This window comes from Mauremys mutica, chromosome 11 (genome assembly GCF_020497125.1).
Source record: "Mauremys mutica isolate MM-2020 ecotype Southern chromosome 11, ASM2049712v1, whole genome shotgun sequence".
Taxonomy (NCBI): domain Eukaryota; kingdom Metazoa; phylum Chordata; order Testudines; family Geoemydidae; genus Mauremys; species Mauremys mutica.
Window position 1 is genome coordinate 38,013,011 of NC_059082.1, and position 68,288 is coordinate 38,081,298.

General features: G+C 51.6%; 4 protein-coding genes across 7 annotated transcripts; all 4 read right to left on the reverse strand.

Annotated features, from left to right (window-relative positions):
* Nucleotides 1-389: 389 nt before the first annotated feature.
* NEIL1 (nei like DNA glycosylase 1) lies at nucleotides 390-14,508 on the reverse strand. Of its 3 annotated transcripts, none has more exons than XM_044979395.1 (10): nucleotides 14,391-14,508; nucleotides 13,016-13,503; nucleotides 10,887-11,006; nucleotides 9,852-9,915; nucleotides 7,572-7,674; nucleotides 5,895-6,019; nucleotides 4,010-4,037; nucleotides 3,342-3,403; nucleotides 2,221-2,461; nucleotides 390-1,520 (listed from the first exon to the last, which is right to left on the reverse strand). In XM_044979395.1, exons 2-10 carry the CDS (start codon nucleotides 13,492-13,494, stop codon nucleotides 1,474-1,476), a joined length of 1,269 nt encoding a protein of 422 aa, XP_044835330.1. In that variant the 5' UTR covers nucleotides 13,495-13,503; nucleotides 14,391-14,508; the 3' UTR covers nucleotides 390-1,473. The 3 variants fall into 3 exon arrangements, with proteins under 3 accessions (XP_044835330.1, XP_044835331.1, XP_044835332.1); XM_044979396.1 differs by lacking the exon at nucleotides 14,391-14,508 and adding an exon at nucleotides 14,256-14,279; XM_044979397.1 differs by lacking the exon at nucleotides 14,391-14,508 and having other exon boundaries at nucleotides 7,572-7,671; nucleotides 13,016-13,846.
* A 2,056-nt stretch (nucleotides 14,509-16,564) lies between these two features.
* COMMD4 (COMM domain containing 4) lies at nucleotides 16,565-24,873 on the reverse strand. Of its 2 annotated transcripts, XM_044979399.1 has the most exons (8): nucleotides 24,691-24,873; nucleotides 23,054-23,125; nucleotides 22,294-22,359; nucleotides 21,266-21,305; nucleotides 19,235-19,354; nucleotides 18,606-18,686; nucleotides 17,628-17,804; nucleotides 16,565-17,352 (listed from the first exon to the last, which is right to left on the reverse strand). In XM_044979399.1, exons 1-8 carry the CDS (start codon nucleotides 24,691-24,693, stop codon nucleotides 17,312-17,314), a joined length of 600 nt encoding a protein of 199 aa, XP_044835334.1. In that variant the 5' UTR covers nucleotides 24,694-24,873; the 3' UTR covers nucleotides 16,565-17,311. The 2 variants fall into 2 exon arrangements, with proteins under 2 accessions (XP_044835334.1, XP_044835333.1); XM_044979398.1 differs by lacking the exons at nucleotides 21,266-21,305; nucleotides 22,294-22,359; nucleotides 23,054-23,125; nucleotides 24,691-24,873 and having other exon boundaries at nucleotides 19,235-20,341.
* Nucleotides 24,874-46,144: 21,271 nt separating this feature from the next.
* LOC123344071 (zona pellucida sperm-binding protein 3-like) lies at nucleotides 46,145-49,297 on the reverse strand. Its single transcript, XM_044979813.1, has 9 exons — nucleotides 48,842-49,297; nucleotides 47,981-48,099; nucleotides 47,787-47,890; nucleotides 47,533-47,710; nucleotides 47,337-47,457; nucleotides 47,146-47,237; nucleotides 46,906-47,051; nucleotides 46,627-46,769; nucleotides 46,145-46,299 (listed from the first exon to the last, which is right to left on the reverse strand). Exons 1-9 carry the CDS (start codon nucleotides 49,274-49,276, stop codon nucleotides 46,276-46,278), a joined length of 1,362 nt encoding a protein of 453 aa, XP_044835748.1. The 5' UTR covers nucleotides 49,277-49,297; the 3' UTR covers nucleotides 46,145-46,275.
* Nucleotides 49,298-57,399: 8,102 nt separating this feature from the next.
* Nucleotides 57,400-63,541, reverse strand: LOC123344069 (zona pellucida sperm-binding protein 3-like). Its single transcript, XM_044979812.1, has 9 exons — nucleotides 63,089-63,541; nucleotides 59,437-59,555; nucleotides 59,243-59,346; nucleotides 58,988-59,165; nucleotides 58,783-58,903; nucleotides 58,594-58,685; nucleotides 58,363-58,505; nucleotides 58,091-58,216; nucleotides 57,400-57,555 (listed from the first exon to the last, which is right to left on the reverse strand). Exons 1-9 carry the CDS (start codon nucleotides 63,524-63,526, stop codon nucleotides 57,449-57,451), a joined length of 1,428 nt encoding a protein of 475 aa, XP_044835747.1. The 5' UTR covers nucleotides 63,527-63,541; the 3' UTR covers nucleotides 57,400-57,448.
* Between the last annotated feature and the right edge of the window lie 4,747 nt (nucleotides 63,542-68,288).

Consider the following 68,288-nt stretch of genomic DNA (forward strand, 5'->3'; position numbering starts at 1 on the left):
CCCCCCCAACTCCCTCCAGACATGAAAAAAAATAGTTCTAGCGAAATGATCCAGGCTAGCACCTGAAGTGGCGCCAGAAGAATCTGCCATTAATTCCCAGTTATTAGAAGGGCTTCTTTATTCCATTTATGGGCAGGTATTTCTGTAGCATCCTTCCCCATGTGAATGCTCACAACAGGAATCCAGCACAGTTTAACTATGGCCACTAGGAACTCCCTTTAGCTAGCTGGAAAAGAGGCACATCTGAACCACTAGCGCCCAGAAAGGGCAGGTCCCAGCAGAATGCCTTGTAAGCCATACTACTACTGTATTGCTGCTTTGCCCTAATACTTGGCCTCCAGAACAGCTGAGAGTCTCCTGCAGTGACAGCAAAGCAGCCACACAAGGTATTGCTTATGGAAAAGTTTTATTGTTAGTACTAAAATCAGATTGCTAAAAGCACTGGCAGTTGGGTCAGAGAACCACACTATGGGGAGGGTGGGCAGGTTGGCACAGCTGCTGAGCCTGTAACCTCAGGGCACTGGTTTCTGGGCAGCCCAGCTCAGGAGTGACTGACTGATGGACTCATTCCACACAACAGCTAAGTGTCAGCACATCCCCTCTGCAGAGGTGAAGTTCTGAAAGAGCCACCCAGGCTGTCCTACCTTCTGATCCTCGCCAGCACTCAGGCACACGAGCGGGGACAGCAAGGAAAAGCTTGCATCGCCGCTGCCCAGAAACTGCACATGTTTCCTGTAGCAAAGTTGATCCCTTATTCAGGCATGCCACTGCCACCCTCCTCCCGAGTTACACGAGATAAAATGCTGCTGATCTGCAAAGCTCAGCCCTCCTGCAGATCAAGGGTGAGAGACTCTGGAATCAGCCAGGGCAATAAAAACATTTGAATACTCCACTCTGTCCCCACTAACTTGGGCCAAACACAGCCTCTGAAGCCAGAGCCATCTCGTGGCAGCGTGCAGGGAGGCTGAAAAGGGCAGCTGAGAGCAGGAAATGAAGAGCTAGGGTCTTCTGAGGATTTTTAACCTGACCCTCAGGAAACTGTTTCAACCTCAGACTTCCCCTTCTCGGTGCATTTCCCTCTCTCTGCCCAGAGCCGCCAGCTTTCAGCTGCAGTCACCAGCGGGTGCCCCGGCAGCTACCAAGGGATTTGATACAAAGTCACCCAATTGCTGTGTCCTGGAGCCACATTTAAAAAGGAATAAAACCCCGTAACCGAGCAGGGAGGCTGACGCCACGGCATCACCTTCTTCATTTCATGGGGCAGGGCTCTTGCGTCAGCTGCTTAGAGCCCCTGCAGCAAGCCCCCTCTGAGGAGGGATCTAAGAAACAATGCAGCGGGCATGCCCGCTTGAGAGAAGAGTCACCCCAGCAGCTGCTCCCAGCGCGTCTCCCTCAGCACATGCAGCAGTAGCAAGCGAGCTCCCAGCTGAGTTACTCCAGGCTGGAGCGAGAACAGATGCCATGCCAGACCAGTCATTCAGCCTTCACCCGCCTGGATCTTGGGGCAGCAGTAGCTGCTCCTAAAAAGACAGGAAAGAAAGTCAGAGCAGTGAGGGCAAAGTTTGACAGTCAAGTTGCCTGTTCCCTGCAGCAGGGGAAATTCAATTTCTCCCACAGGAAGATTGAAGGTACCTCTGCTGCCTGAGAATCCTGGGGGCGCCGGGGGGAGTGTCAATTTCCTCCTAATAGAACTCAGATCTCAGTCCTGGCGAGATCCTTTCCTTCCTCCCCTCTACTGCAGCTGGGGTCCTCAGAGCCATCCTCATCACCTCATGATTAACCCTTCTCTCTCTCAGTACCCCCCCTGCCTTGAGCAGACCAGGCGATTTTAAAGATTTGCATCCTGGTACTTGGAAATTCTGCAGTCAAAGCAGCAGAACTGGGGCCCCAGGATCCTGTGTAAGATATCTCCTGCCCCAACCCACTAGTCTGCTATCCTGGTGTCCATTAAGGAATCACTCGCTGCGGACCCACCATGCCTACGGTCAGTGATCTGGTCACACAATACGTGCACAGAGAATTCGCTTCAGAGTTTCTAACTCCAGTGCCCGGCCAACAATCCTACAGTGCGTGGGTGGTGGATGCGGCTTCCCTTTCCCTGCAGAACACAAGCTCTTTTATTCCACTTTTGAAAAAAAGCCAGATTGACCTTGACCAGCATAAGCCATCCGGGCCTATCCCTGTCCCATGCTTATGTTGGAGCCAGTGCAGCATTCTAACCTGTGCTTCTCCGAGCAGATGCCTGCCTCTTCCTATCTGCAGCAGGAGCTTCGTTCGTGGGAGACGCTTGACTTGCTGACACTTTCCTTCTGGACCTGGTGTTTGGCTTTCTTGCTTCATGTGCCTGGGCATTCTCGGCTCCTTGGACGAGCTCTTTCCCCTTCTTCCTGCCAGATCGCTTTGCTACCTTCTCTTGGCTGCTGCTGCCCTTCGATCCTCTCTTAGGCACCGGCTTTGTGACCTAGGCAGATGATTGAAATGTGCACACTCAGTCACAGGGAAGCAACTTTAACTTCTTCTGTATGTTTGGGGATCTCACTAGAAAGTTCAGGGGAACCAGGGGCAAAGGCTGTTGTGGGAAGAGCTGTAGCTGCTCTCGGCTCAACCTTAAGATGCACAGTTTTAACCATCTGTTCTATGGAGTTTACTCCACACACATCAGCTGGGAGCAAACTGGAGCAAGTTTTAAAACTTAACCTGCCTAAAGTCAGGCACCAAATGTGAACATCTGGCCTTGTTCTCCCTAAAGTTCTCCACCTCAGGAATGCACATCACCAGCTGTTCACGCAGCCCTTACAATACATGCTCAGAGAACATTTGGTGCTGTGCAACGCAAAGACAGAGCTCACATCATTGGCTTAGGAGCAGGGACCATCTACTACTCTGTCTGTACCGCACCTAGTGCAGTGGGGTTCTTGGCTGGCCCTTAGAAAGAATATTTATTTTGATAGTGCCTATGTTACACAGGCAGACAGACACAGGTATTTGACAGTCTGCCAGCCAGAGATGCATAGGGATGTTTGCGGATTTGCACAGTTTAACAACAAAGGGGAACAGATTAGCTGTTTCACTATTGCTTAGAAGACAAGAGTGCAAGGTTGGGTTCTATTAGTTCTAGTCCTGATTCATCAAACCCTAATGGCAACACATTGGTCCCTCTCTGTTCTAGTTTTCTCATCTGGGAATAATGGGGGGGTTGTGAAGGCTGAGATGTTGTTTAGCTTCTTCCATACAAAGATCCAATGAAATGCACAATGGGGCAGCAGGAGAATGACTCTGGGAGTAGAGGGGCCCCATAAAGACTGAGAGATACAGGAGATGTCTAGACAAAGGCTCTGTACCTTTGGACTTGGAGGCTCAGGGTCAGCATTCACCCGCGAGCGCTTCTTGCGGGACTTTTCTCCTGCGGGAGAGAATGTTAAGATGACAGTTTAACTCTGGAGGTGAGAAAGGGGCCTGACTGCAGCTGAGTCAGGTCTAATCCCCAGCCCTCTGTTCCTCTGGGAAGCCATACAAGGAGGAAAAGCTCCCCCATCTGGTCTGGAAGCTTGGAGATGGTTCTGAGAGAGGTTGGACACAGCTGGCTGGTTTTGTGGACATCTTGCCTGGACTATACATGAACTGAGTGCACTGAGGGTGCTCAGAGTGGGCTGGTTTGCGTAGCTCTCCCTCCATAGAGCAGGTATAGCACAGAGAGCGACAGTGGTAGCTTCCCTACGTTCACATGCATGGACACTTGTAGGGTACACAGGCCACGTGATACTGGGCTGCCAACAATAATGGGACCCTTGGAGACTCACTATCTCCTTTCACCCGGGCTGCTGAACTGTCACCCAGGGGTAATGATGCGTAACCACTACTGGATTCAGGGCAGCGAGCTAGAGTTTGAGAAGAGCATCGCTTGTTTCCTTAACAATTCCACAGCAAGCGACGGCTCTCCCTGCCTCTCCCAACCCAACCGGAAGCAAGAGAACCCTGCAAAGCATGGAAGAGTAAAGCCGATGTTCACCTTTCGGGGCCATAGGTCCAGGCTCCCCCTGCAAAGGAAGAAAGAGCTTTTAGACAGTGCCCTAACCCAATCCAAAGGGCAGTTCAAACCCCCATCAGGTGTCAGCAATGCTGCCAGACCCTGCAGCAGGGACACCCGTATATTAGCCAGAGCAACAGGCAGTGGCAGAATGGCATCTCGGAGCAGCAGTAGCTCACTCAAAATAGTGTAAAAGCCCAAATGTTGCCACCCTAGACTTGGAGTTTGTGTCCTCCATTTCTTTCCACCCCTCCTCCAAGTTGCCCAGGTGAGCGGGACAGGATTTCTTGAGCACATCCGGTCTCCTTGCTGGTGAGCGGGAGAGATCTCAGTCTCTAGGTGCAAGGACAAGGCCTTTTCTTGTAGCCACATGGTAAGGCCTAAGGCCTTTGTCTGCAGCCACACTGAGAGCAGCAGCCACTAGCTAAGAAGCAGGAAGTCACATCCTCACTTTCCATCTAAATTACATTAAAGGAATGTCGCATCGGGCTGATAAGGAGACCCTGTCCTAATAGCACCCACTATCACCAGATAAAGAAACGGATCTTAAGATGGTTAAAGAAGACTTAGTTTGACAGCATCTGTCTGGCAAGAAACCACTTACAGTTGTGGTTGGGAAATCCTCATTTCTTTGTTGTTTTGTCTTTAGCTAAGCAGGACTCAAGTTTCACTATATAAACTGGGGCCCAAAAGGAAGTTCTTGGGAACCAACTCCAGGACACAGCCCCAGGATCAGAGCTACCAGACCTCAACACTCTGCCAATCACACCGTGCACAAACTGGAATCCCCCAGATGACCTGATTCTGACTGGCCAGCAGGGAAAGTTCATCTGTCTTATTGGGAGTGGTGAGCATTGTATGTGTAGCATGTGCATTCTGTTTTGGTGATTGTTAATAAATAGAGGTTAAGTAGAATATTACTGTGTAAGGCTCCTTCACTGGTAAAAGACCCTGCAAACCCTGAGAAAGATTAGGCCCTGAGTCCAGAGGGAATGGGTGTTTGCTCTGAGCCTGGAGGAGTAGAGCCCAGAGTCCACGGAGGGGTAAAGTTAGAGTGCCTAAATTAAGAGCGTCACACCTGAGCCCTAGGAACTAGGTAGAGGTGGGTGCTCTAGAGTGTGCAAGTGACAGAGAATTTTGTGCGGGTAACAAAGGGACAGACTTTGTGCTAGGCTTAGCTAATGTCTCCTGGTGATGCAGAGCAGGACGGGCTGGATTCTCTCTCCTGTGGGCCCAGGGCTATTAGATTTTGTGGGGACCCCAGGGGTTTGAAGTGGAGAGTGGGCTCAGGGCTGGAGCAGGGGATTAGGGTGCGGGGTGTAGGCTCTGGCCGGGTGGCACTTACCTCGGGCGGCTCCTGGTTGGTGGCGCAACAGGGCTAAGGCAGGATCCCTGTCTGCCCTGGCTCCACGCTGCTCTGCTCCCAGAGGTGGCCGGCATGTCCGGCCCCTAGGCAGAGGGGCCAGGCTGCTCTGCGCGGTGCACACTGCCCGTGCCTGCAGGTGCTGCCCCCGCAGCTCCCATTGGCCACAGTACCCAGCCAATGGGAGCTGCAGAGCTGGTACACAGAGATTCCCTGAACACCTCCGCCTAGGGGCCGCAGGGGCACATCAGCGAGCTGGCGCTTGCAGCTCCAGGGTGGGGTGCCAAGGCTCGGGGACAGGTGTCCAGCCTGCAGCGCTGAGACTTGCCTGGATGAAAAGAAGCAGTGGGCCACATCTGGCCCACTGAGCCCCCCTTAGCCCAAGGCCCTGGGCTGCAGCCCCTAAAGCCCCTGCATTAATCCGGCCCTGGGGCAGGCATCCTGCCAGTCTCCTCTTGCAGCAGGGTCAAGCCCCGCCAAATGCAAGGCCACCGCGGTTCATACCTGAAACCAGATGGTCCTGCCATTGCCATCGCGCAGCGACCTCATGCCAGGGACACAGTAACACTGCAGCCACTCCTCAAAGGCCGCGGCATCGTCAGAGGGCTCCGAGCCGTAACCCTTCCCCCCTGGTGGGATACAAAAATGAGCATCAGGGAAAACTCTCAGCTACAGGGCTCCCCCTGCAACTCCAGCAGTGAGGGGCTGATCAGCTGTGGGCTTTGCTCTATGCTACAGTGACCCCTGCTGGGGGCAGCAGCAATGCTCAGCTACAGCTTTCTGAACCCTTCCAGGGGCTCCCTCTCACGTACCCCACGTGGGATGGCCTGGAGATGGATTTGCACCTCTCCAGCCTGCACACACGCAGTTTGAAAGCATTCAGCTCTCTGGAGCTTGGTGTTTTTAAGGGAGTGCCTCTATTTCCACACCAGCTGGAGACATCGACTGCTCTGATAAGCCAAGAGGTCGTCGATTTCTCTTGTATCCGGGCTCACACGTCTTTGCTTTGCATCTCCCCCAATGTCTGTTGCTGTCTGGCTTGGCCACCACAGCCAGAGCGCAATGCAGTTAGCTCTGGCGGGGCGGAGGGGTCTGTCTGCTGAAATCCTCAGGGGAAGTCTGGCCACAACCTACAGCAGGCTGAAGCAGAGGCAGACCCAGAAAGGATGCAAGAGAGGGAAAATAATGGATGGACCATGGGGCCTCTCCTCGCTTAGTCCCAGAGACGGAGTCAGGGACACATCCCAGCTGGGACAGGGAGTGAAGTCTGTCCTGTGCAATCAACCGTTGTGTTGGGAACACTGAGCAGGGGGACAGCACATGCACCTGCTCTCCGCTCTTCAGCAAACAGGGCCACCATGGGTCTCTCCTATTATTGACTTTACTGTCAGAAGGGACCATCAGGATCATCTAGTCTGACCTCCTGCACATTGCAGGTCACAGAACCTCAGCCACCCACTCCTCTGGCTGAGTTATTGACGTCCTCAAACCAGGATTTAAAGACTTCAAAGTACAGAGAATCCACCATTGACACTACTTTAAAATCTGGAAGTGAACTGTGCCCCATGCTGCAGAGGAAGGCAAAAAATCCCCAGGTTCTTGGACAATCTAACCTGGGTGAAAATTCCTTCCTGACCCCAAATATGGTGATCAATTAGATCCTGAGCAAGGGGGCAAGACCCAGCAGGCAGACCCCTGGGAAAGAATTCTCTGGAGTAACGCAGAGCCCTCCCCATCGAGTGTCCCGTCTCTGGCTACTGGGGAGTTTTGCTACTGGCCTATGACAATAGCTACCCATTGAAACCTGAACAATTTCAGCGTGATGGAAGTAGCTTTGCAGGGGCGACTGGTGCACCCCATGCAGCACCTCTGGTGTCATCCTGCCTCTCACGCAAAGGCCCAGCCTCCTCCCATTGGCATTAAACGCCCAGCCCGAGCGTTTTCATACAGCGCCCCTGCTTCCCGCTACCCCCCGCCCCAAGCCACCCCAGCAGGGCTCTGTCCCACCCCTCCCCTGTCGCTGAGTGTCTGCCCAGCTGGAGACAGCAGGGACCCAATCCCAACTTCAACATCTCATTGCACCTTCTCCTGCTGGTGCGGCTGAGTCACCCCCACCCACAGGCTCCATGGCCCGCTGCAGGGCAGGAACCCGAGGCTGTGCTCCCTGAGCTGCCTCCTTACCCATGTGAATGACCTCCATGGGCACTGCATGGCAGAGCTCCAGCAGGTCTGGATTCTCCCGCTTTAACTTCACTTTCTTGCTCAAGGTCAGGTCCGGACTCTGCTGGGTTTGAGAGGAGGAGATTCAAACAGGCAGCCTGGACACAGCCCAAGCCAACCCTCTCCCATGCAACCCTTCCCCAGCCATCCAGCCCTTCCTCCTCCCAGCAAGGGTAGGCCCAACCCTGCAATCCGAGGTGCAACTACAGCAGGTGCAGACATACCTGAGCCAGCTTGCTAATAGCCACCGGCGTACATACCCCGGGTCCCAGGCAGGCTTGTATGGGGGTGGCTAGCCCGGGCGCCACAGCCTCTCTGCTAGTTTTAGCGAGGCGGCAGAATCAAAGAGAGCTTGGCTATGTCGACACGGGCTGCACTTACACCTCTGACTGCGGTGCAGACCTTACTCCAAGCCCCTCTGTAGCAGCTGGTCCCACTCCAAAAACAACCAGTCTAGTCCCGTCCCAGCTGTCCAGCCCTTCCTACAAGACAACTCCTCCACAGCTGCCAAGCCATCCTGCTCCTCGCCCCTCCCCAAGATTTCCCTCACCAGCGGCCTAAGCCTGCCCTGACATGTGCTCCAACCCAGCTTCCTCTCCCTCCAGCTGCTAAATGCTCCCTGTTTCCAGATGCCAGGCCAAATTCAGCCCTGGCATAAGCAGGGCTAACTCCATAGACTTTGATGCAGTTGGGAATCTGACCTGCCTCTGTAAAGCACCCGCTTGTATACATCAGTCACTTTACCACTCTACGCAGGGCTGAATTTAGCCTGGCTGCATCTGAAGGCTAAAGATCTCTTATGGCTGGGATGCATCACTGACTGCACCGCAGGTGTTTGTAACTTAACTGCTGCTACAGAGACAGGCCGGGGGAGGGGAGGCAGAAAGGCCGGTCAGACAAAAACGGTATTTGGTTTTTTTTAAAATAGCTACTTCCCCTCCAGAGGTCACACAGCACTAGACCAGAATAGTCAGATTTGGAGCCTAAACTAGTGTGGTCCTCTTAGTTGTGGGTTATTTTCACAGCAACTAGGCTCTTTGGCCCAGATCCCCAAAGGTACTTAAACTCCTAACTTCCCTTGAAATCAGTGGAAGTTCAGTGCCTAAATCCCTTTGAGTACATTTGAGATTGGTAGGGGGAGGGAATGGTCAAGTGACTGCCTTGTATAGTAGCCACTTGCATATTTCAGAGTGCAGTCCCCCTCAGCAAAGGCCAGTGTATACACAACGCAGGAGCCATAGACGTATATGCCATGATAGGCAGTCATGGTCCATCTGGCTCAAGATTTGCAAACAAGTTTTACATGCAGCACTTTTGCAGAGCAACTCCTAGGAGTTAAAGGCACTGGAGGATAAGCGGATGTTTGCGTAGCATCTGTCCTCCCAAAGGACCCCAACGTGCTTTATAAACTAACCATACATGTGCTGTATATCACACGAGGAAGCAAGCGATTCCTTCATGGAGGAGCCAAATGCAATCACTGAACTGTTAAAGAGCCCACGGCAAGTCTGAGCACGGGGAGGGAAGAATTCCGTCTCCCGCTCAAGCTGCGTAGCTAATTGAGGAGCCAGAATGCAGTCAGCAGAGCTGGGAATTGGCGAGCTCTGGTGCTAACATCCCTGCTTGGACAAGGTGCCAGAGGAGCTTCAATGACCACATGGGAACAGGCCCTGTCTCACAGCTCTCCAGAAAACCACCCCTCCAAACACCATGCTGGAGCATTGCCTGCTCCAGGCCTGACTCAGAGCCAACTGCTAAATGGGCACCACTATTGTTTGCACAGGTCACCTATCCAAGCCATGCACATAATGATATGGCTGAGCAGGGGGGGATCTGACAGACTCCAGGCCATGGCAATGTGGCTGCACGTCACGGGGCGGGGGTAAAGCCTGAAGAATTAAACTGAGAATCCCCTGTAAGAAGGGATTTTGTGAGACCCAGAACAAGCCCTGAAGGCAGAGTGTCTGGCCTCCTGATTCATGGTGAGGATCCACCTCCGAGACAGCAGCCAATTCTAACAAGAAGAAAGAGCAACAGGACCCGAACCAGAAGCGGTGGAAGTTCTAGGGTTAAAGCTACAACTCGTAACTGGGGCTGCAGAGGGTCCGAGAGCCACTGACACCATCACGACCCGTGTGCTGTGATCCTCAGGCGCTACGGGGCAAGCACCGAACCCCGAGTTCTATGTGATGAGCTGGAACATTTCTGGGCACGTGTGTGAGCCTTCTCCACCCTCCTCACCTGCTTCCGATGCTGAAGAGCCTCTAGCACCGTCCGAGCCTTCTCAAAGGGAGGGATCTTTAACCTAGGAGAGTCCATGTGTTACGTGAGGACCCCAGCACAAATGCCAGCCAGTGCAAATGAAGTCCCGGCCTAAGGGAGGGGAGGGAGATTGCTGACGCAGTGGGTGGAAGCACTGGCTTTTCACCTCTGACGAGCTGGATGTAATCTACACAGTAAAACATTGGTGCACTCAGACTACGGCACGTGAGCACGGTGAAATTCAGCTCCCCAGGCGAGGTCCCGGACTGAAAGTGTCACTGCAGGCCAAATCTGAGAGGCCCAGCATATATAGGCCACTCAGGGAGAAAAAAAAAGGTCCGGGCTGTGTTGGTAGCGCGTGTAGTGCAGGAACTGCACAGTGCTCAAAGATGAGGTGCCCTGGCAGTGCTGTCTGTGGATGCTTAGCGCTGGAATGGACATGGGCTGCCTGCATTTCAGCAAGGGAAATGGGTGGCCTCTCAACAGTTTGGACGCTTCCATGGTGCTGGTCTCGTAGCTACAGGGATGGGAATCACACGGTCTGGCTGTCTAATACTGTGTAAAAGGGACCCTATACATACATGAGCACCTCATGCTTTCTAATGTATTTATCCTCCCAATCCCTGAGGTAGTGCTAATATCTCCATTGTACGGATAGGGAAGCTGAGGCACAGAGAGGCTATGGGCTTGTCTCCATAGGGTGTTCAGACCAGTTAACTGAAGCTGTGAAGTGAAGGTACATCAGTGAAAGTGCATCATAACCCCCCATTTGAAGAGGCTCATTCAGAAGTAAAGCGGCCTTAGTTTGCTGTAGCTGAATCCTCCTCGGGGGTTTAATGCACTCGAAGTCCCGCGCATTAACTTCACAGCTTTAGTTATTTCATCTGAACTTTCCTCAGCGTCCCTGTGTAAACAAGGCCCGGCTTGCTCCAGGTCACACAGGGAGCCTGGGGTGGAATAGGGAACTGGACCACATCTCCTCAGGCCAGGCCTCCTCCTCTCCACTCTGCTCACCTGTAGAGAATCTCGGCTCGGAGGTAGTTGCCAATCCCATTGAAAAACTTCTGATTTAACAGGGCTTCGCAGATGGGCTTGTTGAAAGCCTTGTCAGACAGGTTCCTCAGCACGTTCTCCCTGGAAGACAGCAGGGCCGGTCAGCTAGGGAGGAGGGGCTGGGGAAACGACCACCTCACTCAGCCTGTGATGTGCTTCCAACACACTAACCAACATGGGAGGTGAGGTTGTTCTCCAGTGGGGTTTTCTGCTGCAGAAGGATCTGCCTCTCCAGACATAAGCAGGGAGAAGTGAAACTAAAAATGATGGAGGGTATGGTCTAGCGGGCACAAGTGAAACCTTGGGGGATGGTTCTTATAGCAAGACTGTAAATACAGATGCAAACAATCTGTGTAGGAGAGAGGAGTGGGCAGCATTAGACATCAAGAGGCGTTACAATAAGACAGGTAACGATAAAGGTAGTGGCGAAACCCTTTGGGTAAAGGTACAGGGATGACCCGCTTTTTCCTTAGCAGGGGCAGTGCTGTAAGCTACTTGAATTCAGCCCCGCAGGGAACGGGTTCCCGGAATGCAGAAGTTACAAAGGTATTTGATTGCAGGGAAGCAAATTAAGAAATTGAGTGTGATAAGAGGAAGCATTAAAGACCCACCACAGCGTAAAGAAGGCTGGAGGAACAGTAAGAGACATCTCCATTAAGGCATGGAAGGCAGTCTGAGTCCTCTGAAAAAGAGGAATACAAAGAACAAGAAGGAGCCTTTGAAGAGTGGCTTTATGAAGGGCTGCTCTAAGATCTGCACAACAAAGAGATAAGGGAACACCAACATGTAGAGCCAGGTGAGGCTTGCAGTGGAGAGAAAAGGGTTCAAGGAATGCTGCCAAAGGGAAATATAAGGGGGCTCGCAGAAATGCACTGAAGAAGGAGCAGCTCATTCATCAAAGAGGAGGGGGATGAAATGAACAAGGACTCAATGCCTGAGACTCTGAAATCCTTTTATGCAACCTGCCTTTGACAAGGTGCTCAGGGAATGAACCAACAAACTCACTAAGCTTCTGATGATTGAATGGGATTCAATTAGGGAAAGGAAGATTTAAGAATATGAGGGTGGAAAAGATTGGAAGGGAAGCGGTGGAAATCCGAATGCTCAGCAAATTCAAAACTAACCCTGAAAATCCACTAATGAACGTACCACATGGTACCTGGACAGGCAGGCATGTGTGTGTACACCAAACAACCCAATGACCCCTTTCAATCTCCAACCTCTGTCAGTCGGTGATACGCCCTTCAGCTATGAATTCTACCTGTGAAATACAAAGTGGGCACTTTGGCCCACACCCTCTAAGGTATTTAGGCTCTTCCAACAGAAATTAGGACCCTCAATATCTTTGGGGACCAGGCCCTTTATCCATCAAGCTACAAGCTCCTCCTTGACTGCCATGGGATTTTGCGGGTGTTAAAGTAGCTACAGCAGGGATCTTGCTCGCTTGCACTGTTTCACAACTGTAATAGACACATATTAAGAGTGAAACATTAACTTGTACAAAATAATACAGGAGCTCGACCAAAGTCCTCTGGGTCTCTGACATAGTCAGTTAACAGGTACTAACCCAGGGGATCTCCAGCTTTTTCCAGCCTCCCACTTTGCGTAACAGACCTCATGGACCTACCTCATTCCCAACCATTCAGCCTCCCCCGGCTTGGTTCTCAACATGCTGAACTGAGTAGATAGCAAGGTGGTCTGCATAGCCACTGGAGAGCCATTGCTGTGAGGGTTAAATCGCCCAGCTGTGCTCTTCCCTTTTGCAATACTTAAGAATTATTTTTGTGCTGTTCGCTTGTTTTATAAGAAAAAGCCACACAGGAGGATGTTTAAACCAAGCCTGTTCTCTTGTTCATAGCGAGAGCTCTGGGAATGCAAAGCACCAGACAGTCTTCAACCCAAGACAGAGTTTCTATAAACGTGTGCTACAAATGTCCCTGTACTGGTGAAAGGCCCCATATTCTATCACCAGGCTCCCCACAGAATTCACTGTTAGAATATTGTGTATATCATTCATTCCCCGCCCCCCCCTCGACACACACTCCTAGTCAGTTTCTCAAGTAGAGATGAAAGGTCATAGTGGATCTCACCTGAATTTCTCATACTCCAGCATCACACATGGCCCTCGATCCAGCTGCCACGTCCCGTGCACTTCCCACCTCCCGAAGCGCCTGAAATCCACGAAGCAGAGGGCTCGGTGCGGGCTCTCCTTGGTGTAAAACCGCAGATGGGCGTGTTTGGGCAGCTCCGCCGCAGAGGTGAGCTTGAAGCTGCCTGACATTCCAAAGCGGAAGACAAGATCCATGGGCTGCTGGAGACCGTTCTGGCTCAGCCCCTCCCTGTCCCTCCCTCTGCCAGGGAGTGCGCTCTTCTCCTCTTTGAGTGGCGTCAGGGTCAGCTTGATCTCCTTGCCCCGCGAGGTGGCAGAGATCAGGTACGCGTCGCTCTCAAACAGCACCTCTGGGTTCTTGCTCACTTCAGACTTCTCCACCTTCCCTGAGAAGATGAGTCCTGCACACACCGTGTTGATGTAGCAGCTGGCCAGGTGCAGCTCTGGGCCCTCTGGCATCTTAGACACCTGCCCAAATGAAGGCAAGATCCAGGCATAAGGCAGAGTAGCTACTGTAACACGTGCATCTTACCAATCAGGGCGGGCAGCTCTCTCCATCCCTGGCTTTGACGGACCCTCCTGGCCTGTGAACATGGACCCAACGGCTGGTGTGCAGGGGACAACTGCAAGGCTGAGCCAGTGGACAAGGATACCATTGAGGATAGGTATTAGGGACCACCAGGCCATGGGCTGAGCCACCAACCCCTTCCATGAAGAGCCAGTGCACAGCCAGGAGATGGGCACCACCAAGCTGGCCGGACCAGGAACAGAGATGGGCCCTGGGTCCCCGTGAGCCAGGAAGCTCCCCTCCAGAGCCCCAGCACAGAGCCAGCTCCCCCCCCCCTCCACTAGCCAGTATCCCTCCCACCCCCCCCCCCCCGGCAGAGGGCCAGCCCCACCACACCAGCCTGTCCCCTCGCTCTGAGTACAGGGCCAGCTTCCCCCTCCAGCCAGTGGTCCCCCCCGGCACAAGGCCAGCTTCCCCCCCAAGCCAATATCCCGCCCCCGTCTCAGAGCCAGCTTCCCCCACCAGCCTGTCCCCCCGCCCCGGGCACAGGGCCAGCTTCCCCCCCCCATCAGTATCCCCCCCCCCCCAGCAGAGGGCCAGCTTCCCCTCCAGCCTGCCCCTCCCATAAAGTACAGGGCTGGCTCCCCCCCGCCAGTTTCCCCTTATAACGCTCCCGCCGGGGTTTGCAGCGGGGCTGGAGCAGTTACACAACCAGGCACCGCAGCAGGCCGGCTCCGCAGTCCCCGCCCACAGCCCCAGCACAGGGCCAGACCCCCAGCGCTCGGGCTCCCGCAAAGCCTGGCCCAGCACAGAACCGACCGCCCGGCCGGCAGACCCCGCCGCGCACCTGAACTCCCGCTCGCACTGTTCCCCGGCAGCCAGAGGGTTAAACAGCCCCCCGGCTGGGAGGGGCGGGGCAGCGCGGGGCACGATGGGAGTTGTAGTTCCACAGGAGAGCATCAGCCTACAGGGTGGGGAGTGGGAGGTCTCCAGCCCTGCGTGGCTGCTAGGAGCGGCTCGGGGGCACGGGCAAGGAATGGAATGGAATGGAATTCTCCTTCTCCTCCTCCCTGTGCCGTGTATTCTATGGCTGGCTGGGGAAAAGCACCGCACAGGCCCTCACCCCCAATCATCTACTGCACGGACACCCCTGCATCCACCCAGAGCAGCTACCACACAGACACCTCTGCACCCCACCGTCCTGCACCCACCCAGAGCAGCTACCGCACGGACACCCCTGCACCCCACCGTCCTGCACCCACCCAGAGCAGCTACCACATGGACACCCATACACCCCACTGTCCTGCGCCCACACCCAACCATCTGCTGCATGGACACCCCTGCATCCCACTGTCCTGCACCCACCTAAAGCAGCTACCACCTCAGCAGCACTGCTGCCAGCTTCCCCATGCGGATGGGTCACCTCTCTGCCCCACAGTTAGATTTACCAGAGCCTGCCTGCGGAGCAGTTATTCATAACCTACTTGCTTGGCACAATGTCACAACATGCCCGAGCTTTTCACTCATAGAGATGATTCCTCTCTCTTCCCTCCCCAGCACCATCTAATTTTGCCTCCAGTGGTAGCTTCAGAGACTGTGGGAGCTGTTGTAACTTTTACTTTATCTTCTACCTCCCAAGCTACTCTTATCCATGTATAACACTAAGCTTGGTAAGATTTACCTATTTGCCACAATATCTTACAGCAGGCAGTTCCACTGGTTAGTTACCTGTTGTGTAACCTAGGCAGTGTGGCTGAGGTGACAGATCTCTGAACTAGGACTCAGAACTGGTTTCCAGTCCCAGCTCTGCTGCTGGCTGACCTTAGGCAAGTCACTTCCTTCCCACTGCCTCAGTTTCCCCACCTGTAAATTAAGAATAATGATACGGACCACCTTTTTAAAGTGTGTTGAGATTTACTTCTGAACGTGTGATAGAAGAGTTAGGTATTATTATTAAACTATTCTTTGTACCATTTTAATTGTAATTCAATGGAGCACAGCCTTGTTCTTAAAAATAAAGGGCTGCCCCGGTCTTTTGCTGTTTAACAGCAATTTACCAAATGTAGTTCAGAGTCTGCAGTTAAAATGGTTCCCCACTTCACTGCCTTCAGGCTATGCTGGCTTTGCTCTAAAGGAGCAACTGCATCATCCCCAAGCTGTGAAGTTCCTGTAAATCAGAGCCCTGAGCTATAGCCGGGAAAGGGGGTTAGCACAATAGGGCACCAGTGGCAGGGGCCAGTCTAAACTGAGCACAACTGAAATGAGGTTAGCAAAACCCAACTGCTCCCTCGATGGCTGTTACCAGAGCTGTGCCCGGGGCAAGGGCTGGACTAGCCAGGGTTGTTACAAGACAAGGCTGGGGTGAGCGAATAGTTTACGGACTTTGCCTATCCTGGCTCTGGTTTCTGCAGAGGTCAGGACTGAAGGAGCAGGGAGGGTGTATGTGGGATGGAGAGACATTGACAGAGCTGCAGGGGGTGGGAATAGGTTATAGAGCACCTGCCCCTATGATGAATTTTGTCTGTGGCATCAATCCCTCCCTTTCAAATAGGAAAGATTTACTCCAGTTATTTAAAGACACATCTCTGCTCCCGGTCTGAGGGTGTGAGAAGTGAGAGTGCAGGGGTGACAAGGGAGGCAGCGATGCAAATTAAAAATGCTCCATGTGGCTTTATTGGATCCCGCTGGCAAAATAGGAAACATCACAAATAACTGGCTTCATGTGCCAAGGCCAACCGAAAACGCATGGAGAGATTCCCAGATGCACGTTCCTGCTGATCCTTTATTCCATGCACTGAGCTGCCCTGGAAAAGGTGGTAGGAGCATGGGGGGAAGGAAAGACAGAAAAGCTGCATTTATCCCCCAGGGAGGGGGCTCCTTTAAAGGAAGTGGAAAGAACAGAGGCAAAGTGCTTTTTAGGGGAGGGAGGCGGGGGAGCAAGAAGGGACTAGCGAACGCTCCATCGCGCTTCGGCTGATGAAACTTTCCGACCTCTTATGTACAACTTGCAGAGTCGCCCCAGCCATCCTGGATTGCTGCAGGAGTTCAGTCAGCGGGTGATGTGGAGCTGGCCTAGCCGCAGCATTTGGTGGGCTGCAGCGCGCTAGTCTCCAGAAGAGACATGGGAGCCCAAGTGCCTGCCCTGGAGTAGGCACAGGAGACAATTCAGGCAGAAGCAAAAGGACAGATCAGCTCCCTGCAGCTGTTCAGGAACAGAGCCACCAACAAAGGGCTGGGCAGGGACGTCAGGGTCTCTCACTGTTAAAGCAGCCTCCAGCCGGCAGGCCTGGGTGTTCTCCGGAGGCGTGTGTGTTACACGGTGGCACGGCTCATGGGTTTGGACGCCTTTGTTATGGGAACCCCGAGCAGAAGCTGGTCTCGAGGTGGAGATCTCATTAGCAGATGCAGAAGCCACCAAGCTCCCATCCACCATTGCTCTGGGGACGGATCCTGGGGTGGGGCTCCTGGAAGCACAAGGGCTTGTGGGCAGGATGGAGGAGGGGCGGGCAGGAGGCTTCACAGCAAGAGAGCTGGAGAGGGGGCGAGGGGGACAGTAGCCAGGAAGAGTGGGAAGAGCAGTCGTCAGTTTCAGCTGCAGGGGTCTGAGAAGGGAGGAGAGAGCCCAGTCCAACCTCTGCCCAGGCGGTGTCTGCGGCTGTGTGCAGCAAGGGGCTTCCCCAGCGGAGGAACCGCACCCACCAGACTCTCCGACGGGCCGCAGCACAATCAGCCGGCTCCTTCCACGCTCGCTGCCGTCCTCCCGGCTCCTCAGCTGAGAGTTTTCATCATGGCGTGGGCCTGTCTCAGCTCTGAAAGTGGAAGAGGAGACGCAAACAACCAATGGGGCACAGTGACCTGGATCTCAGCAGGGGGCGCTGCAGCCAGTTGCCAATTCACCAGTCACAGCAGGGCAGAGAATAACCTCTGCGCTGTGAGCAGGAACAGAGAAATGACACGACATGGAGACAGCCGATCTCTGCCTCGGCCAGTAGGGAGAGCAGCGGGGACACAGGAGAGGAAGCACCAGCCGGCAGGGCGGGGACGAGGCGAGCGATTCCAAGCTGCCCATCTGCCATCTACTCACCTGCCAGTAAGACCCGGAACTTCTCTGCAGACACGGTCATGGCAAAGGGCTCCGTCACGCCTCGGTCCCCGTCTCGCACCGTGAACTTCAGGTGCACAAGGGGCTCATTGACCTGCTGGAGCTCACTGGAGCTGAGCGTCTGATCCACCCTCCAGGACACAGAGTCCAGATGGTTCACTGAGGACAGAGGTAGAGCCAGTCTCAGGTTTGCGCTGTCAGTGTAAAACTCTCTCTCTATGCACAAGCCGGCGATATGGATTTGAGAAGCATTTTTCAAAAGCATTAAGTGGCTTCACCCACTCCTGAAATGCAGCCACCTCTGGTGTGTGCAACACAGCAACTGTCTTCCTGGCCCACAGCGACAATGTAAGACATTACAGGAAGGAAATGTCTCCAGTTGAAATACCAAGGGAGTTTAGGTCAGTGGAGTGGAGCCCTCTGAGATGGAGTGTGGCTGGGATAATGTAGCTAACACCCCTTGTTGCATAGATTCCCATGAGTCCAAGTGCTTAGCACCGCCTCAGCTGTGTCTCTCTTTATGGCCAAGAAAAATAATGCAGAAGGCAGAGCACTGCCTAGTGCATCACCTGCCCTACTCCCTGTTGCACTTGGATTGTCCTGGAGGTGAACTAACCTGGCCAGATCCTAACCTGTCAGGCCGACAAGGTCACAGCCCAAGGGGGTCAAACAACAGGGTTCTGGTCCCAGCTCCTGGTCATCCCCTTGGTTGCTGCTGAAAACCCATCTGCCCTCAGCAAACTCTGATCCTATCCCACAGTCCTCAGGAGCAAGTTCTTCCCAGGAAGTCCCAGAGGAGAATGGCTGAGAAAGTCCTATTGAACTTCCATCCATGGACACAGGGGAACAGCTAGAGGGGTGGGGGCAGTGGGTGCCAGCCTGTATCCCTGCTGAAGGACCATCTCCCATCCGCTGCCTGGAGCAGTGTCAGGTTTGCACAGCCAGAGGGGGAACACTTACATCTCAGGCTGCGTGTCCTCAGGCTGTCCTGCAGGGGGCTCTGTTTCTCCTCGTAGGACCGGCACAATCCTGTGGCATGTTCTACAAAACAAGGAGACCAAGAAACCACCCACCAAAGAGCATCAGATCGGTCCCTGCACAACACGACTCTGGTTCCAATGGGCTCAGAAGGGACCCTGGCTGCAAACTGCTGAGCTGGCCCGTTTAGCAGGGGGACTCTAGCAGGATGCTGACATTGGGGCGCATGTGGGATAACGGGGGGATGATGGTACCGTGGGGCATTTCAGTCAGAAGATGGCCCAGCTACTGCTCCAAGGTCTTTCCTGCTGGTTGACACAGCAAGTTCTAATTTCTCACTGATGGGAGAGTGCGGGAGACACACAACCCAGCAGCCTCCTCCCCCAGAGAGCCAACGTACTGAAGTCCACACAGTGCTGGAGCAAGGGTGGAAGGACACAGTTATCCAGGGTTACAGCCTGGTGCATGGGGTAGACAGACTCTGCTCTGCTCCCCGGCGCCCTCCCCTGGCTGACATCGCACAAGACAGTCAGGCTGCTGCTACTGACCCCAAGGCTCCGCAGTGCGCTGCAGCCCTCTCCGAGGGACCCATCCCCTGGCACTTCCCCTACCTTTGGGCAGCCCCAGCTGTTGCAGCTCGCTGGACAGAGAGTCGCTGCCTACGCTGTGTTTGGCTGCACTGGAGAGGATGAAGCTGAGCACGGCAATAGTGGCCTTCACGTCCCCGGACTCTGGAGAGAGGAGAAACCTTTGGGACTCTGCCTGGCAGCAGGGCTCTTCCCTGCAGGGAGGCAGCTTTGACAGACCCGTAAAATTGACGTAGGATCCAACAGCCCTTGCTGTGGCCTGCCCTTTGCAGTTCATCGTCTGCAAGAGACTAGAGAGGGTGCACGGACAGACGCCACCTCGCACTGGGCCACGAGGGGCAGCAGGGAAACAGGCAGAAAGAGCTGGGCTCATTGTCACCAACCTGGGTAAGAAGCAGTGATGGGCAGGGGACTGTGTGTGTGTTGGGGAGGGGGGAGTCAATGCAACCAGCAGGGGTCAAAACAGGTTAGGATTTCAACAAGCCTGGGACTGGCAGGGGTTAAGTCTAACTAGAATCGATTGATGCTAGGGATCCAAATACTAATAATGGCCAAGGGCCAGAGGCGTAAGGGCCTGTCTAAGCGCACACTTAGCTCGTGGCGAGCCGGGGTGTAAAGCTACCCTGCCTTAGCCAGCTGCGCACTGTCCGTGAGGACCCTGCTGCCGCGGACTAACAGCTCCCTAGGGCACTTTCACCTGCTGTTTCCAAGCAGGGCAGCTCCCAGACGTGCGGCAGAACTCAGGGTGTGGAGCAGAGTCCACCCAGGCACCTAGCGCATGGCAGATTTACACCCTGGCTTGCCAAAACTAACCATTTGTACAGCCAAAGCCTAAGGTTAACACCGCACAATAACCAGGCCAGTGGTGGTAAGACAGGGCCGAGCCACAGCACGGCAACTCAGCCAGGGTCATCTCATCCATGAAAACCAAACCCGGCATTTCACATCATGGTCCCATCTGGCCTCGATCGTCCAGCCTGACCTGTGTAACACAGCCCACTGGGTGCCCCTGAATTAATGCCTGTTTGAACCAGATCAGATCTGGATTTAGAAACTGCCAGTGATGGAGAGCACTTGGGCAGTTGTTCCAATGGTTAATGACCCTGTTAAAACACCTTATTTCCAGTCTGAGTTTGTCTAGCTTCAACTTCCAGCCATTGGCTCATGTTAGACATCTGCCTGCTAGACTGAAGAGCCCATTATCAGCTGTTTGTTCCCCATGTAGGTACTTACAGGCTCCCATCAAGTCTCCCCTTAACCTTCTCTTTGTGACGCTAACCTGGCTGAGTTCCTGGGACCCCTCCCCTCCCCTCTCCATTGCCACACTAAGACAGCAAGTTCTGCAGGGCAGGGACGGGGGCTGTTCAGCTGTTCAGGCAGCACCTGGGAAGTTTGGATTGCTACTGTGATCACCACAACCACCAGGCCTAGGGCACTTCCACACACTCAGGAAATGGTGTTACCCCCCACCCCCAAGGCCCAGAACCACCCAAAAATATAAAGCCAGGGCAGTGTTTGGGGTGAGAAGGGGGAACTCATCAGGCTGCCGATTAGCAGCATCTCCCCCCAACAGAACAGGGGCAAGGACCCTGGGAGATTAGCAGGGCTCCTGTGCTTGCTCACGAGCAGAACGTGCGGTCGGTTTCCAATGGCTGGGCATTAACTCTTCAGGCCTTCACTGCTTCAGGACGTGCCTCTCCACTCGTGACCCCAGCCAGCAACGCTTTTCAGGCAATGCGGCTAACAAAACCGAGCCCAGCGCCCATAAACGCTGCAGGTAAAATGTTCTCAGGCCAGGCACTGGGGTGTGGAATGGGCCAGAGGGGAGGTAAGAGTCAGCCAAAGCCTGGCCTAGCATCTCAAAGCCACCAGCTTGCTGCAGCCTCCCTGCCGTAAGCACAGACAGAGGAATGGCAGTTCTAGTAATGAAGCCAGCAAAGCTCCCTGGAAGGCGGGTGAGGCAAAGAGCCAAATCCACCGTGACAGCCTCACGGACAGCACTAGAGGAGCCCAGGCTACGGACACTCAACAGCTCTGGAAAGGAACAACACTCACCAAACTTGGCATCCGACGTTAGCTTCAGGATCTTTTCATACTGCAAGAGAAGAGCAACACCCAGGTCCATCAGCCCCAGGGGATCCCACACCCAGTGCGCACGGCACGGTGCAGAATGATCACTGAGCCCTCGCTGAGCAGATCCCCCACGGGGCAAGCAGAGCCAGGGTAAGGCCAACACTCCACAAGGGGCGTCTGGTTTCGGGTGCACTTGGAGTCAATAGGAGCGGTGGGGGCTCAGCACTTCTGAGTAACGGGGCCGAGGTGTCTCAAGGGGGGGCCCAAATTACTAGAAGCTGCTGGATTTAGCCTAAGTAACTTGCCCAAGGCTACATGGGTGATCGGGACTAGGACTCCTGGGTTCCTGGCTCCCACTAGCCCAAGCTGCCTTCACAATGGGGGGGGGGGGTACAGGATGGGCCATTCCCATTGGCTGCTAGTGCTCTAGGCGTGTCCTACAGGGAACCTTCATGATCCAAACAGCGGGCAGCTGCTGTCTGCGATGGGTGTTACAAATGGCTCAGCCCCATGTCCCCGAGCGGCCAAACCCCTTTGCTGGGAGACCTCAAGGGAATCCGCGTTGTCAACCACCGGCCACTCCCCTAGCGATGGCAGGGCCAATGGGTGGATGAGGTGAAGCAGACCACACAGGACCCTTAGAGAAACAGGCACTAATACTTACTAGTAAGTACTTAGCAGCCGTACGGCCCTTTCCACCAACAGATCACCCCGGTGGGGGAGTGTCACTGGCCTTATTTTACAGGTAGGGACACAGGCTTTAGGCACCTTGCCCAAGATCAGTGGCAGAGCTGGGACTAGAACCCAGGTGTCCTGACTCCCACTCTGAACCCCCCTCCACACACACACACACACACACACACACACTCCACCACACTGCCTGCCCTGAGGCCGGCCAGCTCGACATGGCCCACGCCACTCAGCCAGGGGGGAGGAGAGACTTAGTCTCTGCGATCGCTGGATCTCTGCTCAGCGGGGCTGAACGTGGGAGAAGAACGTCCTGCACTTACATCAGTCCCCTCTCCCTGCAGGTCCTTGAGCACCTGGCCACAGATGAGCTTCAGTTTCACCGAGGACTGGAAAGGAGAGAGCAAGAAAATAAAACCCCTCTGCAGCGCTGGGCCTGTCGGGCACTGCCTGGCAGGAGTCTGAGCTCCCCTCAAAACACACGCTCTCTGCCACATCAGGGGGACCCATTTCAACCTTGCCTGGCCTGCCCCAGCCAAACAGTCACTGGTTTGGGTTGTTTTTAAACCACTCGCTTCTCTGCCACTTTGGGGAACACCATGGTTTGGATTCCACAAAGAGACTCCCTGAGTTTTGGATGCAACGGTCAGGCTAAAGCCCCAGCCAGCTCTTGTGCTGCACTGAGTGTATTGCTCGAGCCCTCAATCAAAGCCTGTTCTATGTTCCTGAGCCTCTCCCCGCTCTCTTAGGGAAGCCCGGTCAGCCAGAGACAGGCGCAGAGCTCATGCCAGTCGCTCAGGGACCTGAGCTTTCCCCCTTCACCAGATACTCTGAGTCCCAGAGCTCAGATCGGGATGCATCACTCAGATATTCCCATTGCTCCCCCAGGCCGTAGATACCCCTCTTGACAGCCAAGGCTTCGTGCTGATTGTCTGATTTCACAGCACCCAATACCATCTCGGGGGGAGGGGGGAGAGGGGGGAGGCGGGTTAATAGCAAAAATGGCTCAGACCCCAGGGTACCAGGCACCGGGTAAGATCCAGAAGAAAACAGAGAAAGAGAAAGCTAAAGCTTCCACTTAACTATTTTGGCCAAGGTGCTGATTTCGGCCAGGACCCAGTCGGGACAGTCCAAGTCTCCGCAGAACCGGAACCTCTGGAAGGAGAAGATCGGGGGCCGTTAGGACCCAGGTGGCCTTTGGGCCAGGGGACGTCAGCGGTAGAGTGTCCTTTGCAGGGCAGCCCAGCTCTTCTTGCCAGAGCAGGGGAACCCTCATTTCCCACGTTATTGCTGCCCTGCCCCCGCACTGCACCAGAAGAGCTGCCCCTAGATTTCTTTCCTCTCTGGGTACTTGGCTGCCCTCATCTCCGGTCTCTGCTCTTGCTGAGCCTGCTAAGGAGTTGGATGGCAGCTGGGTCGATCCGGAGCTGTACAAATAACTCTCCTCCTCAGGCCCTGGGTCCCCACTGTATAACACCCCTGCGAACTCAGGCACAGCGGCTCCGTGCACGGAGGTCATCAGCCTTTGGAGCAAGCTCCTGGGGAGAATGACCGGACGCAACTGGCCAATCTCAGCCCTGGCACAAGGGGACGCAACTGCCCTGAATTCAATGGGCTTCCCCCCCGGGCTGAACTGGGCCCAGAGTCTGAGAGAGAGATATTCATCCCCAGAGAAGGAAAGAGATAGACGGGGCTGGGGTGTGCCCAGAGGGATCAGTCTGATGAAGGGGTGGGGTGAAGGTGGGGCAGGGCAGATGGCCCCTTCCTGTTCCTAATAGCTACCAGTTAGGCCACAGATTCAGCAATTTAACCCAGCAAATGCTGGTAGAGACCATGAGCCTGAATCCTGGATCAGGAGCTTTATACCCCCTGCAGTTACATAGCAAGAGCAAGGGCACAAGACCCTGGCATCTCATGTATACAGGTCCACATGCTACAGAACCAGGCATAAGCCTCTCAGAGCAGGGGGCAGACGTCTGGGTCGAGGGGAGCAGGACAGCTGATCCCCCCCCCCCCCCAGTGTTTAACATTAACATGGCTCTGAAATGATCCTTTCCCGTCATCTTGTTCCCCTGCACATCCAGTGCTGAAGCCTTTATTACTCCCTGCTTTAGAAACACAGGTGCCGCTACAGCAACAGCCCATCACTCCCACCATCCTGCCCCCAGCCCTGGCTGCTTCAGAGGAAAGATGCATTACAAGTTTTCACTTGCCCCATTCTGCCGTGCAGCACTTTGGGGGGTGGGGGTGAGGCAGCATTTCCTTCCTGATCCTTGCAGGCTACTGTCCTGCACCCTGAAGCATGAGATTCATTTACCCTGAGCACACTTAACTAGGAGAGGTATTAGAACTCAAAGGGCTGCCCCAGTGGGTTCGCCAGGCCAATTACCTACTGTGCAAAGGGGCAGCTCGTTCTGTTTGCTCCAGCTCCTTCCCGGGGCCCCACTGATCTCAGGTCACTGGAGGGAGGGAGCAGTTTTTAAGCCAGACCCGTCACAATATTTAACACCCCCCCCCCGCCCGATGCACGTGTTAGGAAGCTGGTGACACTGGCCTGGCTAATCCCAAGCACTGGGCTAGCAACGGGGAGTCCTCAGCCATGGCTCCAGCTGTTACCCGGAGTCCCTGCTGCCCCGGGGACACAGCTCTGCATCGCCCCAGGCCCCCAAATCCCAGCAAAGCACTAACACCCCCCAGCCATGCACCGCGCCTGCGCTCACCATGGTTTCCTGCTCTCTCTGCAACGCCTGACCACGCCCACGGCAGGGCCGGAACCCATCAGCTGATCTCGGAGCGCGGTCAGCTGATCACAGACCTCCCGACGCTGCTGCCTGTCAGCCGCTCGCTGAGCCGAGTCAGCTGAGCGCAGCTGTAGTGACGCTTCAGCCGTGGAGCCGGCTGGCTTATTGCACAGACTGAGGCTCAGCCGGAAGCAGCTGCCCGCAGGGGTGTTACCAAGTCCTGAGACAAGGTGGGGGAGGGGATGTCTGTTATGGGGCCAGCTTCTGTTGGTGGGAGAGACGAGCTTCCGAGCCACAACGAGCGCTTCTTCGGGCCAGGCCATGTAGGCTTGTCTCTCTCACCAACAGAAGCTGGGCCAATAAAAGCGATCACCTCCCCCTAGGGTGACCAGCTGTCCCGATTTTATAGGGACAGTCCTGCTTTTTGGGTCTTTTTCTTATATAGGCGCCTATTACCCCCCCACCACCTGTCCCGATTTTTCACATTTGCTATCTGGTCACCCTACCTCCCCCACCTTGTCTTTCTAGCATCCTGGGACCAACACGGCTCGAACAACACTGCATCCAAAAAATCATGAGTTTAAAAAACTGCTCCTACCGTTAGGGGTTCTTTTCATTTGGTGTCTGGTTTTTGAGGCTTCAGGTCTTACATTTTGAAGCTTTTTCTATGCAGTGCTGGAAAATGACGGGGTTTTTAAATGGAAGTTGAGAGTCTCACATAATCTCATGACTCCATGAGTTGGGGCTTTAAGGCAAAGCACCAATTGTCATGAGTGAGACAGCTGATAAAGTTAACTGAGAGTAAATCCAGCAGCCTGCTTTGTTGCTAAATTAAAGCAGTGAATGATCAGTTTTATTGGGTAATCATCACAAAGGCCAAAGAATGGGAGCCCAACTCCACACACCCCCACCCCACCCCCAATTCTATGGAAGATCTGATCCAAATGTCATTACTTGGGTTTCTCTCTATGATGGACCAGACTAGAGCCCTAAATCCAAACATGTCCAGTCTCAGGGAGTTCAGATTTTGATCTGAATCCAAAGCAGGTTTGATCCAAGCTCTTCCAAAAATGTGCCTATGACACACTGCTTGAGGGAGGGGGGAAGAAGAGGAAGCTTTGGGGGATGGGGTAGTTCTGTGTCATTACTGAGATGTATTCACTTTCAAACCAGCTTGACGCTTTCCTTAACATTGCTGTGGGGAATGCAGGAGGGATTGGGGATGGGATGAGAGGGCATCAATGCCTGCAGGAAGGGTTAACAGCTTAGATGGGCAGGGGAGGGTCAGGTCAGCCAGGCTTTGACTGTGGGCTGGCTCCTGATCACCTTTTCCTATCTCCCTGCCCACCTACTGGCTTTCCAGCCTCAGGCCCCACACGCCTTTCCCCTCGCCAGCTCCCTTTCACTCAGTAACTGGCCAGGAATAGCTCCACGCTGCACTGGGACACTGGTCCCCTTCCTGTGTTCCTGATGCAGACAGTCTCCCGCAGCTGTAGGGAATTAAAAGCAGCTCTGCAGAAGGAGGTGAAGCTGGGTCTAAAAGTAAGGAGGCCACTGAGAGGCAGGGTTTAGGGCAGGGCTCGGCAACCTTTCAGAAGTGGTGTGCCAAGTCTTCATTTATTCACTCTAATTTAAGGTTTCGCATGCCGGTAATACATTTTAACGTTTTTAGAAGGTCTCTTTCTATAAGTCTATAATATATAACTAAACTATTGTTGTATGTAAAGTAAATAAACATTTAAAAAACCTTAAACTTCATTTAAAATTAAATTAAAATGCAGAGCCCCCTGGACTGGTGGCCGGGCAGCGTGAGTGACACTGAAAATCAGCTCATGTGCCGCCTTTGTCACGCATGAAATAGGTTGCCTACCCCTGATTTAGGGCGTAGCGTTTCGCACACACCCAGGATTTAGGTCAATGGAAAGATCGTTCCCTCTGTGGCTGCACATGGGAAGTAACCAGCCTGGGCATACCGAGGGGTGGGGGGATGAGGGAGGAGTGCCAGCTCCCTGCCAGCACCACACCTTGCACAGAGGAGCTGGGGAGAGCTATGCACCTGCCAGGTACATCCAGTGAATTAGGCACCAACTCCCCTGCCTCTTCTGCTGGGGTGACTAGTTCCCCTCCCACACACAGTCCCCCAAAATGATGAGAATGTTGCAAGCTGAACCTTGTAGGGTGAAATCCTGGCCCCGGTGAAGGCAGTAGCAAAAACCTCCATTGGCTTCAATAGGATTTCACTGGTAGCATTTCCTTTCCCACATGGACCCAACTTCTTGCCTCTCCCCCTTAAAACACTGTCCCAGGAGACCTCTCTACCCTTGGCCCCAAGGCTTCTGTTCAAAGCAGCGGGAGCAAAATGGCCATAAAAATATTGAAACACTAATCTTGGGGCTGACAAGGCCTGAGCTAATGTCACTGCTCCATAGCTTGTTTTTGCTGCAGCCTTTGCCCACCCTTCATCTGGACAGTTAGCCTGTAAAGTGCCTGGGACAGAGACCTTGTCTTCATCCTGATCTCACACGTCCTTTCACAGCAAATGGGGAAACTGAGGGACGTGGAGTTTAAGTGACTCACCCAAAATCACATCAAGGGGTTGCACGCTAGCAGAGAAAACAAGCATGCTTTTAAATAGCTATTGTGTTCAATTTCTCAGACTGTAGGGTTTTTGTTAAAAGCCAATGTTTATATAGGACTAAAACATTAATCTTTTGTGCAACTGCATTTAACATGCCTATTATTATTTATATTACAGTCCTGGGCACCAGGTTTGTATAATTTTGGTGGTGCCCAGAACGGGTCCAAGCAGAGCCATCTCTGGAGCAACTGCCCCAGGCCCTGCGCTTTGGGGGGGGCCCCATGCTTCAGGGGGACGTGGGGTCCAGGCAGAGCTGTCCGTCCATAGGACAGACCGGGGCAACCGCTCTGGGCCCCGCGCTTTGGGGGGCCCCATGCTTCAGGGGGACACGGGGTCCAGGGCAGCCTGGAGGGTTAGTGGGAGGGCTGATGCCGGCAGCAGCAAGCGACCTGGCCCCAGCCCGCCCCTGCTCCACCCCCATTCCACCCCTTCCCCCAAACCCCCACCTCTTTCAGGCTTCTGCCCCCTCCCCTGAGCGATGCAAGGAGCCAGTGGGGCAGAGCGGAACAGGGTGGGCTGGGGCCAGGTCGCTCGCTGCTGCCAGCGCCAGGCCCCCCACTAACCCAACAGGCCGCCCTGGACCCCACGTCCCCCCGAAGAGCAGAGCTCCCCAAAAGCGCAGTAAACCCAAACATTGGTGGAGCCAGGCCCACGTTCCTAAACATTGGTGGAGCACAGGCACCATGGGCCATATAACTCGCTGCCTATGATTACAGGAGCATCTAGAGGCTCCAGCTGAAATCAGGGCCCCATGATACTTGGTGCTGTGCATACACAAAGTCCCTACCCTGAACAGGTCACAATCTAACTAGGCATGACAGGGCCAGAGGTAGTGACTTGCTCAAGATCACACAGCAGGTGAGGCCAAGCCAGGATAGGGTTGCCAGGTGTCCAGTTTTTGACCAGAACACCTGGTCAAAAAGGGATCCTGGCAGTTCCGGACAGCACCAGGCCGTTAAAAGTCCAGTTGGCATGAGGCTGGCAGACTCCCTGCCCGGCTCCTGGGAAGCGGCCAGCATGTCCCTCCAGCTCCTAGGTGGAGGGGCAGCCACGGGGACTTCGTGGGAACTGTGGCCAATGGGAGCTGCAGGGGCAGCACCTGCACATGGGAGAAGTGCGCAGAGTCCCATGGCCACCCCAGGGCTACCAGAGGGACGTCAGCCACTTCCTGGGAGCTGCCTGAGGTAGGCACCGCTGGGAACCCACACCCCTCACCCCCTCTTGCACCCCAACCCCCTGCCCCAGCCCAAAGTCTCCTCCTGCACCCCAAACCCCTCATTCCTGGCCCCACCCCAGAGCCTGCACCCCCCCAGCCAGAGCCCTCACGCCCCATCCCAACCCTCTGCCCCATCCTGGTGAAAATGAATGAGTGAGTGAGGCTGGGGGAGAGCGAGTGACGGAGGGAGGGGAATGGAGTGAGCAGGGCCTCGGAGAAGGGGCAGGACTGTTTGGTTTTCTGTGATTAGAAAGTTGGCAACCCTAAGCCAGGAGCAGGACCCAGATCTTCTGAGGCCCAGTCCAATGCTGTAGTCTAGCTCCAGGCCTATGCTACCTCTCAACGCCTGTTCTGAGAACTGTGCTATTGGTTCTGATGCAAAATAAGTAAAAGCCATGTTAGATTTTTAGCGCCATTAGGAGTAAAAGGGGAGAAACAAATCCCTGCTCCTTTCTCTTATTTTGGTTCCTCCTTCTCCCATTCCCTAGTCCCCTGTCCCTCCCTCTCTCTGCTTCCTTCCCAGCAGAGCAGAGACCAGCGGCTCCAGGTACTAGAGCAGGAGTCAGCAACCTGTCAGAAGTGCTGTGCCGAGTCTTCATTTATTCACTCTAATTTAAGGTTTCGTGTGCCAGTCATACATTTTAACGTTCTTAGAAGGTCTCTTTCTATAAGTCTATAATATATAACTAAACTATTGTTGTATGTAAAGTAAATAAGGGTTTAAAAACATTTAAGAACCTTCATTTAAAATTAAATTAAAATGCAGAGCACCCCGGACCGGTGACCAGGACCCAGGCAGTGTGAGTGCCACTGAAAATCAGCTCACATGCCGCCTTTGATACGCGTGCCATAGGTTGCCTACCCCTGTACTAGAGTCTAGGATGGGCCATGGCAGCAAAACTATAATAAACTCAATGTAAACCACTAACAGTGGAGGAGCCAGGAAGGAAGGGAGCAGATAAAAGAGCCACCACTGAGAGTCAAGCTGCTCTTATCACTCCCAGTGTGACAAAATCACACACACTAAAAGCCAGGTACCACCTAAGTAAGGTGCGCCAGGTGGTAACACTATAATTCTCTACTGCCAGCAGGGGGCGGCAGAGCCCTTCAGATCAGGTTCTCAGGACTTCTATTCCCAGCTGCAAAGCAAACACTGTACCTTGCCTCTGCCCCCAGGGCTACCCTGCTAGCTAAGGTACAGCGACGGCCCTCAGCTGCATAGGCTGTGAGCACCTGATGCTCTTAATGTATTTGTCCTCACAACATTCCTGGAAGGGAGGGAAGTGCATATCACAGAAGGGGAACTGAGGCAGAGACACTAAGGCCCAGATCCTCAAAGGTATTTAGGCTCCTTCCTTCCCTTGATTTAAATTCAATGGAAGTTGGGAGTCTAAATATCTTTGAGGATCTTGGCCTAAGTGACTTGGCCAAGGCAGAGCAGGGACAGGACAGGACGGGACCCCCTGGCCCCGCACAGCAGAGCCCCTTGGAGGAAAAGCACCTCTGCTCTGGAAGCCAGTGTCTGCCAGGGCTGTCCCGAGGCAGCGAGCTGGGCCTGGAAAAATGGGCAGCAGAAAAACCATTCCATGGGCCACCTTTCCCCGGAGAACTCCCCAGCCCCACTCTGGACGCGGCTGAGAAGAGCTCAGCTCACTGGGTTAGGAGCAGAGCAGGTGGATGCTGAGCTGTACTGAAAGTCTGGCCCTGCTTATCTGACCTTTGTCACCATAGGAACCCAGTGCCTCACAGTCACTAATGGATACTCCCCTCCCCACACCCTTCCAGGCAGGGACATGCTATCCCCATGTAGGGGGTGGGGAATGGAGGCCTAAGATCAGGGAAATGACTTGCCCAAGGTCCCACAGGAAGCCTGGGGCCAAGAGGGGAATTGAACCCAGCCTCCCCCGTGCCCTACCCCTGGGGCCATTCTTACAGTCCTGGCACTCGAGTCCCCACCCCGTGCCCTGCCCCCGAGGCCATTCTTACAGTCCTGGCACCCGAGTCCCCACCCCGTGCCCTGCCCCCGGGGCCATTCTTACAGTCCTGGAACCCGAGTCCCCACCCCGTGCCCTGCCCCCAGGGACATTCTTACAACCCTGGCACCCGAGTCCCCACCCTCAACATTAAGTGAGGAGTTACTGTATTTTCTCTCTTTTTGTTTTTAATAACATTTACCTTTTTTAAGAACAGGATCTGATTTTTGTGTCCTAAGAGGTTTATGCACGTTGTTTAATTAGCTGGTGGCAACAGCTGATTTCCTTTGTTTTTTTTTCTCAGCTCTTCCCTGGGGGCGGGGCGAGAAATGACAGGGCTTAAGGGTACTCACAGGAAGGAATCCCCAAGTGTGCCTTCCTGGATTCTCAAAGGGGTTTTGCACTTGGGTGGTGGCAGCATCTACCCAGCCAAGGTCAGAGTAAAGCTGTAACCTTGGGAGTTTAATACAAGCCTGGAGAGGCCAGTGTTAATTGTTAGAATCCTTGCGGGCCCCACCTTCTGCTCTCAAAGTGCCAGAGTGGGGAATCAGCCTTGACAGCCTGTAAATAACATTCCTTTAGATAGTTTGTTACAGGATTGGTTACAGGTGCTGCCCTTGGTGTAAGATCTAGGGTACCAATTGATCTGGGGGTAACTGATAAATTTCTCAGGACTGGAAGCAACTTGAATAGGGTGTGATTTTTGGTGTGAGCGACCATTTATCACCAAGTCCAGTTTGTCTGGGTGGCAAGATAGACTGGAGAGTCTGTGACTCCAGGGCAAGGCTGTTATAGTGATCAAGGAGCTCACATTTGTTACTGGCTTGGTGAAATCTAATTCTAGAACACCATCAGTTTGGGGTGTCTGTCCTGTTTTTGACAGTCTGCCCTGAGATAGGCCCTCACAGTCATGAGCCACTCCAGACAGTGACACTTTCCCCCGGAGACCAAATGGACCAGAAGAAGGGGTAGAGTCACTTAAAATAAGACTTTTCCTCTCTGGGCTGCCCTTCCCACCAACCCCACCTCCATGGGGTCCTACTCCAGCTACTCACATGTCACCTGTTTGTTGAAGGAACAAGCCTTGTTCAAGGCATCTAGGACTTGCTCAGCTGCAGTGACTTTCCGACAGCAGGTGATATAGATCTGGAGGGGAAGTGGGAAGAGAGGGGCTAGGACCATCCCAGGGGACACTCACCAACCCCTGCTTAGCCTGGGGGGATCAATTTGGAGCAGAAAGCTGAAAGCTCACCAAGTTTCTGGCATCTCCGGCAAACCTGGTGAACTGCAGCGTGTCTTGCCTGGGCCTGGGGGATATGAAGGCTGAAATGATGTCATCTGATCTCCCATCCAGCAGGCACCTAGAGAAGAACCAAGGGACAGTAAGAATCTCTGATCAATCTTGTTTTAGACTAGAAAGGGCTCCCAGCTCTTACTCACTGTAGTCAATAACAGTATAGCAGGAAGAGAAGTCCCTGTCTGGGGTCAGGCCTTGCTGGAGCCCTGGGTGTAACAGTGTGAACCAAAGGCTGTGAACCAGAGTAGGCCTGGCCTTGGCAAAACACCACAGTAGATATTAGCTAACACCAAGTAAGCAACGTGAGGGTTGCCAAGGTTAGTGCTGCAGAGATTTGCTGATGCTGCAGAATTACTGCTGCCAGCATTGCTGTTCTTGGTGCTCCGATGCCAGCTGCACTAGCAGAGAATGCCGCTTACCAATTCAGCAGACCTCAATGTTATTCATAACCAAAGACCCCAGGCTCGGTTGGGTGGTGAAGGTGCTTGGCCAAGAGTATCGTCAGCAAAGCACGGTACTAGTGCCAAGTCTAACAGGTCACAGGGACACTAACATCCATGCCCGTGACAAGATAAAGACTCAGGTCAGGACACCAGGGTCCTGTCCCCACAGCTGATACACAGATGCCCTACCGAGCACTTCTCCTTTTACACACTGATACAAACAAGTTTCAATTACACTCCAGCTGTTTTTAGTTACCACCCTTATCCTCGTTCCTGCTAGTTTGAACAAAACATCCTTATCTGTTATCCTGTCATCCCCTCATTATCTTACAAGAGGTCGGTGTGTTCTTGTACGTCTCTTAGGAATGCATTTATGTAGTTACTTGAGAGATCTGGGTGTTTCTGTACCATCCTCTCCAGTCAGGAATGTGCTTACATGGCATTCAGCAATACCTAGTGTGGTGGTATTTGCCAAGGCCAGGCCTACTCTGGTTCACTGCCTTTAGCTCATACTGTTAGTTATACCTAGGGCTCCAGCATTCAGCTTGTACAATATACCCAGCAGTCAGAGGTCAGCTGGAAGGAGGAGACATTGAAGGGTTAAGAGCAAGTAGTTCTTCTGAAAAGTTACTGAGATTGAGTTCAGCTCAAATACTTCCGACAAGTGCCCCATTCCTAGGACATGCCACAGAAGTACCCCAGGACATGCTGGGCCACAGTGGTGTTAGCCAAAAGGGCTCGTTCTCCCCGGAGCTTACCTAATTACACCAAGGAGGCACGGAGACAGGAAGACAAGTACCACACCCTTTATTGATCGGTCAGCTGAGCGGGTGTTCCTCTCGGCTAGTGCCAGAGAAAGAGACACACCTTACATGGCCAGATGGGCTTACCTTTATACCCCGAAACAAACAACTTAGCCTACGTTTGTCTACGTCATTTGGTTGACCTGTAGAACCTGTACATGCATCTGTTAGGGGATAATTGGATATGCAGGATACATATATCATTTTGTGGGGGCTACAAGATACATCTGTTGAGGATACATTTGTCATTCTGAAGGGGACACAAGATACATCCGTTGACCCTTTGTACTAGATACTTTGGATGCATACATGTGAACGCAGCTGCATACACTTGGGGAGCCAACATATACTTGGGGAGCCAAACAAAACTGATAAGCGAAATAGCTGACTTAGGTAGATACACGGCCTTCAGTCTAATGAGTTCTGTAAGCTTTCCAACACAGTTTGGACAAGCATAACATAACTTTGGTTTACTCAGGCCTAATACGGAAAGGCTTCATTAGCACTATGATTTTCCAACAACTCCCCCCTTTGAGAATACTCACCAAACCTTTTGGCTGAGTTTTCTCACACTTTGAGGCCAAAAAGCAATGAAGCTCTGCAGAAATATTTACAACTGCTCTTTTAAGCTTAGTCACCCCCAACCCAGGAATGAATGCATGGACAAAAGAGTAGAACCTAGTTCATTGAACAACTAAGGGATTGGGGCACTGACTATAACTCAGGTAGGTATACCTAATGGTTTAATTTCCCAGATGTCTCAGTGAATAATTTAGTCCCATCCTCCCCATGGACCCGGCAGGATTCGGTATGTGGTAGCCACACCCACCCTAACCGGTCCATATGCTTGGAAGGAGCACTGTTAATGTCCACACTTCCATCCAGAAAGTGTCCAAGTATGTTTCCCTGACCACAGATCAGATGGTACTCCTGACGTGTCTGTAAGGGCAGTGGGCCAAGTCTGGTGCTCAAGATTACTCCAAATGGCCATCAGCTGGGCATTCAGGAAATCCTGGATTTCTAAACATACTAGATCCCACTGCAATGCCTTCCCAGCCTCAGTGATATTCAATACCATCTCTGTCAGTAACTTCTGGGTTATAGAACTAAGGGTGGAAATGACATGTAACTTACCAACTCCAGCCTATACTTAAGATAGCTGAGCTTCAAAAATAAGGCTAGTGGCCTTTTCTAGTTGGCCCAATTTCTTAGCATATTCTTGGCTTTGAAAAATAATTCAGATGACTGCAACACTATTGGCCCCAGCCCACAGGGATCTGGTCAATTCCCCTTTCTCCAGAGGAAATAACCCAGGCTCTTTGTTGTGCTAAGCTAATGGCAGCCCCTTGTGAGCAATCTGGGTATGTAAAAGTGATCTGAAAACTGGATAAAGACAATGTCATTTAAAATCCAATTAGGAAGGGCAATACATACTAAAGGATTTATCCAAAACACAGGGCGCAGCCTGTAGAATAAACCCCAAAATCCAAGTAATTCCACATTCCCAAACATGGGTCCCACAAGTTTTTTTTCTGCCAGTGTATAATTCCTCGGGTTTCTTCACCAGGGTCAGTTCTCAATGTCCTTTTTAGTCAGGAATTCCTGGACTTTGGCAATGTCAGTGGAGTGAGTGTTTTTTTTCTTCTTTCCCCAAACAGTTGTAGTTCAGCATTCTACAGGGGAGGGATTAGGAATACACCAGCCTGTAATGGTTTTTGATTCTTCTAGAAAAGTTCAAAGGCACAGTAGGTCTGTCAGCGGACAAGGGAGAGGTTAGCTAGCACGTCACCTTGTCCTTTTTCCCTGCTGTCCAGAAGCACAGTTGAACTAGAAGAAAGAATAGGCTAATCATATAGGAGAGTTCTCCTGATGTGGACGGGTCTTTTTGCAGTGAGAATCATGGGTCCAGGCAGTCAGTCTTTGGCATTTCACAGCGGTGTTGGTAATCAGCAGGACTCAATAAGGGCCTTTCCAGCGTGGAGCCAAAGCAGTCTTTTGTTGGTGGACCTGTACATTGATCCGGTCTCCAGGTTCCATGGAGTGGCAGGGCTGCTAGGGTCTTCGGGTAGTGCGTCTTTACCTGTGTAAAAAGGAAACCTAACACATTGCATTAGTGTCTTTGCAGATTGTACAGCCCCCCTTTTCTGGTTGTTAGCCAAGTGTCCTTGAACGAAGTCAGTGTGTATCTTTTTTTTTTTTTTTTTTGGACTGAGCTTGCTAGTTAAAGTTTTTCTCATTTAACTCGTTCTTTTTCCTTTTCCCCTTTTTGGCTTCCTTTTTTAACCTACAAAGGAAACTTTTACTTTTTACTTATACACCTTTTGTTAACAATGAACACATACACATTGCTGTTATACAGTACATTAGTCTTATTATTTAATGTATGCCACATATACCCTTCTACTAAAATAACCTTATTACAGAGCTTTGGAACAACAAGCCAGGACAAGCACACCCACTTTGAGTTCATTCAATACAACCTCTAGTTCAATAGCTTCCCACCATCCCCAGCCCTCTGGCTAGAAATCTGAGGTAGCCAGAAGGATCCCATGTACAATATGGGGAGTGGGTTAACTTTTTATGTCCTTGCTTTCAAAGACTGTTAGTATGCAATTTGGCCAATGCAGTTTTTTTTCTTTTACTTAAGAAAATACATAAGACTTTAGTATATCACATTTTTCTGATGTATTCAAACACTTTGTATTTTAAGTTGAACAAAACAAATATCTGCATTTCAATTCAAGCCTTCTGCCTTATTTCAAACTAGACCATCCCATGAAAATATTAAACACAACAATTCTGGCCACTTGAGACAGACACCACAAGACAGAACATAGAACACAAAACATAATTTTTACTCTGCCAGTAAATCATGGTATGTTGTATGCTGTTTAGCTGGCATTAGTTTTCTTTGATTATCTGAAAGACAAAAACAGAGGTCTACCCCTTTTGGGCAGTCAATTATTGCTTAAAATATACAAATACCCTTGTTGATTTTAGGCAAAACAGGGGAATTACCCCATATTTTCTTGTATATGTTTTATAGGCAGCCCAGGTTTCAGTGGCTTTTACCTTATCAGTTAGATAATTTGCATTAATACAGATGCTTTCTGGCTTGCTTTTTACTTTTAACTCCTGCTTTTAAACACTGAAAGAAAACATCACCACTTATAGTGCCTTAGAGCCTAATAAATTTTCATTTACATAGCACTGTATACATTCTTCAGCTAATTCAACAAAATTGTTCATAGCCAAATGATTGCAATCTAATAATTTCTTTGCCTGAATTTATTTACAAACATTTTAAAAAAAACACCAAGAACTTTTCTCTTTAGCATTTTTACAAAGTTCAACTACTACTCCCTCCAGCAACTACAGAGTTAACTCTTCACTCTCCTTCAAATCACTTGCTCTTTCCTTATATCACTTGCTTTGTCTTTCAACAGCCCCTTACCAATTCAAATCGCCATTTCAAATATCCTCCTGAGTATTTGAAATCCCCATGCTTATACTCACTTACTTCTTCCTTCCACGAGACCCTCAAAAGTTTCCAACCTGTTCTCCAAGCTCTCTGTCTGTTGCCTGCCCGCCTGGGCCCGATCCTTTTTTTTTTTTTTTTTTTTTTTTTTTGGCGCTGAACCGTTTCTTTCATGGGCTTCTGCCCCCACCCTTCTGGTTTTTTTCCTAAAACATTTTATTCACAAGACGACCCGAGTCCTCCCTCGTGAGGCTTGCCACCTGGGCAAAACGCATGGCCCACTGGCGTTAACTATTTAATTGCCTCTTGTAGCAAACACACTGCTGTTACGGCATATGCTGAGCACGAATGGTTACATTTTAACAAGTCCCTGAAGGACTGGTACTTGCTTAGCCAGGGCTTCCTTTTCTCCAACTACTGTATTGCCCAGTCCTGCTACGACTGGGGGTAGATCCTTTCACCTGCCACCCTTCCTGGTCAACCAGGGTGGAGAGAGGAATGCTAAACCCTTCTCCAGTTCTCAGACTTACTGCAGCTGAGAATGGGCACACCTTTAATTATGCAATCCTCAACATATAACACCAACAGAACCAAATAAAACAAGCATAAAACAACAAGGGTAAAACAAATAGATGGTGTAAATTCTACAGGGTTCCCCCATTCTCTATTGCTCACCAAACTGTGACAAATTTCTGTTACCAATTATCCCTCATGTCAGGTGATCAAACTGACACTGCAGGACGGTGGGGGGGGTGGATAGAGAAAGCACACCATATAACCAAATTTTAAAGCTTCATTAAAAATAATAAAACAACAATGGAGAGTGTTGGGAATGCTCCCACATCACTCAAGAAAAATATAAATGCCCCATACTTACACATATCCAGTCTGGCCACGTCTGTATACAACATTCAGAAAAGGGGAATAGGTGGACGGGAGATTATCCTGTATATAGCTTGTTCAGAATTTCCAACATGCTTCCGCTCTTGGGAAGGCTGTTCTTTTACACCCTGGAATCTCCTGCGGTGTCTCTTTCAGAGATTCTAGTCCAGGTCAGCTACCTCTGGCTTCTCCAGTGTCACCAAGCCACACCAGCACCGGCATCCGTCACAAAGTCAGACTGTTGGATCTCACCAAACAGTTAAGCTTTGCAAATGTAATCTCAGTTCTGTAACTTGTACTGCCTTTGGTTTGCTTGACCTTGAGCATAAAACAACTTTCTCTTTTTATCTCTGGGCGAAGCTGAGTTTTAAATTAACCCGTTTCTAGACAAATTGCTCACACTGTGTCAGAGGCTTTTCTTTGGTGATTAAAAGCTCCTCTGAGATATATGATCTTATCTAGATTAAAGGTACCTTTTAATGGGCATTGTTTAGATGGATCTTCACGCGTATAAAGATTCCAATTCTCTAAATACCTGCAGGTTTTAGAACCATAATGTACGTACATATAATATGCTGGGGTACCCTTAGGGGGTGAGGTGGAATGTTTAGACTGTCCCTTACCCACACGGAAAAGAAGGGGGGGGAAGAGAAGATGGGTTCACACGCTCCTAGACCCGATTACAGTTTTGGCTTCCAGCATACCAATAGAACAAGAAACAAAAGTACCCCTACCAAAAAGAAAAGCCAGCCCTGGGGCTGCTCTAAGTCCCAGTAATTGTTCAGCACGGCCCACGGACTCGTGGAGTTAATGGAATTATTCATTAGCCGTGTCTGAACCTAGGTACCTTAACCAGAAAGCTTTTACCCACACACCTTCCTATTTGTGGGTTCTTTTACCGTTAGGGGCCCAATGTCCCAACCCTCACTCTTCGGGGGCGTTAATCCTCAAACCCAGGAGGTAACGCACTTACCACGCCCGGAGTGGCCGCGTCCGGCAGGTGGACTCCCCTCTTCTGGTACCGTCTTGTCTCCGTGTCGGTTGGAGTTCTCTATGGAGGGGGCGTAGCCGTCCCGGCCGATTGCGGCAACCCGGAGCTCGAGCAAACCAATAGCTCAAGGTGGCCACTCTCCTGAGCCGTCCTCGGCCGCCGGTCAGCGCCCCCAACAGGGAGAGAAGTCCCGGCGGAGTCGCCATTTGTTAGCCAAAAGGGCTCGTTCTCCCCGGAGCTTACCTAATTACACCAAGGAGGCACGGAGACAGGAAGACAAGTACCACACCCTTTATTGATCGGTCAGCTGAGCGGGTGTTCCTCTCGGCTAGTGCCAGAGAAAGAGACACACCTTACATGGCCAGATGGGCTTACCTTTATACCCCGAAACAAACAACTTAGCCTACGTTTGTCTACGTCATTTGGTTGACCTGTAGAACCTGTACATGCATCTGTTAGGGGATAATTGGATATGCAGGATACATATATCATTTTGTGGGGGCTACAAGATACATCTGTTGAGGATACATTTGTCATTCTGAAGGGGACACAAGATACATCCGTTGACCCTTTGTACTAGATACTTTGGATGCATACATGTGAACGCAGCTGCATACACTTGGGGAGCCAACATATACTTGGGGAGCCAAACAAAACTGATAAGCGAAATAGCTGACTTAGGTAGATACACGGCCTTCAGTCTAATGAGTTCTGTAAGCTTTCCAACACAGTTTGGACAAGCATAACATAACTTTGGTTTACTCAGGCCTAATACGGAAAGGCTTCATTAGCACTATGATTTTCCAACAGTGGGATCTCAGCTTGCTCAGTTTAGGTACTTGTTTTCTCTATCTACAGAGGGAGAGATTGTGCCAGGGCTGATGAAGTCACCTTGGAAGAGAGTCACCATCTCCCAGCGGGAGCAGCACAACTTAAGCCCAGCTGCCATTGCTACCTGAAGAGGGAGAAACGCTGCACAGGAGGGCTATTTAGGAGATTCAGTGCAGCTGTAGTGTGAGCTGGAGGAGACCCCCTGACTCTGCAGTTCACATCTGCATGTAGGCCAGAGGCCCAGTTAGTGTAGAGAGGCTCCTGGCAAAGGAGTCACTCCCAACAGGGATACGAAGCTGAGAGATCCTTTGTACCAGCAGTGGTTTTATCACTGCAAGAGAGATTGGGATCAGGACCTAGGGCATTAGACTTTGGAGGTCATGGATGGCCCATAGTGAGATCAGACTGGCTAAGGGGTGGTAGGGCCTGCCAAAGGTACCTGCCACTACACATATGGCAGAGAGTTAAATAGGACCCAACTAAGGAGCTCTTATAGGAGTTCCTCTGATCTAGGGCGTATCCCATGTAAGTTGATAACTCAACCCACGTACAAGGCATATTTTAGGAGGCCAGTGCCAAACAAGTGTGCCCTGCATTTAGCTCAGATGTGGGAACTCATTTCACCAGGCTGATCACCTGCATGGGCCTTGGGAAGTTCAAGCCAACTGCTCACTGGGGCTCAGAGCTACAAAGGTATTCAGGCTCCTAATGTCAACGGAAGTTAGAAGTCTAGCTATTTTGGTGGCTCTGGGCTGGGTACTAGTTTCTATTGTAGTCCCCAGACTGGATTTAAACCCATGTCTCCAAAGGTGAAGCCTGATTACCACACCAAGAATTCCTCCACCCCCTTAGCTTTGAGTCTGTGCTATTAGAAGATACACTCACAGTTCTTTCACAGAGTACATGGAGGCACAAAGCAAAACCTATTTGGGGACTGAATGGTCAGTGTGTTCTTGGTAGCATTAAGGGACGTGTACCGGCAGGCAGCTGGGCCAAGGCTCAGGTCAGCAGCTTTGATCAGTCTCCCAGTCCCAAACAGATCCCTCTGCACAGTGATCACCAGCTGAGCCCCTCGCACTGCACTGCTTTCTGGTTGGGCAAGAGAGGGTACATGGTCTCCACGACAAGGGGACAGGTCTCCAGATGGCTGAGTCACTCCTAGAGAAATCCCAGGGATTGTAACAGGTCACCCCACCACCACCCAGCACAGGAGAGCAAAGTCCAGGCTGCCTCTGTGCCCCATCCTGCCTGCCTGCAGCAAACCCAGTCTAGAAGGAAACTGCTGCTCCAGGTCCTTTATACCCCGACCTAAAGCCAGCTCCCTGCTGCCTCAGGTAACGAACACCCTCCCCTGCACTACAGGCAGCCAGGGCCCAATCTAGGGTGACCAGACAGCAAGTGTGAAAAATCAGGACAGGGGGTGGGGGGTAATAGGTGCCTATATAAGAAAAAGCTCCAAATATCGGGACTGTCCCTATAAAATCGGGACATCTGGTCACCCTAGCCCAATCACACCCCACTGCCCCATCCCTGGAGCAGGGAAATGGGAGGACTAATGGGAATCAGCCCCAGTTGGTGGTCAATTCATCAATTTTGGGAGATTCTGGTGATGTTTAATTTAATTAAAGGCTGAAACTCTGATATGGCTGTAACGTATTGGCTGTACAGTCTTTATAAGAGATGAGGGGTTCCAGAGTGACTTTCCATTATGGGGCAGAGACAGCTGCACTAGAGTTGAAGTTGCAATATGGTCTCTCTCTATCTCTGACTCCTCTCTGAAATCCACCTACACAGGTATTCTAGCTCCAGGGTTGGGGTGCAGACTGTGATGCAAACTTGAACTTATTTGGGGCCCTAGTACTCCACTTCACCCACAATGGTTTCTTAAATAGTATAATGCTATTTTTACAGAGAGATAGGGATGAAGTATAGCATGGATCAAAATAAAACTGAGATCACTGGGATATGCCTGTGGAGATCTAATGTCCTGCACCAAAAAGCAAGCTCCAGAAACTCAGCCACAGAAAGTTGTTCAACTTCATTTCTGGATCAGTGAAGCAGTCCATAGGAATGCTATGAGCCCTTACATGGAACTCCATATGCAGAGAGAGGAAGAAAGACAGCCATACAAAATACCCCTTCCTCTAGGAATAGGTGTGCTTGGCTGCGAGCCAGGGCCCCATGCATTCAGTTCTCATCTTCCCCTGACAGCTATGAATGCAAAGTGTACTTCACAACCTTCATTATTGATCATACCCCTCCTGTAGAAGAAAGCAACTATAATTCCCTCCCACTGTAATGGTAAAATAACGTAGCCCATCAGATTACTTCGTTAGATATTATATCCTACTAATCCAGCCAGCCATATCCAATAATATGTTTCTCTTGCTGAATTAATCCATTTCATATATGAGTCTTATATTTTATCAGTATTAATTCATGAGAAATGAGGCTGTGTTGAGGCACATATGTGTTTCTTAATAATTATACATAGAATAAGTTTTGCTGAAATGCAAGAAACCTACTGGCCTGTAAGATCAGCTAAATGTATGATCAGTTATGAGTAAATCGACATAAAGGCTGGCAACCTTTGGCACTGATAGAAATGGTTCCTGAACTTTGGGGAACTGAAAGGAGGAACTAGATCCAACACTGAACAGGTTTATCCAGTGTCTGCAAGTGGTTGGTGACTGCAGGGTACACCACAAACCTGGAAGTCACCAAAAGAGTCTAGGTTGGCAGTTTTTGGAGTGAGACAATTCTTATTAATATGTAGAGAGTAAGTGTCATAATCCACTAACCTATAGGATAAGGGTGCCCATACATTTCTAAGGGTACATAAATCAGATTTGGGTATAGTAGGTTGGGCCTGAATTACATAGTATCAGGATCCTATAAAATACCATGTAAGTATATCTGAGAGAGCTTTTTCTTTTCTTTGTTCTCCTATAGGATTTTTTTTTAAATCTAACTATCATTCTATCTTCCATCCTGCTATCAGCTCAGCTTGTGCAGTACAGTGTAACTACTCAACACTCCTAACCATTACGGAAGCTGGAACCATTGTGTTATTGGGCATGCCAGGAGTGAGGCTGGTCTTTCACCTTTTCTTACCAGGTCCTCCAGAAAGGGTGAGAGTATGTTAGATTAAGGTACTTATATAGGAATGCTAGGTGCAGCAGTTTTGGAATTTTTACAGTCATAAGTTTCACAGCATTTATTTTTCTTCTGTTAATCTCAGTGTTTATCAATTTGGTATTGTCCTCAGTGTAAGTGTTTTTTCCAAGCATCCTGAGAGTCCTCTGCTGTTATAGAACTCACTGAATTATTAGACCCTGGAGTCTGAATTGGACAAGAACCTATAAATCTTCTGGTCGGATGCAATCAGTAGTGAGCCATAACTAACAACCCATAAAATTCAGGTCACCCATAGCTCCTAGGCTATATAAGCACAGTCCTGAGACTAGAACCCAGCCCTCTAATATAAAACAGACCCAAATCTCATCCACCCAGCCTTTCTGAATCAATGTCAACTAGATGTACTCTAGCCACTAGCCCCCCGTCTTTTGTCCCAACTCCAGGGATAAAAGGCAGAGTCCCACTGCTGTTTTACAAGCAGCTGTGGAGCATGTGTTAGGGTATGGCTACACTTACAGTTTGCAGCGCTGGTAGTTTGAATCGCTGGTCATCCAGCTGTGTAGGAGCAGCGCTGGTGTGTGGCCACACTCACAGCTACCAGCGCTGGTGTGTGGCCACATTTGCAGTATTAGCAGCGCTGTTGGGAGTGCTGCATTATGGGCAGCTATCCCAGCATTCAAGTGCAACAACGTGCTTTTCAAAAGAGGGGGGTGGAGGGTGGTGTACTGTGACAGGGAGCGGGGAAGATAGAAAGTGGATTTTTGGAGCCAACACTGTGTGTTAGCTTCCTGGATTGGAAAAATCACAAAATGTTCATGAGCCCTTAGTCTTAACTCTTAATTGCAATCAGCCTGCCTCCAACATGGACTCCCCGCTGTTTCACTCACTCCCTGTGGTGTACTGTGACAGGGAGCGGGGAAGAGAGAGATTGGAAAAATCACAAAATGTTTGCGAACCCTTAAAGTCTTGCAAACAGCCTGCATCCAACTCTGTTTCCCCTGCCTCTCATTTGATCGTTCACAGCCAGGTACAGATAGCTCCTGTTTGCTGTGATCAGTGTTTGTTTTTTTAGATAAGCAGTTCAACGGAGCTTCGATCGGCTCCGTTCTGTTTCATTCACTCTCCCTGCCTGCCTCTCATTTGATTGTTTACAGCCAGGTACAGATGATCACAGCGAACAGGAGCTCTGTTCGGAGCTCGTTCACAACAAAACAAAGAGAGGCTGCATAACAAAACAAAGAGAGTAATTTATAAAAGCATTCTGGGATACACCTTATACCCTGGAGGCCAATCACAGCGCTGGTGTGTGGCCACACTTGATGACCAGTGCTGCAGCACCAGCGCTGGAATCCTTATTCCCCATGCCGAGTGAGGTGTACGGCCAGCGCTGCAGCCAGGGAGTTGCAGCGCTGGAAGTGCCCTGCAAGTGTGGCCACTTACTAATTGCAGCGCTGGTGGAGGCTTGCAAATTGCCAGTGTAGCCATACCCTTAGCTCCAGGGGTATTGGCTGTAGGGGAATTCTGAGAGTCCAGTATTCAAATGCTGCTGATGACTAGGTTGGGGGGGGGGGGAGCGGGGAGAGGAGTGTTAATAGCTTCACATGCTGGAACTTCTGTTTTCGTCAGTTTAGTGAAGGCTGCAAGTAAGTTTTTCTTTAAAACAAATAGTGCATCTACTCTAAGAACTATCAGAGAGGGAAGTCAGATGAGCCTGACTATCAGCAGCTGAGGGTATAGGAGCAGTTCCACAGGCTCACTTCTGGCAGGGGCAGAAATAGATCCAGGGGCCCCTTGTGGTAAAAAGTTTCAGTTGAACCTCACTGCCTCTCAGAAAGATTAGGCCAAATGTCAGTGCTGGTCTGTACAGCGAGGCTAAAATCCTCTAGACTGACTCCTAAAAAGCACTAGGACACAAAGATAAATTTGCCTAGTAAACAACTGTACCTGATGACATCACTGCTTGGCAATGCTGGAGGAATTACAGGACAGAATAGGGTTCTGTGCTGAGGAGTATGAACTAGGGCCCAGGGAAAGGGATCTATGCCAGCTTGGCCAGATTTCCTGTGGGATGCAGGACAAAAATCACTTAAGGATTTGTGGTGCTGGCCCCTCAGTTTCACCTTACCTCCAGGACCCTCTGTTGCCCCATGTGAAACAGAGCCAGGGAGGCTTCTTTGCCTCACACAGGTGTCAGATAAATTCAGTTGTGTTCTTGGAAATGAATCACCCTGCAGGGAGGAGAGTCAGCAGCTGGGAGCTCTCAGGTGAGGAAGAAACAGGTGGAGGACCTACAAGTACATTAGGTACATCAGGAAACGATGGGAGGGGAACTGTATGTGTAGAGGAGGCTGGATCTCTGCCACAGGGATGGAGGAGGCAGGGTATATGGCTGGTTTTGCCCTTCTGAGGTTTGTCTCTAAAACCCCCTGAAAGGAGGGGTTCAGGCCCTGGCTTGGGCCTCCGAACACCAGCTCTCTTTCTGTCACTGAGACGCTTCCCCTGTGAACTTCCACGGGGCCAGGTCAACCAATAGCCCAGAGGGGGCACTGGGCATGACTTTGGCCATTGCGGTTAACTAAAGCAACCACCACTGAGCTAAGCTGTTGAGACACTTGTGGCCCTAGATATCGCTTAGAGGGCTTTGTAAAGCTACCCTGCCAAAGTCAGAGTCCTGGAAGCCATTTCATGCAGAGGAATGATGGCTGGGAGAGGGAGAACACCCCATTTATAGTCACCATAAGAAGTGGCAATGCATTGAGTCACTAGGAGTCATACTTGAATAAAAAATACATCTGTATTTTTCCTCCTGGACAGCAATTTAAGAACCAAGAAGCCTGACACATCTGGGAAAAATACAGCTATATATTAACCCCACCTAAAGTTTAAAAAATAAAAAAATAAAAAAGGGCCTGAACTAGAAATGAGTGCCATTTCACATGTGTGGGTCCCCACCACTCCCTGGGGGTGTGCTAGGGTGACCAGATGTCCTGATTTTATAGGGACAGTCCTGATTTTTGGGTCTTTTTCTTATATAGGCTCCAATTACCCCTCCCCCCATCCCAATTTTTCCACACTTGCTGTCTGATCACCCTAGGGTGTGCACATGTGTAGGTCCCAGCTGCTCCCCTCATTGAAGCAGGTATGCAGGGTTACTGCCCTGGGAACAGCAGGGCACCAGTGGACATGGGGCAGGAGGTACGGGGTGGGCTGGCTGCAGGAAGGGTGGCAGGCACTCAGAGGGAGAGGAGCTTGGAGCAGCCTGAGCAGCAGGACACCCACCAAGCAACAGTAGAAGCCCCAGGCCCAGGGGAGGAGCAGCAGGGCCGATGCCCAGGGCTAGGTGGTGGCCCACATGGCTCCTGCAGCGCAGCACCCCCAGCGGCTGGAGGAGGAATTACATCACTTCCTGGCCAGAGCCCATCAAAGCCGCAGTGATTCCTTGCAGGGAAGTGAGTTAACAACTGGTTCTAAAATTGCTTCAAAATGTAAACAACCAGTTTGTGCAAAGTGGTGCAAACCAGCTAACTACTGCTAGGGCTGCATTGGGGGGCTGGGGGCACTTATTTAATATTTGTTTTGTCAATAGACAATTCTGTTTAGATGAGGTGAGTTCCCCTCCCCACATGGAGGTAACTAGCATCACCTTGGAGCCTCCTCTTCCTCCTTATCCTTCCCTTCATGTGCCCATTGAGCTGAAGGGCTGCCCCTGTTACAGAGTCAGTACAGACCAGTCTCAGCTCCCAAGGGGTTTTATTCTACATTATACAGAAGGTTCAGCTCCCACAACAGCTCCCATAATGAAACTGAGGCAGCTGGATATGGAGGAGGCCCCCTAAAAAGTAGGTAAAAACCTATGCAGCCACCATGGTCAGCCTCAGCCAAGCCTTCTCTCCTGCCCCTGAGAGAGATACAGGTAGTTAGAATCAGGACTAGGAATTTATCCACCTCCATTGCCCTGTCAAGTCCACCAAGATGACTTGGCCCATTCACAGAGTGCAGCATTTTGGAAGCATTCTGCATGCTCCATTGAGCTAATGCTGCTGCTGTCCATACCCAACTGTTGTAAATCCCCAATCCACCTCTGCTTCTCAAACCACCACTGAGTGCTTCAACCCAGCAGCTGAGCCAGTGCTGCACTTACTGACAGACCAAGACAGCCAGCTGAAACACATACTTATAAGCAACTTGGACACTAGGGACCTCCTATAGGCTAGAAAATAGATACCCTCTGGTGCCATCTCCTGTGGGAGGCTGCCTTCCCTGCTTCTACTGGATCCAGGGACATCATAGCAGATCCTTTATAGGCATCCATGATGAATAGGGGTCCTACTACAACATCAGCTTCTGCTTCCCTCCTGGAAATAATCCCTGTTTGGGGAAGAGGCATAAGCAAGACCCCATTAAGTTTTCAGTTTGTCTGGTCTTTGGGTGTTCTTATCCCAAAGTGAGACTGCTAGAACAAGCCAGACACCTTTCCAGGTGTAGTGGCTGAAATAGAATTTACCATGTCTGGAAACCACATGTCTTTGGAAGTGCTCTCCTGGCCATCTATTCAAAGACTTTGCTCTCCTGGACTGTCTTCCAAGCAAACCACAGTTCCCAGTCTCACAGCACCTGCAGATGTCTTTGGTGCCTTCCACTGGAAACCAGCTGCAAGAGAACAGGAACAATCATCTACAGGGAAGAGTTCTCTATTCTAAGCTGCCTTTCCAATCACTCCCCGATGGGGTTCTAGTCTACTCACATGTTGCCTGCTTTGTTGAAGGAACAAGCCTTGTTCAAGGGATCTGGGGCTTGCTCAGCTGCAGTGACTTTCAGATGACAGGTGATGTAGATCTGGAGGGGAAATGAAAGAGAGGTTAGGACCATCCCAGGGGACACTAACACCTGCTTAGCCTAGGGGAATTGATTTGGAGCAGAAATCTGAGAACACACCAAGTTTCTGGCATCTCCTGCAAACCTGAACACGTCCACCATAAATTGCAGTGTGTCCTGCCTGGGCCTGGGCGATATGAAGGCTGAGGTGGTGTCATCTGACTTCCCATCCACCAAGCATCTACACAGAAGAACCAAGGGTCAGTGAGTCCCTGATCAGTCTTGTTTTAAACTAAAAAGGGCTCCCAGCTCTTACCCATTGAAGTCAATGACAGCATAGCGGGGAGAGGAGTCCCTGTCTGGGGTCAGGGTGGCCACACAGCTGTCCACAAAGAGCCTCAGAGCCACATGGTTTCCAGTGCTGACATCAGCTTGGATATGCATGACCTCCCCCAGCTGGAATCCACTGGAGAGTCTCTCAGCACTCCAGTCATCTGCAAGGCAAGCTCACAGTGAGCAGGACAGACAGGCAGGCAGGGTTGGGCTCCCCTGAAGTCTCCTCCCACCTACCATTCATCAGACGCAAGGAGAAACCCAGCCTCTCCTCTGCAGACAGGGTGGAGCTGAAAGGAACCCAGGTTGGCTTGATGGCTTTACTGCTCACATTGTCCTTCCTGTGAGAGGAGCAAACCTCAGTCACTGATCCAGATCCCACAACAGGGACTGAATGGGTGGGAGGGGACCTGAGCATCTCAGACACTCACCTGGGATAGTGACACTCAATGGGAATCACAGCTGGATTGGTTCTTAGGATCATTGGGTTGCTGGCAGGGGTGGGGTTATAGTTCAGGCTTGTGCTGTAAACCAGGGAGTCTGGGGTCACCTGGGAAGAACCAGACATGGAAGGGTTAATACTAATATACATGGGTGTTTGAAAAGCCATTGGGAGGAGCTTGAGAACAAGCCTCAGCCAGATAGAAACAAGACCCAAGTTTTCCAAGAAGTGCCCAGTCAAGTGGGAACTTCAGAGCTCAGTCTGCTAGAGCAGCCATCAGAATACTAGAGCCACTGTAGTGCCATTTTGTACAACTACTCACAAGTTTCCTCTGTGCACGTTGTGAAAGAATCAGACAATAATCCCCCCCCACCTCCGTCCCCCAGTATAATCTGTTAACTGCATTCAGGTAAGTTTTGAGCGCTGTTTCAGGAAGCCACCCTCTCTCTCTCCCCCTCTCCCCTACAGCCTATGTAGAGCTCAGCTGAACACCAATCAATGTATTCAGTCGAGTGGTCTGGTCTGTAGAGTCTCCAGACAAAACTTTGAACAGGGGTTGCCAGAAGTAAAGTCTGACTGAGCCACCAGACCACCCGCTTCAGGCTCCACTTGTGAGCCTACTCCAGGAGCTGAGCAGGGCAGAATTCTTTGACTGGTGCATGAAATTGGAGGCTAGGAAGAAGCACCCAGGAAAAACAGGGAGCTTGTCAATGACAGGATCAAAAAATAAAAAAAAAAAAATTGCACTCATTGTTCCCTCCCCCCCCCTACATTTTTAACCTCATCAGACAGGACAGCAGCAGTGATGCTAGGGATCAGTATGGGTCGCCTGGCTTGCATGAATCCTTACCTGCAAGGTGCTGCCACATTCATGGAGCCCAGCTACAAAGGTCACTGTGTTCTCCGCAGCATTAAGGGACGTGTACTGGCAGGCAGCTGGGCCAAGGCTCAGCTCAGCAGCTTTGATCAGTCTCCCCATCCCAAACAGATCCCTGTGCACAGTGATCACCAGCTGAGCCGCCTCACACTGCAGCATGACAGGTTGCTGCAGGGACACAGCTCTGGGCTGGGTAGCATGAGCCCAGGGATAGGGCTGGGCAAGAGAAGGCACATGGGCTTCTCTGTGAGGGGACTCAGCCCTAGGGGTGGGTCTCCAGATGGCTGAGTCCCTCCTAGAGAAATCCCAGGGATTGTAACTGGTCACCCCATTGACCACCCAGCACAAGAGAACAAAGCCAAGGCTGCCTCTATACCCCATCCTGCCTACTTGCAGCAGACCCAACATGGATGGAACCTGCTGCTCTGGGGCCTTTATGCCCTTCAGCTAAAGGCAGCCCACAGCTGCCCTAGGTAATTAACACCCTTCCCTAATCTGCAGGCAGCTGGGGCCCAATCACACCCGCTGCTCACACCCTGGAGCAAGGAAATGGGAGGGCCAATGGGAATCTGCCCCATATGTTGGTCAGTTCATCAGCTGCAGTTTGGGAAATTCCTGTCCTGTTTCATTCAATGGAAGGCTAAGGGTGGGCTCCACCACAGAGGGACCCAGACCCCTCAATCCCAGATTTTGGTGGGGAGGGATAGTTCAGTGGTTTGAGCATTGACCTCCTAAACCCAGGGTTGTGAGCTCAGCCCTTAAAGGGGCCATTTAGGGAACTGGGGTAAAAATCTATCTGGGAATTGGTTCCCCTTTGAATAGGGGGTTGGACTAGATGACCTCCTGAGGTCCCTTCCAACCCTAATATTCTATGATTTAGGCCTGTAAATCCTGAGTTTGGCTCCACTGTAATCCACAAACTCCATAGGTGCCTAAATTCACTCAGCAGCAGCTAAATTTTTACAGTATAAAGTTCCCTTCCCCCCCCCATGTTTCAGCCTCTGGGCACATGCACAGCTGCCTCCCTCTAGGAGTCCAGACACCTATCTCCCACCTAAGCCCAGAGTGATCCATGAGCCAGGGGAAGTTAGTCATTTGGCTGCCTAAGTCACATGTTGGCCCCAATCTACTGGATGTGCTGCTTACTGGCTTGGGCCCCCCTCACAATTCCACTAGAACAGGACATGGTGTCCACCTCATAGCTTTTAGCCCAGTGGTTACAGCATTTACCTGGAATGTGGGAGACCCAGGTTTGATTCCCCCTCTCTACTGCAGGGGAGAGAAAGGATATGAACAGGGGTCTCCCACCTCTCAGAAGAACGCTTGAACCACTGAGCTAGGGGAAATTCTGATGTTGGGCTTCCTCCTGCTCTCCCATTCAGGCTGTTCTGTTGTGGATAAATAATGAAAGAGGGACCAGATGCCAGTGCTCCCACCTCCCACTGGGCTACAGCAGCATTCACGGTCACCTGCTCTCTCAGTCTGGCCCAACGACTGTTCCACTGTGGATAAGTGCGAAACTGAAATCTGTTCAAGGGGAAATGTGTGTCCTCTCTAATATCCACATAACTAGCCAGATGAGTTCCAAAACTGGTGTTCTCGTTCCAGGATTGGGGTGGAGTTTGCAGGTGTCAAAGTTAGACTCAGGACTCACAGTTTGTCAGACCACTCTGTTTTATTAGCACAGCGCTCTGCTAATAACACCCAGATAAGGGGGTGGGATAGCTCAGTGGTTTGAGCATTGGTCCCCTAAACCTAGGGTTGTAAGTTCAATTTTAATAACACCCAGATAATGTGAGCACCATGCAAGACACAAACTATCTTATTTATACAGATAAAGGGTGAGAACTTAACAAGATAACAAAGGAAGCAGAATCAGATAAGTTTACCTGGGCTAGGCATGCATATCTTATTTCCTTACTAACTATTACCCATCTTCTGTTAATGTTTCGCCATTAGCACCATTGTTTATGCCTAATGTTTCTTTTCCTGGCACCTGTATTTCAACATTTCTTATTTCTGCTTAAAGGTACATACAACATTTCTTTAATCCATTCTTATTTTTACAATATAATTTATTCTACTTTCACACAGGGTTGAGTTGTTTTCCCCAACGTGTTTCCCACATCTGCCCCCATTTCTCCCCTCCCCCAGAATGGTTTGTTTTTCAAAGCCAGAGAAGGCCTGGGTGACCTGTGCTCACCTTGTTTCCCAAGAAGGGGGATCCCCGCAACCTTAGGAATTGGCGTCCCGTCTTGCTCCTCAGCACACACTACAAAGTCGTAGCAAAGGCCATCTCGCTGCGGCTGGGGTCTGTGCTGGTGGATGTGGTCCACCCTGACCAGACATACACCGTCCTGGGCTGGACCATCCTCGATAACCTGTACTTGGTCCGGGACCTCTTGGAGCTGGGGTGTAGGGATGGTCTGTCTTTTGCCCTCCTAGCTCTAGACCAGGAGAAGGTGTTCGACTGGATGGACCACAGGTATCTCCTGGGCACTCTGCAAGCCTTCGGTTTCAGGCCCCAGTTTATGGGGTTTCTTCAGGTGCTGTATGCTTCTGCGGAGTGTCTGGTCAAGCTCAACTGGACCCTGACTAAGCCGGTCAGCTTTGGGCAAGGAGTGTGCCGGGGTGTCCACTGTTGGGTCAACTGTATGCTCAGCTCTTCTTTTGTCTGCTCTGCTGGAAGTTGACGGGATTGGTGCTGTGAGAGCCAGAGTTGCGGCTGGTCCTGTTGGCATATGCCGACGATGTGCTCCTCGCAGTCCAAGACCCAGGCGACCTGGTGCGGGTGGAGGCTTGCCAGGCCATCTACTCGGCAGCCTCCTCTGCCCGGGTTAACTGAGTCAAGAGCTCTGGTCTAGTGGTTGGGGACAGGTGGCAGGCAGGGCCGGCTCCAGACCCCAGCGCGCGCTTGGGGTGGCATTTTGTCGGGAGGGCGGCAGGCGGCTCCGGTGGACCTCCCGCAGAAATGCCTGTGGAGGGTCCGCTGGTCCCGCAGCTCCGGTGGAGCATCTGCAGGCATGCCTGCGGGAGGTCCACCAGAGCCGCGGGACCAGCGGACCCCCCGCAGGCACCTCTGCAGGAGGTCCCCCGGAGCTCCGGGACCGGCGACCGCCAGCGTGCCCCCCGCGGCGCGCCGCCCTGCTTGGGGCGGCGGAATTCCTGGTGGCAGGTGAGATCCGTCCCACCTGTGCTTCAGGCCATCCGGTAAGGCACGGGTCCGCTGCTCTGTCTCAGCGTTTATCTTTCTGCCACACATCCATCTCCCCTGGAGAACTGGCAAGGTTTAGAGGGCAGGGTATTGGAGCGGCTGCGGAGGTGGACAGGACTGCTCTGAGGGAGGGCACTGGTATTGAACCACTAGTACTGTCCATGCTCTGGCACTGTCTCAACACCCTGGTCCTGGCCCTGAGTTTCCTGGCCAACCTCCGGAAGTTGGTTCTGGAGTTCTTTTGGCCAGGACTGCACTGGGTCTTTGCACAGGTTCTCCACCTGCCCCTGGAGGAGGGAGGACAGGGCCTGAAGTCCTTAGGTCCATGTCTTCTGCCTGTAGGCCCTGCAGAGCCTCCTTTATGGTGCAGGTAGTCTGGGGTGGAGCATACTGGCGCACGCTTTCCTGCGCCGCTTCTGAGGGCTCCAATATGACCGGCAGCTCCTTTATGTCCAGCTAAGAGGTCTTCCGTGAGACCTCTCTGGGCTGCCAGTCTTCTACTAGGATCTCCTACAGACCCGGAAATTGGTCTCAGCAACCAGGTCCGTGGCGGCCACCGAGTGGGCGGATCTCCTCACAGTGCCCCTGCTACACAACCCCCAGCTCCATGTGCAGGTGGCAGAGTCCCCCTCGGTGCGACAGAGGCTGGTCCTGGCAGAAGTCACCAGACTCAGAGACCTCCTGGACTACGACTGGGGAGACTGGCTGGATCCCCTGATGCTTGCCCAGTGCATGGGGCTCTCCAGCCCTCATACTTCAGGAGGTGAGGGCTGCTCTACCGCCCACTGCTTGGGCTTACCTGGACCTCCCCACCCACCTTACACCCCAGGTCCTCCGGACCTTTTCACTGGGCCCCTGCCCCATGGACCTACCCGGCCATCCCACCCCTTCACCGAGAGCTGGCTGCACAACTTGCAGCCAGTTCACTTCCGGATCGCACTGAGGAAACATCTGCACACGCTCGTACTCCACACTCTTCACATCCTCACTCTTGTGTCCCACTGTGACAGGAAGTGGCAGGACCTCCTACTACTTTGGAAGGGTGAGGAACCCCAGTGGGCCAGCCTCTACTCCACCCTGGTCCCAAGGCCCACCAGGGATGTAAGTTGGCGGCTCCTTCATGGAGCCATGGGCATGTTCTTGGCATGGTTTGCCCCTGTCCTGGACACCTGCCCCTTTTGGGGCGTGAGGGAGACCCTGGCACACGTATCTGGAGTGCTCCAGGTTGCTGCCCCTATTCCGGCTCCTCTTAGCTATCCTATTGCATTTTTGGCCACATTCTTCCCCTCACCTCTTTATCTACGCACTCCCTATCTGTGGCCCCACAAAGTTCTGAGACCTCCTTGTCAGCCTCCTCCTAGCACTGGCCAAAATGGCCATCTACAAGACCAGAGAGAGGAGGTTGGCTGACGAGATTTCCTGCGACTGTGGGACCTATTTCCGATCCTCTGTCCGCTCATGTATCTGGGCAGAGTTCCTCTGAGCGGCATCCGCTGGCTCCTTGACACCTTCGAGGAGCAGTGGGTGCTGTCTGGGGTTCTCTGCTGGGTGTCCCCGTCAGGTTGCCATCATTTAGTCCTGTGACCTCACACCCATCCCTGTTATATCTTTAGTTGTCCCCCGTAATTACTTGAGATCCTGGACCTTGTGGATCCTCCCCTTAGGCTGTATGAGGGAGCCTTGCCTGTGCCAGCTGGGTGTTAACTCCGCAATGCAACCAGCCCATCCGCCCCTCAAGCATTCTTCTCTGGGCTAGCCCAGCCCTGTCTTTTGCCTTGCAGGTTGACAATCAATGCACCACAGGCTTCAAATCCCTTCAAAGTGGCCTCCTGTGGGGTCTAGCCCCGATCACTGGATACCCACAGAAATCCCAGATCCCCTGTTTCCAGAGGAACAGCACATCCCCATTTACCAGTTTGGCCTTAGCTCACCGCTCTTGTATCACACACAACTCTTCAGCTCAATTCTAAAGCAAAAGGAGATTTATTTAAGAGAACAGAGAGTTAAATAGAAACCTGTGTGAGAGCTGGAAACAAATGGCTAGCTATGAAACAAAATTATAACCCACATTCCAGAGCCTACACTTAACTAACAAGTTATCCTCCAGTTTAGAAAAGTGTCTCTCACCCAAGTTCCCTCCAGCATTTTCAGCCAAGCCTGGCTGAGACCCCTTTTTCATGATGCCAACTCGGTCAGTTTACTTCCTAAGCACCTGCTGTCGGGGTCTTTTTGCTCCTCAAACATACCAGAATGTCCCTTTTATGTTTACCTACAGCTGCGATTCCTCCTTCAGTGCTGACTTCTTCCTGCTAGTTTCTTTCTGAAGTCTCTGCCAGCTCCTCATTAGCATTTGACTTAGACGTTGTATGGCATACAACACATAATGGTCCACCATGGAGATAAGCATCGCCCACCCCTCCTGTCTGCAGGACTTTGAGAGGCCTGCTTTATCTACATGGCCTACAGAACCTGATTTTCAGTGCTCCTTGCATATTTCCCATACCTACATCTCACAATGGTTATGATGACCAGTGCGACCTGGGGTTTCATTAGAGAACTTACATGACATTCTTTTGGTGAACCCAGGGGGTCCCTGTACCTCTGTGTCTCCCAGTGCCCTCTGCCAGTTGACATCATGAGGTTCTTGGGTCACAGGTACTCCTGGGGGAATCTAGTGGCCTGCATCAAGGGCAAGCTCCAAAAGCTAGTCAATTTGAAGTTATTCAGGTTTATCTCTGTTTTAATGGTGCAACCAATGGGACTGCTGTGAGTCCTGCATGGAATGACAGTGTGCCCAGAAAGAGACCGGCACCTGTTCTCAATACTATACCTGTGGGGAGCCCATGGGATGGCATGCAACTGTTCCATTCCACTGATGGCTCTTAATATGTATTTGTACACACACCGCTAATAACTGATTAAGGCTTCATAGCCCTATACCAAGGCAAGGCAGCTCTCATGGTCCAGCATCTTAGAGCTAAGCTACCTGAGAAGTTGCATCATGTTCCTCCTGGGAAAGCTAGGAATAAAACCCAGGTGGTATCCAGCTGACCCCAGTCACAGCCATACTGCTCTCTGAAATGAATGCATGGAGGTAATGTGGTTGGTTACCCTTCCTGGGTTTGGGAACTGGTCACTAATTTTGGCTTAGCTGCACTGAACCTCAGTCTCCTCCATGAAATGAGGACAGTAATTATTCCTGCTGTTTGTCTAGATATAGCCAACCAGGGGCGGCTCTAGGAATTTCACCGCCCCAAGCACGGCAGCACACCGCAGGGGGTGCTTTGGCGGTCGCCGGTCCCGTGGACCTCCTGCAGACGCGCCTACGCAGGGTCCGCTGCTCCGGTGGAGCATCCGCAGGCATGCCTACAGGAGGTCCTCCGGAGCCACGGGACCAGCGGACCCTCCACAGGCACGCCTGCAGGAGGTCCACCGGAGCTGCCTGCTGCCCTCCCGGTGACAGGCAGAGCACCCCATGCAGCATGCCACCCCAAGCATGCGCTTGGCCTGCTGGGGTCTGGAGCCGGCCCTGCAGCCAACATTTGGAAGGGAGAGAAAACAAGCTGAGTGCAGAGAAAGAAATGGGATTCAAGGGATGTCAGGGCCTTGAAGCTTCCCAACTAGAGGACCCAGATTGTGGTGGAACGGCTGGAATTGTGCCAAAGGCAGGGAAAGTGTACTGACTGCATGGGGGCTGGATCTCAATTAGTCAGAGAGGGGACAAGAACAGAGGGACCATGGGAATATGGGCTGGAAAGCATTGAGAGATGTGGTCTGATGGTTGAGACACCACCTTGTCATGCAAGAGACCAAGGTTAAGTTCCACACTGTGCCAAAGCCATCCTGGGTAATCTCAATCATCCCACAAGTTAGTCTTTTCCCTGTTTGTGTGAAAGGTGGTCAGCACTCTTACCACCCAAGGGTGCTGTAGGGGCATTTTTATACTGTGTGCAAGGTGCTGACATTAGTCAGCCCCCATCACAACCTTTACAGCTCAGAGTCCCTTCCAATTCTAGCTGCACAGCAAGCCTAGAAGGGCCATTGCTTTGAGTGCTACATTTGGTTGAGGAAAAGGGGCTGCTCCTTTCCCACTATCTTGCCCACCACCTTCAATGCCCCACTGAAGCATCACATGGCAGAGAGGCTGAATCAGCACTGCTGCAGAGCTTGTTCTGGGAACATCCACCATGCTGCTCCCTATGCCCTCCTTGGGCTTGCTAATAGCACATCTTGTTTGTGCCACTCTGGGCAAGATCTGCTCCCCAGACAGTTATAGGGGAGAGGTTGTTTGAACAAATGACATCCTATCAGATGGAGGGTGGGATGTGTTCTCTACAGTGGTAGAGAGATCAAGATAGCAGAGCCCTTTAGACTTCAGTTGGAGCAGAGTCTGCCCCAGGTGCATGATCAGTTTGGAGCAGGCCTCACTGATCTGCAGGTCATGGCCCAGAACATGAGCAGAAACTGGAAGATTCTTAGACGGGGATGGGCAGACAAAGGCCCACCAGACCTTTTAATCCAGGCCTTGAGCTCCTGCTGGGGAGCAGGGTCAGGGGCTTGCTCTGCCCAGCTGGCACTGCCCAGCCCCCAACTCAAAACTCCTTGATGAGCACCAGCTTCCTGCACAGAGTCACATGGCCCAGGCTCAACTGGCCTTGCTTACCCAGACTTCATCACGCTGTTTCCAGAATCAGAACCTTGCCCCTACAGGGCAGTGCACCCTATCCCCACAGCACCAGCCTCTGCCCCAACTAGCCAATGATCAAGACCAGCAGCATCACAGGATATCACCCTCCAGACTCACAACTGCCCAAGGGCCACACCCATGCTAGGGGGTGTGGTATGGCCACCTTAATGTTACTGCTGGTAGGGCCCTTAAGAGTCCCCGGTACCACCCCTGAAGAGGTGATTTCAGTCCATGGTGAGAAGAACTTGGAGAGCCTGCTCACCTTAGACACAGGGAGGAGATATCCTAGAGAAGTGGTTCTTAACTGTGGGTTAGGACTGCAAAGTAGGTCATGACCCCATTTTAATGGGGTTGCTAGGGCTGTTGTAGTCTGTGGCTTCAGCCCCAGCCTGTGAGCCCCCACTACCCAGTGCCAAAGCCCAAGGGCTTCAGTCCCCATGCCCCCCATCCCCAGGGCTGAAGCCCTTGGTTTAATCCCTGGGCTGGGACAGTAATTGTCATCAGAAGGAGGTTGTGGTGCCCATTGGTGTGTCCATGATGTGGTTGGTGGATCAACCACACCATTCCCTCCCCCACAGAAAGGAAGGCATCTCCCTTGCCCATTAAGAATAAGTCATGGACCAGACTCAATTCACTGAATTTATTTACATTAGACAGAAGGTACAAGGCATGTGACTGCTCAGGCACTAGAATGGCTGCATCTTCTGTATACAAGTATCCCCAGAGTAATGAAGGCCAGTGCAATGGCAGCTGCCATGGAGATCAGCCCAGCTGTAGAAGAGAATCCTACAAAAGGAAGAACAGGTGGTTAAAACTGCAACTAGTTGCTTTTCTAGCTACCTCTCCATAAAAATCCACCATGGACTTGCTGGGTACATTAGTGAAGGCCATAGTTAATAAAGTTGGGGATTTTATTGGAGCTATATTGAAGGGTTCTGATTTCTGAAGTGGTTTTTAAGCCATACCAACTGGATAATGTTTACTAGAAGTGGCTGGAATAGGAGATCAGCACCTTTTTATAAATCCCACTAGATAAGTTGCAGGGCTCAGGCCAAAACTGGTGTCTCAGCAGATAAGCCCAGGCTGCAATGGCTGACAGACCTATGTTTCACTGGCTTTGGTTGGTCTGTTTCAATGAGGAGCCCTCCTTGAGTCTTGTTGACTCATTCCTAACACTCCCTCCTTGTACTAAGGGATTCTTACAGCTGACTTTGCAAGACTCATTTCTTTCATCCTTTAGATCAGTTCTCATGCCAACACAATGTAGATTAATAAGTGACAAGAGGCACCATGTGATTTGTTCTTCACTAGAACTGCTTACCCTCCGAGGCTGCCTTCTCTGCTTCCATTTGATCAGTTGAGAGATCCCTTGATCCTCGATAAGCATCAAAGATGACTAGGGGTCCTACCACAACATCAGCCTCAGCTTCCCTCACCAAGGGGTCACCTGTATTGGGGAAGAGAAGCACTACTAGAGCACCAATACATGTCAGGTTAGTCTCATCCATCCCATTTTGGGTGGAAAAATCCCCTAGGAACAGTCTGTTGGAGTAAGCCAGACATCTTCCCAGGTGAAGTGGGCACAGAACCTACCATGCCTGGAGGCCACATCTCTCTGGAAGCGCCTTCCTGGCCATCTGTCCAGAGGTCTGACTCTCCCAGACTGTCCAGCCAGCCCACAGTTCCCAGTCTCACAGCACCTGCAGATGTCTCTGGTGCCTTCCACTGGAGACCAGCTGCAACAGAACAGGAACAATCATCTACAGGGAAGTGTTCCTCTCTAGGCTGCCCATCACTCCCCTGATGGGGTTCTAGTCTACTCACATGTTGCCTGCTTTGTTGAAGGAACAAGCCTTGTTCAAGGGATCTGGGGCTTGCTCAGCTGCAGTGACTTTCAGGTGACAGGTGATGTAGATCTGTAGGGGAAGTGGGAAGAGGGGTTAAGACCATCCCAGGGGACACTAACACCTGCTTATCCTGGGGAAAATTTGGAGTAGAAATCTGGGAGCTTACCAAGTTCCTGGCATCTCCTGCAAACCTGAACACGTCCACCATGAACTGCAGTGTGTCCTGCCTGGGTCTGGGAGATATGAAGGCTGAGGTGGTGTCATCTGACCTCCCATCCACCAAGCATCTACACACAAGAACCAAGGGTCAGTGAGAGTCCCTGATCAGTCTTGTTTTACACTAGACAGGGCTCCCGGCTCCCAGCTCTTACCCATTGAAGTCAATGACAGCATAGTGGGGAGAGGAGTCCCTGTCTGGGGTCAGGGTGGCCACACAGCTGTCCACAAAGAGCCTCAAAGCCACATGGTTCCCAGTGTTGACATCAGCTTGGATATGCATGACCTCCCCCAGCTGGAATCCATTGGAGGGTCTCTCAGCACTCCAGTCATCTGCAAGGCAAGCTCACAGTGAGCAGGACAGACAGGCAGGCAGGGTTGGGCTCCCCCTGAAGGCTCCTCCCACCTACCATTCATCAAGCGCAGGGAGAAACCCAGCCTCTCCTCTGCAGACAGGGTAGAGCTGAAGGGAACCCAGGTTGGCTTGATGGCTTTACTGCTCACATTGTCCTTCCTGTGAGAGGAGCAAACCTCAGTCACTGATCCAGATCCCACAACAGGGACTGGATGAGTGGGAGGGGACCTGAGCATCTCAGACACTCACCTGGGATAGTGACACTCAATGGGAATCACAGCTGGATTGGTTCTCAGAATCACCGGGTTGCTGGCAGGGGTGGGGTTATAGTTCAGGCTTGTGCTGTAAACGAGGGAGTCTGGGGTCATCTGGGAAGAGCCAAACATGGAAAGGTTAACACTAGTGTACATATTTCATCTCTCACTCTCACAGATCTTGGGAGACAGACCTGTCCTCGCTTACAGACAGCCCCGCAACCTGAAGCAAATAGTCACCTGCAACCACACACCACACAACAAAAACACTAATCCAGGAACCTATGCTTGCAACAAAGCCCGATGCCAACTCTGTCCATCTATCTACTCAGGTGACACCATCATAGGACCTAATCACATCAGCCACACCATCAGGGGCTCGTTCACCTGCACATCTACCAATGTGATATGCCATCATGTGCCAGCAATACCCCCTCTGCTATGTACATTGGCCACAGGGACGGCTCTAGCCATTTCGCCGCCCCAAGCATGGCTGCACGTGCCTGCGGATGCTCCACCAAAGCCACTGGACCAGCGGACCCTCCGCATGCACGCCTGTGGGAGGTCCACTGGAGCCGCCTGCCGCCCTCCCGGCAACTGGCAGAGCGCCCCCCATGGCATGCCACCCCAAGCACGCGCTTGGCGTGCTGGGGCCTGGAGCTGCTCCTGATTGTCCAGTTTGGCCAAACAGACAAATCTGACATCCGGAATCATAACATTAAAAAAAACAGTAGGACACTTCAACCTCTCTAATCATTCAGTGACAGACATTAAGGTGGCAATTTTGCAACAGAAAAAGCTTAAAAAAAAACCAGACTTGAACGAGAAGCTGCTGAACTTGAATTAATAGGCAAACTAGATACCATTAACTTAGGTTTGAACAGAGACTGGGAATGGCTCAGTCATTACACTAATTAAATCTATTTCCCCATGTTAGGGTATCCTCACACCTTCATGTGAACTGTCCAAAAGAGGCCATCTTGATTATCACTTCAAAAATCTCTCCCCTGCTGATAATAGCTTCTCTTAATTAGCCTCTTAAGGTGGTAGTAGCCATACCAACTGTTTCATGTTCTCTGTATGTATAAATTTCTTCCTGTATGTTCCATTCTATGCATCCAGTGAAGTGGGCTATAGCCCACAAAAGCTTATGCTCAAATAAATTTGTTACTCTAAGGTGCCTCAAGTACTCCTGTTCTTTTTACTAGTGTACATGGCATTTGAAAAGTCATTCAGATGAGCCCAAGAACAAGCCTGAGCCAGATGGAAACAAGAGCTCAAGTCTTCCAACAAGTGCCCAGTCAACTGGGAACTGCCTTTGGAAGGGCTGGACACTGGAAGCAGGGGATTGCAGAGCTCAGTCTGCTAGAGCAGCCATAGGAATACAAGAGCCAATGTAGTGCTATTTTGCAGAACTCTACTCACTAGTTTCCTCTGTGCAGGTTGTAAAGGAATCAGGCAGTAAAACCTCCAAGTTTCATCTAGTACAGGCCTGCACAACATGCGGCCCGCGGAGCCTCACTGTGTGGCCCACGAGGGGATTCTAAATCCCCCGCACACGGTGCTCCGTGGGCACCCCAGAGCCCTTTGAATCCCAGCTGCGGCCAGGAAGCAAAGAGCTCTGGGCTGCCCGCAGTGGAGGGGAGCCCAGAGCCCTTTAAATCCCAGCTGCAGGGAGTCAAAGGGATCTGGGCTGCCCGCAGAGATTCCCAGCCATGGCTGGGATTTAAAGGGCTCCCCGCAGCTGTGGGCAGCCCAGAGCCATTTGAATCCAGGTACGCAGCCGCTGTTTGCCCCCTCCCCGGACCTCTGCCTCAACTGCCCCCCAGGACCCCCACCCCCTATCTAACACCGCTGCTCCTTGTCCCCCGATTGCCCCCTCCCAAGACCCCTGCCCCAACTGCCCCTTGGGACCCCAGCCCCTATCTAAGCCTCCCTTCTCCTTGTCCTCAACTGCCCCCTCCTGAGACCCCCCCAAACTTTCCCCCAGGACCCCACCCCCTACCTGTCCCCTGATAAACCCCTGGGACTCCCATGCCTATCCAACCACTGCCTGTCCCCTGACTGCCCTCCTGAACCTCTACCCCATCCAACCACCCCTGCTCCCTGTCCCTTAACTGCCCCCTGGAACCCCCTACCCCTTCTCCAGCCCCCTTACCGTGCCACTCAAACCAGCGTGTCTGGCTCCATGCAGCTCCAGACACATTGCTGCCATGCTCCCCCGTGGAGCCCACAGGCCCACCCGCCTGCCCCAGCACCTGCCTTCCAGATTTGAACACCTCAAAATTCAGGAGTGCTCAAGCTCAGTTTGGGCAGCTGTTACTTCATTTCTCCCAAATCAAATATACTGATCCACTATAACTTGCTGTAGAAAAAGCAGGATAAAATTGAGCAAGAAATGCTTATTAGGACTGGAATTGCTATTTTCAACAGCCATTGCCTTTTTGTTTGTTTAAAAGGAAGACAGTGCATTGGCAAATTCCCCATAGAAAGAAAGAGGAACAAAAGAATACTAAAAGGCACCTCAATTTTTCCTCATTTATGGAGGACAGTCTTATAATATGCACCCAGATATCCTCCAATCACACAAGCTGAAAATTGTTCCACTTTACTGCAGCTCTGTAACCATATGGGAACCAATCCTGTCTGTGTTTTGTGCACATCCAAAATTCCTGCTGAATGACCTGCCCTGGGAGCGTTACCAGTGACCCAGGGCTGGGGAGGCAGGGGGGGAAGAGGAGGAGGCGGCAGTAGCACTTGTAGGGGGGAGCCCAGGGCTGGGGCAGCAGCAGGGTGGGGAGGAAAGGGGGAAGCCCAGTGCTGGGACAGCAGGGGGGGCTGTGTCAGTGGGGGGAGAGCCCAGGATTGGGGCAGCAGGGGGGAGCCCAGGGCTGGGACAGGGGGCAGCCAAGTTTTTTTTTGCTTGGGGCAGCTAAAAAAAAATCTAGAGCCGGCCCTGCCGGGTTCCCCCAGCTGCTGGAGCCCCAAGCCCTTTAATTTGACCCTGAGGGCTCGCAGCCACCTCTTCAGCTGGGAGCCCCCGGTTGATTTAAACTAAAGTATCACCTCCCCACCACCAACCTTCCTTTTTGGCCCACAGCTGTTTTGGTGGGGTGGTGCTGGGGAAGGAGGGTTTGTTTCTGCAGGGCTGGACGGCCCTGGGGCGGGGTGTTTCTGCAGGGCCGGGAAGTTTCAGCCCTCGGCTGTTTTCTTTGGAGTAATGTGGCTCTCACTGTTTTACGAGTTGTGCAGGCCTGATCTAGTAGCTTCTTTCAGGAGAATTTTGACCAGGGATTAAGGAATCCAGTTGTCTGTCCCATTCCCTCCTGCAGCTTATGTGGAGCTCAGGCTAACACCAACCAACCAGTGTATTCAGTTGAGTGGTCCTGTCTGCAGAGTCTCCAGACAGAGTCTGAACATGGGGGTCCAGAAGTAAAGTCCATCTGAGCCACCAGACCACCTGCTTCAGGCTTCACTTGTGAGCCTGCTCCAGGAGCCAAGCTAGTAAGAACAACTCAGGAAAAACAGGGAGCTTGTCAATGACAAGGACAAAATCCCACCCATTGTTCCCTCCCATACCCCATCAGACAAGCCAGGGTAGCAATGCTAGGAATAAGTAAGGGCTCCTGGCTTGCATGAATCCTTACCTGCAAGGTGCTGCCACATTCATGGAGCCCAGCTTCAAAGGTCACTGTGTTCTCCGCAGCATTAAGGGACGTGTACTGGCAGGCAGCTGGGCCAAGGCTCAGGTCAGCAGCTTTGATCAGTCTCCCCGTCCCAAACAGATCCCTGTGCACAGTGATCACCAGCTGAGCCTCCTCACACTGCACCGTGACAGGCTGCAGCAGGGACACAGCCCTGGGCTGGGAAGCATCAACCCAAGCCCAGGGATAGCTCTGGCCAAGAGAGGATACATGGGCTCGTCTGCGAGGGGGCTCGGCTCTGGGGGCAGGTCTCCAGATGGCTGAGTCCCTCCTAGAGAAATCCCAGGGATTGTAACTGATCACCTCACTGACCACCCAGCACAGGAGAGCAAAGCCCAGGCTCCTTCTGTACCCCATCCTGCCTGCAGCAACCAACAGCATAAAGGGAAAGTACTACTCTGGGGCCTTTATATCCTGACATAAAGCCAGGTGACAGCTGCCCCAGGTAATTAACACCCTCCCCTAATCTGCAGGCAGCTGGGGCCCAATCACACCCACTGCCCACACTCTGGAGCAAGGAAATGGGAGGGCTAATGGGAATCAGCCCCACTTGTTGGTCAGTTCATCAGCTGTAGTTTGAGAAATTCCTGCCTGTTTCGTTCAATGGAAGGCTAATGGTGGGCTCCACCACAAAGGGACCCAGGCTCCCCAATCCCAGATTTAGACCTGTAAATCCCGGGCTTGGCTCCACTGTGATCTATAAACCACACAGCGAACTCCGTAGGTGCCTAAATTCACTCAGCAGCACCTATGTTTTTAAGTTCCTTTGGTGCCCGTGTTTCAGCCTTTGGGCTCGTAAACAGCTGCCTCCCTCTAGGAGCCTGGGCACCTATCTCCCACCTAAGCCAAGAATGATCCATGAGCCAGAGAAGTTAGGCATTTAGTTGCCTAAGTCACATGAGGGGCCCAATTTACTAATTGTTCTGCTTACCAGCGTGGGCCCCATTCACAATGGAGCAGGATGTGGTGTCCACATCAGAACTTTTAGCCCAGTGGTTAGAGCATTCACCTGGAATGTGGGAGACCCAGGTTTGATTCCCCCTCTCTACTGCGGGAGAGAGAAAGGATATGAACAGGGGTCTCCCACCTCTCAGAAGAACGCTTGAACCACTGAGCTAGGGGGAATTCTGATGCTGGGCTTTCTCCTGCTCTCCCATTCAAGCTGTTCTGTTGTGGATAAATAATGAAAGAGGGACCAGACCCCAGTGCTCCCACCGGGCTACAGCAGCATTCCCGGTCACCTGCTCTTTCAGTCTGGCCCAATGACTGTTCCACTGTGGATAAGTACGAAACTGAAATCTGTTCAAGGGGAAATTTGTGTCCTCTCTAATATCCATATAACTAGACAGATAAGTTCCAAAACTGGTGTTCTCGTTCCAGGGTTGGGGTGGAGTTTCTAGGGTTGAGTTGTTTTCCTCAATGTGTTTCCCACATCTGCCCCCATTTCTCCCCTCCCCCAGACTGGTTTGTTTTTCAAAGCCAAGAGAGGGCCTGTCCTGGGGGGAGGATCCATGTGAAAATGAGATTCCTGGGATAGGGACTGTGACACTTCTGACGGCAGCCAGGGTTGTGCATCACCCTAGTTGCCACCTGCCTCCTGTATGAAGGAGCCTTGCTTTGCATGCAGTGTGCAGCGGCAATCACAAAGGCAAACAAGATGTTAGGAATCATTTAAAAAGGGATAGAGAATAAGACGGAGAATATCTTATTGCCCTTATATAAATCCATGGTACACCCACATCTTGAATACTGCGTACAGCTGTGGTCTCCTCATCTGAAAAAAGATATACTGGCATTAGGAAAGGTTCAGAGAAGGGCAACTAAAATGATTAGGGGTTTGGAATGGGTCCCATATGAGGAGAGATTAAAGAGGCTAGGACTTTTCAGCTTGGAAAAGAGGAGATGGGGGGGAGGAGGAGAGATGATAGAGGTATATAAAATCAGGAGTGATGTGGAGAAAGTAAATAAGGAAAAGTTCTTTACTTGTTCCCATAATAAGAACTAGGTGTCACCAAATGAAATTAATGGGCAGCAAGTTTAAAACAAATAAAAGGAAGTTCTTCTTCACACAGCACACAGTCAGCCTGTGGAACTCATTGCCGGAGGAGGTTGTGAAGGCTAGGACTATAACAGGGTTTAAAAGAGAACTGGATAAATTCATGGAGGTTAAGTCCATTAATGGCTATTAGCCAGGATGGGTAAGGAATGGTGTCCCTAGCCTCTGTTTATCAGAGGGTGGAGATGGATGGCAGGAGAGAGATCACTTGATCATTACCTGTTAGGTTCACTCCCTCTGGGGCACCTGGCATTGACCACAGTCGGTAGACAGGATTCTGGGCTGGATGGGCCTTTGGTTTAACCCAGGATGGCCATTCTTATGTTCTGTGCCAGCTGGGTGTTAGCTCCCCAATGCAACCAGCCCATCAGCCCCTCAAGCATTCTTCTCTGGGCTAGCCCACTCCTGTGTTTTGCCTTGCAGGTTAACAATCAATGCACCCCTGACTTCAAGTCCCTTCAAACTGGGATTCAGCCCTGATCAGTGGATACCCATAGAAATCACAGATCCTCTGTTTCCAGAGGAACAGCGCATCACCATTTACCAGTTTGGCCTTAGTTCACCGCTTTTGTATCACACACAACACTTCAGCTCAATTCTAAAGCAAAAGGAGATTTATTTAAGACAGAACAGAGAGTCAAATAGAAACCTGTGTGAGATCTGGAAACAAACAGCTAGCTATGAAACAAAATCATAACCCGCATTCCAGAGCCTATACTTAACTAACAAGGTATCCTCCCATCTAGAAAATAGCACCTGATGTCAGGGTGTCTTTTTGCTCCTCAAATATACCAGAATGTCCCTTTTATGTTTACCTATAGCTAGGGTTCCCCCTCCAATGTTGAATTCTTCCTGTTAGTTTCTTTCTGAAGTCGCTGCCAGCTCCTCATTAGCATTTGACTTAGACGTTGTATGGCATACAACACATAATGGTCCACCATGGAGATAAGCATCGCCCACCCCTCCTGTCTGCAGGACTTTGTCTCAAGACCCACTACCTTTGAGAGGCCTGCTTTATTTACATGGCCTACAGAACCTGATTTTCAGTGCTCCTTGCATATTTCCCATACCTACATCTCACAATGGTTATGATGACCAGTGAGACCCGGGGTTTCATTAGAGAAATTACATGACTTTCTCTTGGTGAACCCAGGGGATCCCTGCACCTCTGTGTCTCCCAGTGCCCTCTGCCAGTTGGCATCATGAGGTTCTTGGGTCACAGGTACCCCTGGGGGAATCTAGTGGCCTGCATCAAGGGCAAGCTCCAAAAGCTAGTCAATTTGAAGTTATTCAGGTTTATCTCTGTTTTAATGGTGCAACCAATGGGACTGCTGTGAGTCTTGCATGGAATGACAGTGTGCCCAGAGGAAGGGAGAGAGACACCTGTTGTCAACACCATACCTGTGGGGAGCCCATGGGATGGCATGCAACTGTTCCAGTCCACTGACAGCTCTTAATATGTATTTGCACCCACAGTGCTAATAACTGATTAAGGCTTCATAGCCCTATACTAGGGCAAGGCAGCTCTCATAGTCCAGCATCTTAGAGCTAAGCTGCTTGAGAAGTTACATCATGTTCCTCCTAGGAAAGCTAGGAATAAAACCCTGGTGTCTCCAGCTGACCCCAGTCACAGCCATGCTGCTCTCTGAAATGAATGCATGGAGTTAATGTGGTTGGTTACCCTCCCTGTGCTAAGCATGAGACCACAGTCTCCTCCCACAGCTGGGTAGAGAGCCCAGTAATCCTGATTCTCTGCCAAGCAGCTGTGAAGCCCACTTACAGAAAGGTTAGGTCAAGGGGCAGAAGACTGTGTCCAAACCAGGTGACTCCCACTGGTGTAATTTTGGCTCCACATGATGGAATTGCTCTTTTCCCAGTTTAGTGAAGGTTGCAGCTAAACTTCTATTTAAAAACCAAATTTTGCATCCTCTCTTCAAGGCACCCTAGAAAGCCAGAAAATTGGCAGGTCAGGTGGCTGACAGCTCAACCAGCTGCAGTACCTCCAGGCATTGAATCCACACCCCTCATGCAGCACAAAATTCTTTGTTTGGGAACTGGCCACTAATTTTGGCTTAGCGGCACTGAACCTTGGGGTCTCCTCCATGAAACAAGGACAGTAATGATTCCTACTCTTTGTCTAGATACAGCCAACATCATTTGGGAGAAAGAGAAACAAGCTGAGTGCAGAGAAAGAAGGGGGATTTGAGGGATGTCAGGGCTTTGGAGCTTCCACAGTGAGGGACCCAGAGTTTTCTGGGAGGGCTGGAATTATGCCAGAGGCAGGGGACATTTACCTATGACAGAGGGGCTGGATCTCAGCTGGGCAGGGGGAGAAGAACAGAGGGACTATGGAAATATAGGCTGGAAAGCAATGAGAACAATGGTCTGATGGTTGAAACACCACCTTGGCATGCAAGAGATGAAGGTTAAGTTCCACATTGTGCCAAAGCCTTCCTGGGCAATCTCACTTAATGATCCCATGTCTCCTTCCACCCTTGTATGACATGAGGTCAGCACTCCCCTGCCTCCCAGGGTGCTGAGAGTCATTTGATACTGTACATGAGGTGCTCTGACCTTGGACAGCCCCGTCAGCACCAAGTCCCTTCAGCTCACAGGTGCACAGCAAACCTACAAGGGCCACTGCTCAGAGAGTTGCATCTGTTGGAGGAAAGAGGTGCTGCTCCTGCCCCACTATCTTGCCTGCCAGCTTCAGTGCCCCACTGCAGCATCCCATGGGAGAGGCTAAATAACCACTGCTGAAGAGAGCTTGTTGGGGGAAAATACACTCTGCTGCTCCCTTTCCTCTCCTTAGCCCTGCTGACAATGTTTGCTTGTGCAACCCTGAGTAAGGTCTGCTCCCCACCCACCTAAAGGACAGATGTTGTTTGAACAAATGACATCCTGTCACCTAGCAGGATGGGCTGCTTTCTACCACTGGAGAGAGCACAATGGATCAGAACCCTTTAGACTTGGGTTTGAGTTGAAGCTGCCCTAGGTGCATGATCAGGTTGGAGCAGCCCTCACAGGTCATGGCCTAGAGCATGAGCGGGAAGATTTTAGATTCCTTTCGCACCTAGGCCCTGTTGC

What these genes read in the sequence shown, in the direction of transcription:
- LOC123344069 (XM_044979812.1), bottom strand. Translation starts at nt 63,526, where the DNA reads ATGCTGTTGGTTGCTGCAGGCAGGATGGGGTACAGAAGGAGCCTGGGC. An exon ending in AATGTGGCAGCACCTTGCAG is followed by an intron (nt 59,556 to 63,088) that starts GTAAGGATTCAT and finishes GGCTCTTCCCAG; the next exon opens with ATGACCCCAGACTCCCTCGT. An exon ending in CAGGAGATGCCAGGAACTTG is followed by an intron (nt 58,686 to 58,782) that starts GTAAGCTCCCAG and finishes CTTCCCCTACAG; the next exon opens with ATCTACATCACCTGTCACCT.
- COMMD4 (XM_044979398.1), bottom strand. Translation starts at nt 19,583, where the DNA reads ATGAGCCCAGCTCTTTCTGCCTGTTTCCCTGCTGCCCCTCGTGGCCCA. An exon ending in ACAGCTGGGGCTGCCCAAAG is followed by an intron (nt 18,687 to 19,234) that starts GTAGGGGAAGTG and finishes CTTGTTTTGTAG; the next exon opens with AACATGCCACAGGATTGTGC. An exon ending in GTTCCGGGTCTTACTGGCAG is followed by an intron (nt 17,353 to 17,627) that starts GTGAGTAGATGG and finishes TTCCACTTTCAG; the next exon opens with AGCTGAGACAGGCCCACGCC.
- NEIL1 (XM_044979395.1), bottom strand. Translation starts at nt 13,494, where the DNA reads ATGCCAGAGGGCCCAGAGCTGCACCTGGCCAGCTGCTACATCAACACG. An exon ending in CTCTTCAGCATCGGAAGCAG is followed by an intron (nt 7,675 to 9,851) that starts GTGAGGAGGGTG and finishes TCTCAAACCCAG; the next exon opens with CAGAGTCCGGACCTGACCTT. An exon ending in CTGAGCCTCCAAGTCCAAAG is followed by an intron (nt 2,462 to 3,341) that starts GTACAGAGCCTT and finishes TCATCTGCCTAG; the next exon opens with GTCACAAAGCCGGTGCCTAA.
- LOC123344071 (XM_044979813.1), bottom strand. Translation starts at nt 49,276, where the DNA reads ATGTTGGGTCTGCTGCAAGTAGGCAGGATGGGGTATAGAGGCAGCCTT. An exon ending in ATTGAGTGTCACTATCCCAG is followed by an intron (nt 47,891 to 47,980) that starts GTGAGTGTCTGA and finishes CTCCTCTCACAG; the next exon opens with GAAGGACAATGTGAGCAGTA. An exon ending in CAGGAGATGCCAGAAACTTG is followed by an intron (nt 47,238 to 47,336) that starts GTGTGTTCTCAG and finishes TTTCCCCTCCAG; the next exon opens with ATCTACATCACCTGTCATCT.